This window comes from Arachis ipaensis, chromosome B10 (genome assembly GCF_059453495.1).
Source record: "Arachis ipaensis isolate K30076 ecotype BB chromosome B10, ASM5945349v1, whole genome shotgun sequence".
NCBI lineage: Eukaryota > Viridiplantae > Streptophyta > Magnoliopsida > Fabales > Fabaceae > Arachis > Arachis ipaensis.
Genome location: NC_142435.1, coordinates 2,374,133 through 2,445,476, shown reverse-complemented (window position 1 = coordinate 2,445,476; position 71,344 = coordinate 2,374,133). Strand labels below are relative to the sequence as shown.

Genomic DNA, 71,344 nt, shown 5'->3' with positions numbered 1-71,344 from the left:
TTTTGTGAATTCAAAAGTAGTAAAGCATCATGATTATAAACAAATAAGGAATTAAAGAAAAACTTAGCATGTGCATACAAGTATTGGAAAGCTATTATGGTTAATTGTTGCTCAATTGTATTAGATTTTATTTAATTGAAGTTTTCATCTAGTACATTTTGTGAAATCTTTTGAAATCATGAAAACCTTGAAAAAGTAAATGCAAAAAAAAGGGCAAGAAAAGAAAAAGGGAAAGAATGAGAAAGCTGAAGGCTCTGAGTACCAATGGCAATTTATTTGCTAAGTACTTATGGTGTTTATGTATCAAGCCAAATGCTTGAAAACAAAACACTTAGAAGTCAAGGTTAGGCTCAAGTGCAAAAACACTCCCTCAAAGCTCAAGGTTCTGAGCATCAATGATTAGAGAGTCGAGAAAAGAAAAAAAATTAGCTTAATGAAGTCCTCTAATTCAAATGCTTGTGGTGCTTATGTATCAAGTGGTAATACTTGAAAACAAAGCATTTAGAATCATAGCTTTGTTATTAACTCATGAGGCAAAGCACCCAGAAGGAGAAGCTAATAAGAAAATCAAAAGCTTGTTTCAAGGAAGAATTATAAGGAAAACATTTCATAAACTGAACTAGATAGAAGCATCAATCATTCATATTTCTTTTGTGATTGTAGCATGCATGGAAAACTAGCTTGCCATGAACATTAACTTGCTATTCTTCTCACCTTGGATTGTCAATCTTTATTGCATGATTCTTTTCTTGCTTGGGGACAAGCAAGGTTTAAGTTTGGTGTTGTGATGACATGTCATCAGGTCATGTTTTTCTATGCTTTTTCATACAAGAAATTGATGATTTGTGCTTAAATATTGAATGCTTTTGTGCTTAAATGGTATATTTCCTTGATCTTTTAATTTATAAATCTTGTAGGAAATAAGAAGAAAAAGAAGCAAAGAAGCACAAAATAAGCTAAAAAGTAGAAAAAAAAAAGAGCTTTGGGGCACACTTTGAAGTTGGAGCACACTTTGGAGCCTTAGGCCACGCTTTTAAAAGCGTGGCCCATGACCAAATCAAGGGAGAGTGGCAATCAGCACTCAAAGCTCGGCTCTCCCCATGAACCTAGCTTTTCCGTACAAGAAAAATGAGCTTGGTAGCAAGAAATTTCGCTAAGTTAAATCTGGGCGTTCACAGCATGACCATGCCTCCTTGAAAGGGCCATAACTTGAGCTACAGATGTCCGATTGGTGTGCTTCTAGTTGCGTTGGAAATCTGACATTCAGAGCTTTCCAATGATATATGGAAATCCATATTTGGCATGAAATTGAGGCACGAGTGAAAGGCATCTTTAAGAGCCAAAAATAAGCAAAAAATTCAGCCAATGCTTCCACCAAGATTCGAAGAGGGAGCCTCACTCCAAAACAAAGTAGCGCTCATATGGAGAGCTCTAAGCTCTTGCCAAGAGCTTTATCATGCTTCACAAAGAAAAAAAGAGGAATACAGCATGGGAAAAGTGGGGATGCTAGGATTCGAACTTGGAGGCTTCACTAGAGACAAAGAGGAAGCTCTTGCCAAGAGCCGAGCCTTACCCTGGGAGCAACTTCCATGGGCCGAAAATTCAACCAAAATTCCCATTTAATTCAATTATTCACAAATTAAAAGGACCACTCCAAAGCAAGCAAAGCCCACATAATTCAAAGACACAGAGAAGCTAGAATAGGAATCTCATTTTGTAAATTTGTTTTTAATTTCATTTTTCATTTTCATTTTGCAAAAGCCTATATAAAGGCATTAGTTTCATTTCATGAAAGGAGCTCCATTAGGGAGGCTGGCTCCACTAGGGAGCATTAGGAGTAGAATAGAGAGCTCTCTCTTTAGTTTTCCTTTCTGTTTTGAATCTTGGATTGAGATTGGAGGAATTCTGTTTCATTCTTAATCTGAGATTTCTCTTTGTTCTTCTTCTGCAACATTTTAGTGAATTGTGATTTGAATCAAAGTCTCTTTACTGTTTTCATTTCTCTTTCTTCTTCAAGTTATTTGCTGTTGGATCAAGGAAGGAATTGAGATCTAGGCTTGTTTTCTAGTCTCCTTAACCCCTGAGATCCTCAATTTCTCTTCTGGATGTCACAATTAAGTTAAATTTTGTTTCTGTCTTGATCAAGTGAGCAATTGAGCTCTTGGCTTTCCTTATGCTTTTACTATTTCATTGAAATTGTTAAGTGCTCTTTGAGATTTCAAAATTCATCTAAGTCTTCAAGCTGATTTCCTCTTTTCCTACTTTTACTTTTCTGCAATTTCACATTTCAGTTTACATTGAGCTTGAATTTGAATCTTCTGTTCCATTTACCTTGAATTTACTTTTCTTGCAATTTAATTTCCCTGCAATTGTTCTAAGCTTTGATCTACTGTTTTCATTTAATTTCCCTGCTCCCACTCCCCTTTACATTCACTGCAATTTACATTTCTTGTCATTTAAGTTTCTGCAATTTACATTTCTTGCTCTTTAAGATTCTGTCCATTTTATTTTCTGCAACTTTAAATTCACTGCTATTTACATTCTGTTGATCAACTTCACACAATTCACTCAATGTTAGCTTGACTAAACTAATCACCCACTAAAGTTGCTTGATCCATCAATCCCTGTGGGATCGACCTCACTTAAGTGAGTTATTACTACTTGATGCGACCCGGTATACTTGCCGGTTAGATTTGTGTGTTTGGAATTCGTTTTCCACAAAAACACACCATCAAGTAATAATATCAATGACAATCTCTCATGTGACTTGACTGCTCAGAATTTGTAGTTTCTTGGTTATACTCGCAGCCACTATTAGAATAATGACTTAAATCATTTTGTGGTGGTGAGAAATATCCCATATGATTCTCTTGCTCATCTTGTGGTTCTGAAGCATATCTCCATGGATTGGAGTGCTCAGAATTTGAATTTTCTCGGTGATATTCCCAGCCATCATTAGAGATTGGTGATAGTGGGTAATATCCCATAAAATTTTGTTTGATCATTAGATGAGTTGAACTCCATTTGGATTTTGTAAAACGCAACATCAATAAAAATTGAAATTCATGCCACAGAGAAAGAATTTCTTAGTGAGGCAATAGCTCAACCACCTTGCTATCAACTTAAAACAGAGAACAAAAATAAAGAAAATGCTTGATCTAGACTTCTCACCCACTTAATCATTGTTGATCTAAATCAATCCCCGGCAACGGCGCCAGAAACTTGATGTGTATTTTTGGAAAAACGAATTCCAAACACACAAATCTAACCGGCAAGTGTACCAGGTCGCATCAAGTAGTAATAACTCACTTAGAGTGAGGTCGATCCCACAGGGATTGATGGATCAAGCAACTTTAGTAGGTGATTAGTTTAGTCAAGCTAACATTGAGTGATTGGGTGAAATTGATGCTGCAGAAAGTAGATGACAAGAAAATTTAAAGTGCAGAAAGTAAATTGGACAGAAACTTAAAGAGCAAGAAATGTAAATTGACACGATCTTAAATGACAAGAAATGTAAATTGCATCAAATGTAAAGGAGATTGGGTGCAGGGAATTTAAAGCAAGCAACAAGCAGAACTTGGAACAATTGCATAAGAATTAAATTGTATGAAAAGTAAAAGGAATTGGGTGCTGGAAATTCAGAAATTAAACAAGAGAATATAAGTAGCAATCAAACAGAGAAGTGGAAGATGAAATAAAATGCAGCAGATCTAAACAGATTTGGAAAATCACTTGAAAAATCAAAACAGAAACCAGTTTGGCTCAATTGCAAAATCTAAATGAGAGGTTGAAGATCTCAGGAGCTCAATGAGACTAGAAAACAAGTCTAGATCTCAATCCCTTCCTTGATCTAACAGCTAACAGATTGAAGAAGAAATAGAGATGAAAGCAGTAAAGAGAGCTTTGATTCAAATCACAATTCACTGAAATTATGCAGACAAGCAAACAGAGAGAATTCTCAAGGTGAGATTGAAACAGAATTTCTTCAATTCTCAACCCAAGATTCAAAACAAAAAGGAAAACTAAAGAGAAAGCTCTCTACTCCTACTCCTAATGCTCCCTAGTGGAGCCAGCCTCTCTAATGCTCTCTATCAGAGCCAACCTCCCTTTCATGAAATGAAACTAATGCCTTTATATAGGCTTTTGCAAAATGAAAATCAAAAATGAAATTAAAAACAAATTTACAAAATGAGATTCCTATTCTAGCTTCTCTGTGTCTTTGAATTATGTGGGCTTTGCTTGCTTTGGAGTGATACTTTTAATTTGTGAAGAATTGAATTAAATGGGAATTTTGATTAAATTTTTGGCCCATGAAAGTTGTTCCCAGGACAAGGCTCGGCTCTTGGCAAGAGCTTCCTCTTTGTCTCTAGTGAAGCCTGCAAGTTCGAATCCTAGCATCCCCACTTTTCCCATGATGTATTCCTCTTTTTTTCTTTGTGAAGCACGATAAAGCTCTTGGCTAGGGGTGTCCATGGATCGGATCGTATCCACAGATCCACGGTAAATATCCGCATCAGATCCGAAAATTGCGGATACGATCCGATCCGCAAATTGATCGGATCCGATCCGATCCACACCCTTTACGGATCGGATCGCGGATATCTGCTCTACATCCGCGGATCCGTAGATCCATACAATAATAATTAAAAATAAATAAATATATATGTTTGGTATTATATTTACTTGTTTGTATATTTTAGTTAGTAATTATTATTCATATATTATATTATTTTATTCTTGTTATTTAAAAAGAGTTTGATTAAAAATATTTTAGGAATAAATAAGTTTAAAAGTATAAAAAAAAATATTTTTATTGAATTTTTTTATATAGAAATATGATTAAAAAGAGAAGGTTTAACTATGCGGATATATCCGATATCCGATCCGATCTGATCCGCACATTTGCGGATCGGATCGGATCGGATCTGGCACTAAAAAGCACGGATATGATATCCGATCCGATCCGATGAAAATTGTGCGGATCGGATCGAATTTTCGGCCATATCTGATCCGATCCGATCTGCGGACACCCCTACTCTTGGCAAGAGCTCAGAGCTCTCCATATGAGCGCTACTTTGCTTTGGAGTGAGGCTCCCTCTTCGAGCCTTGGTGGAAGCACTTTGGTTTATTTTTGCTTGTTTTTGGTCCTTAAAGATGCCTTTCACTTGTACCTCAATTTCATGCCAAATATAAATTGCCATATATTGTTGGAAAGCTCTGAATGTCAGCTTTCCAACGCAACTGGAAGCGCATCAATCGGACACCTGTTGCTTAAGTTATAGCCCTTTGAAAAAGGCATGGTCATGCTGTGAGCGCCCAGATTTAACTTAGCAAAATTTATTGCTACCAAGCTCATTTTTCTTGTACGGCAAAGCTAGGTTCATGGGGAGAGCCGAGCTTTGAGTGCTGATTGCCACTCTCCCTTGATTTGGTCATGGGCCACGCTTTTAAAAGCGTGGCCTAAGGCTCCAAAGTGTGCTCCAACTTTAAAGTGTGCCACAAAGCTCTTTTTTTCCTCCTTTTTAGCTTATTTTGTGCTTCTTTGCTTTTTTTCTTCTTATTTCCTACAAGATTTGTAAAATTAAAAGATCAAAGAAATATACCAATTAAGTACAAAAGCATTCAATATTTAAGCACAAATCATCAATTTCTTGTATGAAAAAACATAGAAAAACATGACATGTTGACATGTCATCAGCAACAAAGGCAAGGAAGAGATATAGAGGAACTAAACCGCTCCATTGGATCAACAAGAGGAAGTAATAGCCACCGTCACTAAGGTGGACCCGTTCCTTAATTCCCTTGCTTTTATGTTATTTTTCTGTTTTTATGTTTTATCTGTGTCTTGTCTTTATTGCATGATCATTTGTGTTTCTGTCTTAAAGCTATGAATTATTCCATGCATCTCTCACCTTACTTAAAAGAAAATTTTATTTGAAAAAAAGAATCAGGAGATACATGAATTTCAAGTTATATAATAAGAATGCTTCAATTATTTTGATGTGGTGGCAATACTTTTGTTTTCTGAATGCATGATTAAACAGTGATGTTTGAAGTTAGAATTAAGAAAGTTGGCTATTGAAAGAATGATGAAAAAGGAGAAATATTATTGGTAATCTGAAATATCCAAAAATTGATTCTTGAAGCAAGAAAAAGCTGTGAAAAGCATAGAAAGAAACGAAAAAAAAAAAAGAAAAAAATGAGAAAGAAATAAGCAAAAAGAAAGAAATAGAAAAATCCATTACTGCCCAAAAATACAGGAAAAGGAGGGCAGAGGAAAAGCCAATAGCTCTTTAAACCAAAACGCACGAGCAATAAAAATGGTCCAAGGCTTTGAGCATCAATGGTTAGGAGGGCATAAAAGAAATAATTCTTAGCCTAAGCACTCCAATGGACAGTATCCCTAACCATATGCTTGTGCCGTAAAGGTGTCAAGTGAAAAGCTTGAGACTAAGCGGTAAAAGTCGTGATCCAAAGCAAAAAAAAGTGTGCTAAAGAACTCTGGGTACCTCTAACTGGGGATTCTAGCAAAGTTGAGTCACAATCTGAATAGGTTCACCCAGTTACGTGTCTGTGACATTTATGTATCCGGTGGTAATACCGGAAAACAAAGTGCTAAGGGTCACGGCCAAGACTCAAAAAATAGCTGTGTTCAAGAATCAAAAAGAAATTAACTAGGAGAGTCAATAATATCATCTGGATTCTAAGTTCCTAAATAGGCCAACATTTCTGAACTCCAATGGATAGTGAGATACCAAAACTATTCAGAAGCAAAAAGCTACTAGTCCCGCTCATCTAATTGAAACTGAGCTTCATTGATACTTTGAGATTTATTGCATATTTCTCTTCTTATCTATCCTACTTGTTCTTGGTTGCTTGGGGACAAGCAACAGTTTAAGTTTGGTATTCTGATGAGCGGATATTTTATACGCTTTTTGGCGTTGTTTTCATATAGTTTTTAGTATGTTTTGTTTACTTTTTATTTTGTTTTTATAGGTTTTAGTGCAAAATTCACATTTTTGGTTTATACTATGAGTTTTTGTGTTTTATGGTGATTTCAGGTATTTTCTGGCTAAAATCTGAGAGTTTTGATGAAGTCTGATCCAGAGACAGAGAAAGCACTGCAGATGCTGTTTGATTATGACCTTCTTGCATTCGAAAGAGTTTTTCTGGCACTACAGAAGCCCAAATGGCACGCTCTTAATGGCATTCGAAATCTAAAATCTTGGGCTTTCCAGCAATATATAATAGTCCATACTTTGGTCTTGAATGAATGCCCAAAATTGGCGTACAAACGCCAGCCAGTAACCCTTTTCTGGCGTCAAAACACCCAAAGAGATTCTTGGCGTTTTGACGCCCAAAATGGCATCCAAAGTGGCGTTTCAATGCCCAAGAAGGAGTAAGCACATGGAGACACTCAAAGCTCAGCCCAAACAATAACCAAGTGTACCCCGGAAATGGATTTTAGCACTATCAACCTTAGTTTATCATATTTCTATAATCCTTAGTTATTAGTTTAGTATAATGATGAGCGGATAATTTATACGCTTTTTGGCATTGTTTTTAGTATGATTTGATTAGTTTTTATTATATTTTTATTAGTGTCTATTCAAAATTCACATTTCTGGACTTTACTATGAGTTTGTGTGTTTTTTCTGTGATTTTAGGTATTTTCTGGCTGAAATTGAGGGACCTGAGCTCGATTCTGATTCAAAGGCTGAAAAAGGACTGCTGATGCTGTTGGATTCTGACCTCCCTGCACTCGAAGTGGATTTTATGGAGCTACAGAACTCCAAATGGCACGCTCTCAATTGCGTTGGAAAGTAGACATCCAGGGCTTTCCAGAAATATATAATAGTCTATACTTTGCTCGAGTTTTAACGATGCAAACTGGCGTTCAAACGCCACTTCTCTGCCCTATTCTAAAGTTAAAACGCCCAAACTGGCATAAAAGCTGGCATTTTAACTCCAAGAGAAGCCTCTACACGTGAAAGCTTCAATGCTCAGCCCAAGCACACACCAAGTGGGCCCCGAAAGTGGATTTTTGCACTATTTACTTATCTCTGTAAACCCTAGGTTACTAGTTCATTATAAATAGGACCTTTTACTATTGTATTTTCGTCTTGGTCATTCTGGTTCCCCCTCTGGGGCCGAAGCCAATGAACACCATTATCACTTATGTATTTTCAACGGTAAAGTTTCTACACACCATAGATTAAGGTGTGGAGCTCTGCTGTACCTCAAGTTTTAATGCAATTACTACTATTTTCTATTCAATTCAAGCTTATTCTTATTCTAAGATATTTACTCGCACTTCAACCTGATGAATGTGATGATCCGTGACACTCATCATCATTCTCACCTATGAACGCGTGCCTGACAACCACTTCCGTTTTACCTAAGATTGAGCGTGTATCTCTTGGATTCCTGGCTCATGCGTGTTGATTGCCTCTCCTGACAACAGAGCCCTTAACTCCTTGAGATCAGAGTCTTTGTGGTATAAGCTAGAATCCGTTGGCAGCATTCTTAAGATCCGGAAAGTCTAAACCTTGTCTGTGGTATTCCGAGTAGGATCTGGGATGGGATGACTGTGACGAGTTTCAAACTCATGAGTGTTAGGCGTGTGACAGACGCAAAAGGATCACTGGATCCTATTCCAACATGATTGAGAACCGACAGATTATTAGCCGTGCGGTGACAGCGCACATGGACCATTTTCACTGAGAGGACGGGAGGTAGCCATTAACGCCGGTGAAACCCAACATACAGCTTGCCATGGAAAGGAGTAAGAATGATTGGATGAAGACTGTAGGAGAGCAGAGATTCAAAAGGAACACAGCATCTTCACAGGCTTGTCTGAAATTCCCACCAATGAATTACATAAGTTTATCTATCTTTATTTTATGTTTTATTTATCTTTATATTTTCGAAAACCCATAACCAATTTGAATCTGCCTGACTGAGATCTACAAGATGACCATAGCTTGCTTCATACCAACAATCTCCGTGGCTCGACCCTTACTCACGTAAGGTATTACTTGGATGACCCAGTACACTTGCTGGTCAGCTACACGGAGTTGTGACGAAGTGTGAATCATAATTTGAGCACCAAGTTTTTGGAGCCATTGCAAGAGGATCACAATTTCGTGTACCATATAAATACTACTTTTCTTATTGTACTAGACGTTCAGAGCTGGTCTGGGACCTTCGGGTTCTGGTTCACCACCATTACCACTTTACATTATTTTCGAGATCCATTGTATTCTCTACAGTATGAGTCTCTGAACCTCATAGGTTAAGGTGAGGAGCTCTGCTGTGTTTCATGAATTAATAAAAGTACTACTATTCTATTTCAATCTGTGTTTGACTCTATTCCAACATGTATCTTCGTTCTTCAACTTGATGAAGGAGATGACCCGTGACAATCATCTCTATTATTCTTCAACCTATGAACCGTGTGCCTGAAAACCACTCGTGTTCTACTTGAGTTCAGTAAGAGGCTGTGACAGGTAGTTATTGAGCGACAGCTTGATTATACATCTCTTAGACGGCTAATCTGAAGACTTCGTTGGGGACTTCTCGAGACACCAGTTCAGCCAATTTCGGGGAGATTAGGATCTTTGTGGTAAAAGCTTGAATCAAGGAGAAGCGTCCTCTGATCCGGAAGGTCTGACCTTTTCTATGGCGTTCTGAGTAGGATCAGGGAAAGGATAGACTGCGAGAGCTTCAACCTCATTCGTATTGGGCGCACACTAACCCTGGAGTTCAGTCTATGTGAGGAAGGTTGGTAGCCATTGAACCGGCACTTAACCACATACAACCTGCTATGGAAGGAATCACTCACAGTTGGAGAAGATAGTAAGAAAGGATTGATTCGGAAGAACAAAGCACCTCCGAGACCTTAACCAGATTCTTACCATTGAATACATAAGTATCTTATTTTATGTTTATGCTTTCTTAAAAACACATAACCTTTATTCTCTGCCTGACTAAGATTTACAGGATAACCATAGCTTGCTTCAAGCCAACAATCTCCATGGGATCGACCCTTACTCATGTAAGGTATTACTTGGGCAACCCAGTGCACTTGTTGGTTAGTTGTGCGAAATTGCAAAGTGGTTCGCAAATCCGTGCACCAATGATCCATAATCCTTTAATAGGAGGATGGTAAATGATCCAAAGTTGGATCAGATTCTAGAAGACATATGTCTACCTAAAATCAAGTGGATCAATAACACAAAAGGCAATCCAAACCAACTAAGGAGAACAGATCTCAAACCAGTTGCTAGGGGTTGGCTGGACCTTGATTGTTTGAATTGTGCGATTCATCAACACCACGAAAAGCCAATCCTTATCGCAATAAGAACCTAATGCACTCAATTGTTGCTGTTAAGTGAGTTCGGTAATCTCTTTTAGCTTGGTCTGAATGCTTTTGAAAAACAACTTCAATATGTTACTTTTGCTTCATGAATGCTTCGCATTTTCTTCGAGCTTGGTTATGAGCACTACCATGATTTCTAACACGTGTTTGTAATCGCTCCTTCTTTTTCCAATTTGAAAAGCCCTCTTTTACAAAAGCATCACCACTCGCACCATCAGGTTTCATAAGATAGAAATAGAGACAAACGACAGCATCTTTTGAAATACTATATTCCAACCAATTGCCAAATTCTTCAAACCAATTAGCATTAAATCTACGGAGAGAAGTCCCAAAATATGTTTGTGAAAAATCATGTTCTCTTGGTTGACAAGGACTTTTTTGCAAATAAGCTCATCTAACTTCATCTCTGTCATTTGGATCATAATTTGAAATTTTGGGTCGTTGTCCAGGATCAGTTACCAGACTTTCCACATTGAATTCTAAGAACTTTTTATTAGAAGAGACTAATGGAGTGACTTCAGATTCTAGTGGTAGCTTTCTTTTGAAATATTTTTTTATTACTATTTCTAAAAATAAAAAAAATATATTCTAAATTAGTAAATTGATCAATTCACTTTAAAAATTTATATGCAACATAATTACATATAATAGAATAGAACGAAAGATAAACAAATAAATAATAAGGATCAGTAAATTAAGAATAAAATAAAATATATAAATTCATGAAGAGAATAAAAAATTAGATTAATACCTAAACTATAATTGCTTTAATTAAAATTTTCAATTGAAAATATCAAAAAGAGAAACAATGAAATTGAAAGTTACATAGAATCATAGAGAGCTATATAAAAAAATAGAAAATTTAAAATGTACCTTTTGATGAAGAGAAGATGATTACTAGACAAGAAATAGAAAAAGAATGTTAAAAATATGAAACTAAGAAGAGAGTTTAAGAGAATAAAAAAGTGATGGCTGAAATTTGAGAATGGGAGAAGACTAAATTTGATTAGGTTAACTAATAGTCAAAATGATAGAAAGAAAAAGTGAGTTTGGGACTTTAAATAATTGGGCTTAATTTATTTATAGTTGAGTCATTTAAAATTTAAAATGGGGACATATATATATATATAGGTCCGTGCCTGCTTATTATATAGGAAGTTAAAAATATTTTTACCTGAAAAGTTATTTAATAACAAAATTGAGTTTGTTCAAAATCAGAGAGAGAGAGAGAGAGAGAGAGAGAGAGAGAGAGAGAGAGAGAGAGAGAGAGAGAGAGAGAGAGAGAGAGAGAGAGAGAGAGAGAGAGAGAGAGAGAGAGAGTGCCGCTTTCTCAATCGAAAATGAAAACTGTCAAGATTAGCCGACTGAAGGATTCTTTCTATCACCTTACGTAATTTCTTGATGGATTTTCTGCCATCACCTACGCAATTTCAAAGTTGCATTTTTCATGAGATGTGTGTGTTGAAAATTAGATTATAAAAATTAATGTCATCTTTATAATACAATAACATGATTTCAAAACATGCAAAATGAAATAACAAAGTACAGTTTAATTAATTTGCACAATAAAGTAAATATGATACTTATATAGTAGAAGTCAAATGTGAATAGCAATGATTGCTTTATGTCCTAAGGTACCATATTAAATTGTGACTTAAATTTATAATTATTAGTTAAAAAACTTCCAATGATGTACTATTTTTTATTATTTTAGTTAAAAATAATACATTTTGATATTATTTTTTAAAATTATTGACATCAAATTTTGATAATATGTGCAAAAATTTTGAATGATGTCTTAAATTTCTTCTTAATAGAACAATAAGACGACTTAACACGCACATCAAGAAGAAATTATAATTTTTATGCATCTAGATATTCAAAAGATACAAAAAAAATTCTTATAGCAAGCTTCATCAACTCAAAAGTTATTTGGATGGTTATGAATCAAAGCGATAGACAAAACTAAAAGTTGCAATAATGATATCGAGTGAAAAGAAGGTGGAAGGAGAAGAAAAAAACGAGAAAGGAGAACGATGCAATATAAGGGTGCGTTTAGTTTGCATTTTTATTTCCTATTTTCATTTTTTAGTGAAGACTATTTTCAGAATTTTGTTAAAAATAAAAAAAGAAAACAGTGAAAACAACAAAATCCTATTTCCTGTTTTTCACCCCTTGTTTTACAAAATTCTAAAAACAGTTTTAAGTGAAAATGAAAACAGAAAATGCAAACCAAGCATACTCTAACAGTGACACTTTATTGTGTGCTTTTATAATTTTCTGATAGTATATATATGTGTGTGTACTTTCATAATTTAGCATTTTAAAAGTATTTTATAGTAATTTTAATTTTAACAAAATATGATACAAGGTCACTAATATTAAAATGATAAATAAAAAAATGAATAATATATTAATAAAAAAATAAAATTAATTTCTTAAAAAATAATAGAAAAACAGCTGAACATCCACTATCGTGTCTGTTGAGTCACTTGTAATTAATCAAGTGGACTAGATTTAATGATTACCAAGAAAATAACATTGTTATAATATAATAGTTTATTTGGTTAAGACCAGTAGTATGATATCCAAATGCATGGAGGAAATTCAACAAAATTGGGGGTGTTTAAGTGAGTGAGAATTAAAGAGAAGATACATATGAGGCTTAGCCTTGAATATACACTGTTAAATTAGAATTCAAATAATGAAATTAGGCATTGAAAGTGATGGCGTTGTTGTGTGTAGGAGTGGGACATGGGGTTTTGTCATTCAATGTTTTTGTATGTATAGTCAGCGAATTAAAAGAGTTTGAAGTTTGAATAGTTTACTATGTTCAACTACCACGAATGTTCACGAGTAAGGTCAAATTTGACTAAAAGCATATAAAAAAATACATCAATCCTCCGTCGCCCCTCAAACCCCTCAAAAACAGGGCCAAAAAAACTGTCATCTACCTCCTGCTCCTCAACTACTCCTCAACTACTGTACTACGATGATTATTTCTATACATGCAAACACAATGGCACACATACAAAAAAAGCTTGCTCCTAGGCTATATATTCCCAGATCATTTTTTGTTGCTTTCAACTCTGCTTTGAAAGCAATCTTAGCTTTGTCCATCGCATCTCTGCATCACAATCCATGAAGTTGCACTTTAAAGAGGATACAGTTACAAAAGAAACTAGTGGGTCAACTGGTCAATTTAGTTAAATTAAAATAATGGGACCTCAGTTCACTGTTCCTCTCCTCCATATTATTCCTTAGTTTCTCAATCTCACGTTGCATCTCCATCTACATTATAAATTTTCCATCATATATAACAGCACAAAGCATGTGCAAATTAACAATCTCAACCTGACTAGAAAATGAAAAAAAATTACAAAAGAAAATAAAAAATTAAGTGTAAAGAAAAATACGAGGAACCAAACTAGTTTCCATGGTTTAGAGCCACCCTTTATACAATTTTACATACAAACTTTTCACACAAAATTTGTTTCAATAACAATAGCCATTTGAATTACTCATGTTCCCTAAACCCATGTATCTACTATAAGATGCAAAGGCATAAATCTATATCAAATATAACCAAATCTCTCATGTCATGATTAAATGAGAATATGAGACATACCCCATGAGTAGTACGGTTGTTATTTAAATAAGATGAACATTGAGAATGATTACAATCATTCCATCAAAAGACACAATACCACACAAACAATTTCTACAAGAGAAATATTTGGCTCTCGTTTGATTACAAGATTTAAAATCTATGGGTTAACCAATTGGAGCTTTTAAAAATTCCATCACAATATGTAGTCAACTGACCATATTTTAAATTCTAGAGAAAAGCAATTTACAGAATGACATATTAGATATTTGCAGTTAGCATAATTCCCTCTCAATATTAGATATTTGCAGTTAGCATAATTCCCTCTCAATGTTATTCTTCAATGTTATTCTTCGGTTACAACGATATCAAACAGGATAAAAGTAACATCAGAAACTTAGTTACATTTGAAAAGACAAAGAACTAAGATGTTAGCCTGAAATTCCAACACCATTTAATGGGGTAACTTAACAATCATGTCATTGTATTAAAATGTACCATTGTTGTCCAGAACAAGAGCTAAAATTAGATGATTTGCAATTAGTATTCCTATTATTTATGTCAACTACATTAGTATGCAATATTCCAAATATTACTTAGACTACTAGGTTCATCTCATCCATGTGTACCTATACCATAATTGCAAACACGAGTTCCAAATACCTGTAACCTCTGCACTTCAGCTTCGAATTTCGACTGGTTGGACTCTAGAATCATTTTAGCCTTTCAAGGGACAAAAAGAAAAAAGGAGAAAAAACTTATGTTAGTACACGAAACTGTATTTTAGATTCCAAGAAAGTGGTAAAGTTCACAAACGAAGAATACAAACATCAAAAGACCTCACCCTCTTGCAGGATGATTCTTGAAAATTTTCCAAAACTTCGGCAGTTATTGCCTCAGCCTGCCTTTTGGGCAGTCCTTGCTCCTCAAGTTCCCTAGTCTAGAAAGCAAAAGCCGTAAGCAAGACAAAAAATGGTAAGACAAACCACTCATTATCGAGCTTAAAATTGCAAATTAGTTAGAAAACACAACAAAAAAAACCATGAAAACAGAAAATAAAAAATGGAAAGAAGGTAATTTAAATTACAATAGCGGTTGTATCACCAATCCCTCCCTTTGCGGAAAATAATCTGAGACTTGAGTTGAAAATTTTGGACCCAAAGCCCGACAATTGAGCCAATCGCTTGCAAGCCGCAGCCATTTCCTCAAAACCCTAAATGTGAAGAAACTGAATCCAAGGACAGAAAATTAATCAAACACGAACGAGGCTAAGAAAGCAGAATAATTTTTCCATGATTTGATTTTGATTCCTCACAAATCAATACAATTTATCGGGAACCAAAAAAGATGAGAAGGAAAAGGATAGAAAGATTTTCATTGAGTTACCTGAATGTGAAAAGGATGAGGAAATGCAGAAAAGGAAAGGAGAAATTGAATCGGTAGTTTTGAACTGCTTTTGTAAAAAGAATGACTAAGTGGCATAGTTGTAAGAACCGAACCGATGATCAAACCGGTCAAGTTATTAGTTTATTGGTTTACTGATTCAACCGATAAATCACTGGTTGAATCGGTAAAACCGGTTTCACGTAAATAAAAACTATAATAGCAAAGGTATAAAACAACAGCTATTACAAAATACAAATTCACATCAATTGTTCAATGTTGGAAGCATAACCTATTTCCAACAGTTCAATTCAAAGGGTTCCTGTTAGGCAAGACAAAAGCAACCATATATGCATTCACTAAAATTTGTTTTGGACATAAAACCAGTTTTGCCGACATGTTTTCAAGCCTCAATTTGCTGAATGATTTAAACTATGAGCAACATTGGTACCTAACTAAGACAAATAGCCATGAGAAATTGATGAATGGATAACAAGCACTTAACTCACAAGTAAAATGGTTGCATTCAACTTGAAAATAACCATTCAATTCAACACATTTAAAAGCAACACCATAGTAGTTCAACAGCAAATAATTCGACAAAAAGACACAAAGTCACTACACTAAACAGATGCACAATGGCATAATAGTTCAATAGCAAATAACTTCGATAAAAATTGCTAGAAAATCCAGCAATCCTTCTTCTAAAGCAAACAGGCATAATGGCATAATCAAAAATTAATAAAAAAATCCAGCAATCCAGCAATCACTACACTAAACAGATGCACAATAAAAAATTCAACAAATTCAGTAATTTCATAATCAAGAATCAACAAATTCATAATCAAGAATCAACAAATTCAACATAACCAGAAAATCTATTCAGCTATTCAATATTTCCATATCCAGCAATATAAATTCACAGCAATGTTACATCAACAAAAACAACCATAACCATTACAAATCAGAAAAAAAAAAACAATCTGCCATTAACTAGTTCAACAATATAACAAGTTATAACTCAACAATATATACATAATCAACAATCTGCCATTAACCTATCAGTTATTCACTCCCTTAATCAAATTAAAATCCAACTAAATAATGCAAAAAAACAGAGAATAGATTTCACAGTTTGGAGACCAACTTCGATGAGACAGATTCTGGCGACGGAGAGGCAGCACCGCAGCAGCGACGGAGGGCAGCACCGCAGCAGCGACGGAGGAGATGCGACGGAGACGAAGCAGAGGAAGAGAGTCTTCGAAACTGAGAGGGACTGCGAGGAAGAGAGTGTTGGTGTGATGAGGGGAAGAAGAGACTCAAAATTGTTGGTGTGATGAGGTGAGGAAGAAAGGCTTCGAGATCTCCAGCCTAGGTCCAGGGGTCAGGGGAAGGGTATTGGGGATTTAGGGTTAGGGCTTTTTCTTATTTTTTATTTTTAAAATAAAATGACGTCGTTTTTCGGTAAGGAAAAACAAAAAAGTTCCAAACCGGCCGAGTTTCACAAAACCTCCAGTTCGCCGGTTTTAACCCGAAATTGGCCGGTTCAAACGGTTCTATCCGATTTTGTTCTTTATGCGGTCAATTTATTCAACTAGACCAGCGAAGTGACTGGTTCACCGATTTTTCGGTCGGACTGGCTGGTCCGATTCGGTTTTTACAATTATGCTAAGTGGGCTTCTATGGATAATAACAGACTTCTTTCGTTTGGTAAGAAGCCAAAAACCAAAAAAAAAAAAGAAGTATTGGCCTATTGGGTATAGTTGATGAGTGAGAGAGTAATGGATTAGTGAAGAAAATTTTTCATTGTTAAAAAAAAAGGTGAAAAAAAATGTTATTGTCACTAGTTTAAAAGAAATAAGATTTAATTACTCTATTGGTCTCTATAGTTTCGCGAAATTTTCAATTAGGTCTTTATACTTTTTTTCTTTTTAATTGAGTCCTTGCACCAAATTTTTTTTTAATTGGGTCCCTACACTTTTTTTTTTCCTTTTATTTAGGTCCCTATACCAATTCTTTTTGTTTTAGTTGGGTCCCTATAAAATTAAAAGTCAATCACTACTAAGAGGGACTTAATTGAAAAAAAAAATAGTGCAGGGACCCAATTAAAAAGAAAAAAAGTATAGGGACCTAATTGAAAATTTTATGAAACTATAGGGACCAACAGAGTAATTAAACTAAGAAATAATGTAGAGTAATGATGTTATGAAATTTTCATATGCTAACAACTACATAGCAGATAAACCTCCCATACCTGCCACCTATCTTTCCTTTTACACCAATTCTTCTTTTCAACAAATTCTCAACCATGCTCTTCACTCTTTATTTACTCATACGTTCTGGATTATATTCATATCAAAGCTTAAAGATATTCTTCTTTTTTCCCTACACAAGGGATCAAACATTATATTGGGTATATCATAATAAATTACTAATAGGAGGTTTAACAACAGAGATATTGTTATAAAATAACTAAATAAATAAATAAGGAAGAGATAACAAATATAAAATAAAGAAATATAAAGAGAAAGATATTAATAGTATAGAAAGAAAGAAGAGAATGTTTATTGTTGCTGTGTGAATTGTCTCGTAACATACCCCCTATTTATATATGTATAGGGTTCACATATTCAACCTTCATTAAATGTAAATTCTTTCTTGGTAACATGAATACTGAGTCACCTATGATATTAATGATCATTCATATCCTTTGTGTTTATCACAACACTCCCCCTTGGATGACCATTTAGGATTATTGTCTTGTTAAAACCTTACTAAAGAAAAACCCAGTGGAAAAAAACCTTAGTGAAGGAAAAAGAGTACAATATCCTTTGGTGATGGAGACTGCCTCATTAAAAACTTTGTCAAGAAAAACCCAATGGGAAAAAATCTGACCAAGGAAAAAAGAGTACAGTCTCCCCCTCTTGCCGACATTATTTTATATCTCGAAATCGGCGTATCCCAATCTGATGTACCAATCTTTCAAAAGAAGATTTTGGGAGTGACTATTGTTAATAAATCTGCCAGATTATCACTTGAGTGAATCTGTTAGACATCAATTGTCCCTTGATTTTGAAGATCATGAGTGAATAAGAATTTGGGAGAAATATGCTTTGTTCTATCACCTTTGATATATCCGCCTTTAAGTTGAGCAATACATGCTGTATTATTTTCAAACATGACAGTTGGAGCTATCTTCTGATCAATCAGTCCACATGATGACAGAATATATTGGATCACACTCCTCAGCCAAAAACACTCGCGACTAGCTTCATGTATCGCTAGTATTTCAGCATGATTAGAAGATGTTGCAGCAATCGTCTGTTTCGTCGACCTCCATGATATAGATGTACCACCATATGTGAAGAGGTATCCTGTTTGAGATCTCCCTTTGTGTGGATCAGACAAGTATCCAGCATCTGCATAGCCAACTAGTTGTGACTTGGATCCATAGGGATAGAACAATCCCATATCAACCGTTCCATGAAGATATCGAAAGATTTGTTTGATTTCACTCCAATGTCTTCTAGTTAGAGAGGAACTATATCTTGCTAGTAAATTCACAGCAAATGATATATCAGGTCGTGTATCGTTAGCAAGATACATTAGCGCTCCAATGGTACTAAGATATGGTACTTCAGGACCAAGGATATCTTCATTTTCTTCCTTAGGACAGAACTGATCCTTTTCCACATCCAAAGATCTTACGATCATTGGGGTACTTAATGGATGTGACTTATCCATATAAAATCTCTTCAAGATCTTTTCTGTGTATGTTGTTTGATGAATAAAGATCCCATTTTTTGTATGCTCGATCTGCAGGCCGAGAAAAAATTTAGTTTTTCCAAGATCTTTCATCTCAAACTCTTCTTTTAGAGTTTTTATAATTGTTGGAATCTCTTCAGGAGTCCCAATGATATTTAAATCATCAATGTACATAACAATTATAATGAATCCAAATGTAGATTTCTTTATGAAAACACATGGGCAGATATCATCATTCTTGAATCCATTTTTGGCCAGATACTCAGTAAGACGATTATACCACATTCGTCCAGATTGCTTTAGACCATATAAAGATCTTTGCAATTTGACTGAGTATAACCCTTGTGAATATTCATTGGATGGTTTAGATATCTTTAGTCCTTCAGGGACTTTCATATAGATATCCTGATCTAATGAACCGTATAAATAGGCTGTTACCACATCCATTATATGCATATGTAGTTTATGATATGCAGATAAACTGACCAAATAACGCAATGTTATCACATCCACTACAGGAGAATACGTTTCTTCATAATCTATACCGGGTCTCTGTGAAAAACCTTGTGCCACAAGTTGGGCTTTGTAGCGCACAACTTCATTTTTCTCATTTCGTTTTCTCACAAATACCCACCTGTATCCAACAGGTTTTACATCTTGTGGTGTACGGACTATAGGTCCAAAGACTTCACGTTTTGCAAGTGAGTCTAACTCAGCCTTTATGGCTTCTTTCCATTTTGGCCAATCATTCCTTTGTCGACATTCTTCAACTGATCTTGGCTCAAGATCCTTACTTTCATGCATGATATTCAATGCCACATTATATGCAAATATTTCATTGACAATTGTCTTATTTCGGTCCCATTTCTCTCCTGTAAAGACATAATTTATCGAGATCTCGTCATTTTCACAATTTTTAGGTACCTAAACGTCTTCTGGCGTTAAAACTCTATCAGAATTTTGGACAACTGCAGGTGTCTTTACTATGTCTTTTTCAACAGGAATCATATTTACCTCTTTTCTTTTTCGAGGATTTTTGTCTTTGGAACCGACAGGTCTGCCACGCTTCTGGCATGAATTTGCTTCAGTGGCTACTTGTCCTACTGGGATATCAATTCGAATTGGGGCATTTTCCGCCGGTATATAAGATTTAGTTATCCTCTTTGTATCGGAAAATGCATCAGGCAATTCATTTGCTATTCTTTGCAAATGTATAATCTTTTGAACTTCTAGTTCACAATGCCCTGATCAAGGATCTAAATGCATCAACGATGATGCATTCCAATTAAGTTCCTTTTCAGGAAGCTTATTCTCTCCCCCTAATGTTGGAAATTTTGATTCATCAAAATGACAATCCGCAAACCGGACTTTAAATACATCTCCAGTTTGTATCTCAAGATACCTCACTATAGAGGGAGAATCATATCCAACATATATTCCCAATTTTTTTTTGGAGTCCCATTTTGGTGCGATTAGGTGGTGCAATGGGAACATATATCGCACACCCAAATATTCTTAAATGGAAAACATTTGGCTGCTGGCCAAAAGCTAATTGCATAGGAGAGAACTGAGGGTAACTCGTTGGCCTCAAACAAATAAGTGCTGCGGCATGTAAAATAGCATGCCCCCAAATCGAGGTTGGGAGATTTGTTCTCATAAGCAAGGGTCTAGCAATTAATTAGAGGTGCTTAATAAGTGATTCTGCTAACCCATTTTGTGTGTGAACATAAGCTACTAGATGTTCAACACTTATTCCATTAGCCATACAATAAGCATCAAAAGCTTGGGAAGTAAATTCACCAGCATTATCAAGACGAATTGCTTTGATTGGATTTTCTGGAAACTGTGCTTTTAATCGAATAATTTGAGCCAATAATCTCGCAAACGCCAGGTTGCGAGAAGATAATAAGTACACATGTGATCATCTCGAAGATGCGTCTATCAAGACCATAAAATATCTAAAAGATCCACATGGTGGATGAATAAGTCCACATATATCACCTTGAATCCTTTTTAGGAATTCAAGGGACTCAAATCCAATCTTTACTGGTGATGGCCTTAAAATTAACTTCCCTTGAGAACATGCAGCACAATAAAATTCACTAGATTTAAGAATCTTCTGGTTCTTTAGTGAATGTCCATGAGAGTTTTCAATAATTCTCCTCATCATGGTTGTTCCCAGATGACCCAATCTATCATGCCAAGTTATGAATTCATTTGGGCTAGTAAACTTCTGGTTTACAATGGCATGTGATTCAATTGCACTAATCTTGGTATAATACAATCCAGATGAAAGTGAGGGTAACTTTTCTAATATAACCTTTTTATTTAAATCATGAGTTGTGATACATAAATACTCATGATTTCCCTCATTCATTGTTTCAATATGATATCCATTTCGGCGAATATCTTTGAAACTCAACAAGTTCCTCAGAGACTTGGTAGATAATAGTGCATTATTTATTATAAATTTTGTTCCTCCGAAAAACAAAATTATAGCTCTTCCAGAGCCTTCTATCACATTGCCTGAGCCAATAATAGTATTAACATATTCTTCTTTTGGCACAAGATGGGTAAAATATATAGTACTTTTAAGAATAGTGTGCGAACTTGCACTATCCGCAAGGCAAATATCTTCGGAATATGTCCTTGCCATTTTTCTTCAAAAATAAATGATAATAATAATGAAATGAGTAGAAGTACATGCACAGTAAAATTATTCACATGAATACTTAACAAACACATACATATATCAAACTATTCCATCATTGATCAAATAGCCAATATTTCCTTCAAAATCCTTAAAGAAATTAGATACATCATAATGAGTGGTGGAATTTTCATCATTTGAAACAAAATTTGTTTCCTTTGCTTTGTCATCCTTTTTCAAGGATGCTTGATAAAGATCAACTAGGTGCCTTGGGGTACGACAGGTACGTGACCAATGGCCCTTTCCACCACAACGGAAGTATTTATCCTCAATTGATATACTTTGCCCAATGTTTCTTTCTTTATCCCACTTTCTGGTGAGATATTTTCTTGTGAACATAATTTTTTTTCCTTCCATAATTTTTTTTGTTATTAAAATGTTGCCATTTACTTCTTCTGGGGTTATAATTTGCCGCATTTGGTTCAGAAAATGAGGCGGCGCCAGCTGGGCGCACTTCATGATTTCTTAAGAGCAACTCCTTGTTGCGTTCAGCAACAAGAAAGCAAGAAATTAGCTCAAAAAATTTTTAAATCCTTTTTCTCGATACTGCTGCTGCAGGAGCACATTCGAGGCATGGAAGGTCGAGAAAGTTTTCTCTAATATATCGGGTTTGAGGAAGTATCACCGTCTTTTGATGATTGTACCTTTCTTCAAGGTCTTTCCACAGATCTGCAGGATCTTTTAATGTGGGATATTCATTTTTCAATCATACGTCAAGATGACGACGAATAAAAATTATGGCTTTGGCTATATATCCTTCTGGGATGTATTATTTTCAGCCTTAATGGTATCTCCAAGATCCATTGAATCAAGATGGATTTTAACATCCAGTATCCATGATAAATAATTATTTTCAGATATATCAAAAGTATTATATTCAAGATGAAAGAGATTCGACATAATAAAATTTTGTTACCTGAAGTCTTCCTAAAATTTTGTTAGAGTTTCGTGCTGATAACATGTTATAAAATAGAGTCCCGCTAGGGAGACAATGAGGTATCTATACAATATGTACAATGGACTGTTTATTTGGTCCAATATGTATTAATAATGTAAATTAAACATCATTATCCCTAATTTCTAATTACTTTTTGTGATATCTACCCCCAATTTACCCCAAATTCTTTCACATTAACTCTTTATAACCCACCATTACCTACCCTCCAAAAAACCTTTGTTTCGCAGAAAAATCCCCCTTTCTCCGCCGCCCCACCATGTGCGCAGTAACCTGCATCCTACCGCTCTGTTTCTGCACGACGTGTAACCTCCGTTCCTGCCGACCAAAACTGTCGAGCTCCGCCTCCTCGCGTCAATGCCCTCGCCGGAAGAACCTCCGTCACTCCTCACGCGGCCAAACATTTGTGACCTGCAACTGTCAGCATCGCCGACGTGAGTTACAGCCCCGAACCCCTGCGCTCGCACCATCCCAGCGCTGCTGCCTGGATCTTGTTGAATTACTCGAAGAATAAACATCCACGAAAACTGAGAAAGTGAACATCCAAAATCATACAAAAATGAACATCCAATGTGAACGTGTATAAATCATAACCAGCAATCATCGTCTACAACTAAGCACCCAAGAATAACCATCCACGTTCACAGAGAAAGTGAACATCCGGCGACAGGAAGAAGGCACAAGCCGACTGCGATGGAAGCGCTGGACGTCCGGGTTGCTGTGGTGCTGTGAGCTCGACTCACACAATATGCGCGTCTTTCCTATGTACGGTGGCCTGTACGGATGACGGCGCCAGTGGGAAGAGTGTCAGTGCGATGTCCGACGGCGACTGGTAACCGTGGCGGCACTGTACCGGCTTTTGCTTCGAGGAGAGAGTGAGAGAAGAGTTTACACCGTATTGAGAGAGGAAGATAATCCTAATTTGATTCTGACGAGAATCATGATTTGATTCAAATTTTAAATGGGAAACAATTTAAAATTAATTAATTACCATAACTACTTAATTAAAATTAATTAATTGTCATAATTAAGGAGAATCATGATTTGATTCAAATTTTAAATTGGAAACTACTCAAAATTAATTAATTGCCTCTAATTTAAATATAATTTCAATTTAGCCCCATTGTACACAGTATAAAATATACATTGACTCCTCATACTTTTCCAATTAGTACAGTTAAATGTGGTAATCTAACATGAATCAAAATTTTATATTTAAATTAAATGTTGTATATGGAAAATAAGAGGTTTTTTTCTTTCCCACAATATTCCACTTGATTCGAATAAGTTAGTTGATGAATCTGAATGCATTAGGTTCATTCATATTTCTTAAGATGGTCACATAATAAAATGATGATGTTGTAGGACTGTTATTGCTTCTCCCTTTAGGCACTTTTGCATAGGGGTGGCAACGGAGCGGGTAGGGGCGGGTTTTTGCTCTATCCGACCCCGTCCTGCCGTACAGCAACCCGCATAGAACCCGCCCCGCTTCTACCCGCGGGTAGTAAAATGTTGAACCCTAACCCGCCCCTACGGGTACCCGCCCCTATAATTATTATTGGTTGTTGGCTGGGGCATTTTTAATTTGTTATCGATTTTTTTGGTTCTGATTTTTTATTTTTAATTCTGATTTTCTTAGTGGTTGTTCTTGATTCTTGATTGGTTATGCGTTTGAATTAGGGAATGGATTTTTTAATTGTAAAAAAAATTGAGAGTGTAAATATGATCTCTAATCTTTTATTATTCTCTTTTATATTTATTATTAGTACCACTTAAAAAATTAATAATAACATATTACATTTTATTTCTTCAATTATTAAAAAAAATATAGGAACCAGTAATTTTGTTAAATTCTGGTTAGTATCTAACCAGTAAAAAAAATAACCATTAGATAAAATTTCACATCAATTTCACACTATTAAAATCATCTTAATGACTATTTGATGATTACAAATCACAAAAATTACTGATCCTTTAGCATTCTTCTTGTAAAAAATTGAGAGGATCTATTCGATTTGATCTGTTGGTTGTGAACATAATGAATATTTCATCAATCTCTTGGATAACTGCATAAGCAAAGTGACATGATCTGTTTTGATTAATGTTCTGAAAATTGGACCGGACCAGTCAGTCGAATCGGTTCAACCGAAAACCGCAAAGAAAACGGTCTGATCCAGTATGTAAAACCCCTAAAAAACCGCTGAACCGGCAGATTGGGCCGGATCGAAACCCGGCCGGTTTCCAAAAACGACGTAAGGGATTGCAGTATTGCACGCGTTACCCCTTTCTCCATCTCCTTACTTCAGCAAATGCCCTGGCCTCCACCAAAGAAAGCAAACCCTAGCAGCCTCCACCAATCGTTGTCGCCGTCTGTTGGAGTGAGAGACTGCTGCCGCCGTCCGTCGCACTCAAGAACTCCCGTCTTCGTGCCCTCAGGCCTCTCGCCGGATCCTCCGCTCGTGTGCTCGCATCTCGCCTCTCTCATATGTGCTCGGCTGCTCGCGCCTCCCTCCGCGAGTGAGTGCTCGAGCTGTGCGTGTTGGTTGCTGCTCGTCGTTCGTGGTTGTCTCTGCTAGATTCTGCCTCCCAGTATCACTTGAGTCTCGTCTCAGTCACTGGCATCCCGTGGTTCGTCTGTCTCGTCGCCGGCGGCAGAAGCAACTCGTGGGGTTGTCTCTTGCTTCGTCACCTTCGGTGGGGTGATCACCGACTCGCCGTCGACCGTTGGTGAGTCTCTGCATCATAGCTTCCCTTTTCTCTCTTTTCCAGATCTTCCTTCTCCCTGTATTTTTGCATGTTGCTGAATTGCTAATCAATAAACTTGTCTTGTTGCTGTAAATCGGGAATTTACTAAGATTTGTTAAATTTGTTGCTGTAACTTGAATTTGTTGCTGAATTTGTTGCTTCCCAGTCACAGAATCAGAACAGAATGCTCAGTCAGTGCTTGGTTGATTGGCTCACTGACTGTATTTGATGATAGATTTTAAATTGATAACTTTTAAATTTTAAATTTGCACTGCCAATGTTACTGATTCACTGTTCCTTCAGTGTTTTTTGTTGTTATTAATCATTGTGATGAGCTTTGTTAAAATTGGGTTGAAAAATGTTAATCTTTCTTCATTTTTCATTGTTCTTAACTTCCATTCTTATTAAAAAATTTGCAATTGGTGATCTTTTGATTTATTATATGCTTCATGTTTTTAATTTCACTCTGCTTCTGGGCTTTGAAATCAGTTTATGATAACTGTGACGCAATTATTTAGTTGGATAACTGATGTAATTATTCAGTTCAAGAGATTGAGTTTTTCTGTTCTCATTATTAGTAAGACATGGATAGTTTAGAATTTTCTATTTATTTCCCTTACATCTGAAGTTCGTTATTTCAAAAGGTTCAGTGTTGGCTTCAACTTTCAAATGGGAATTGGGAGCTGGTGAAGATAATAACATCTTCTTGAACTGAGTCTGTTGTTTCACTGCCTGATGGGAAAGTAAGATATGATCTAGAATTACGATAGTACAGTGATGTTTGTTCCATTTGGCTGGACTCAGTGAGACAACTGGAAAATGTTCTTTTTTGGTCTGATTAACTAACTTCAACATTTAACCTTGTTAATCATCTCTTGTACAATTCAGACAAAAAGCAGGGCCTATTTTGGTTGCCATAACCTTGTTAATTTTGCATATTTTGATGATTAATTACATTTGGTTGGTGATAGTTTGCGTAGGGTTTTAAATTTGAAAGATATTTTATTATGTTTATTTATATTTCGGTTGAACCACAGTTAGACCGGTTAGACCAATAAACCAGTAAACTAATGACTAGAGCGCTTCGATGACCGGTCCGGTTTTCAGAACCTTGTTTTGATCACATGGTAGTATCTTGTTGCAAACTATGTAGAATAGTTGGTGATTACTTTGTTGGACCACCTTAAATTAGGTGTGCTGGGTACTGGGAAGGTTTGGCAAATTGAGAATTTATGAATAGGAATTAGCAAATAGTAGTTGTGTTGTATTTTTAAACATTCTAGAAACAATTTTCAAATTGTTGACCATTTATTTGTCTTTTCATATTTTTTACTCTCTGATGTTTAATTGATGATTGTGGTGGCTTTCATGCAGGGAAGAACAAAAGAAACTTAATGCATCTTTGGTGAATTAGAAGGTGGAATTGGTAAATTTTTTTATTGTGCTGTGTGACCTTTTATTACTTTATGAAATTGAACTTGTTATTTTGTTAATTATATGTTGGTACTTGGTATTATTTTGCATATTATTAGTTGAAAATAGCTTAGGACAAGTTTTTAGTATGCTAGATATGATTCGAAATTTAGGATATGTTATTTTTTTTTAATTAGCGGCAAAAACCGAAAAATCAAACCAAACCAGTTGGCTTCACAAAATCAAATCGAATATTTTATATATAATTAGTTCGGATAATTTTTTTTCTCAAAAAATCGAACCTAACCACAAACTAAACACCTAATTTACACCTGATTTTCACCCGGATCAGGGTTTAGGGTTTTTGGTTATACTTATATGCCTCAACGCCACCATTCTTCTTTTCTCACTCTTTCCTCTCACCACCGTGAAGCAGCTCCATCGAGAAAGATGCTGTGGAGGGCGTTGTCCTTGCGGAAACCCTCTGCCACTTGTTTCTTCCAATTGAATCAGCAGAGAGGAATGCACGATAGGAACAAGAAGGCGATGGCGTTCATCGCAAAAGGTTGGAACGCTTTGAAGGAGGTCGATAGGGTAATCGATTACTGTGAGCTCAATGATACACGCCTCATCCCTCTGCTTCTTAGAGCAAAGGAGAATTTTGAGCTTGCTTTGGAGGCTGACAACACCAACACGCATGCTAGGTATTGGTTATCCAGATTGCACATGAAGTATCATGTTCCCGGTGCTAATAAAGCCGTTGGAGCTGCTTTATTGGTCGAAGCTGCTGACATGGGTGATGCTGATGCACAATTTGCATTGGGTTGTCAATTGAGAATTGAGGTGCGTCACTGACTCACTGAAATGCTAGGTTATTAATTTGTATTGTATCATTTGTGGATTCAAGTTTTCTATTATGTGATTTCTATTGTTTTGTTAGCTAGTGAGGTTTAGGGAATGGGATCACTGGTTTCTTGTTTATTTTACTTGCCTGATTTTGATGTTAAGAATTAGATTGACACATAATGATGATTGCTGATATATTATTTTTCTGGCACAGAATGACTATGTCCAATCAGATCAACAAGCTTTTTATTATTTGCAGAAAGCTGTTGATCAGGTATGTTTCCCTTACCTATATGGAAGGTTTTTGGTTTCCCTGTTTTATGAAATACTGACAAAACCTTACTTGTGCTTATTGTGTTGTGTTCTAGTTGCATCCAGGTGCTCTTTACCTTTTGGGTGCTGTATATTTGACAGGTGATTGTGTGAAGCAAGATATTGCTTCAGCATTGTGGTGTTTTCATAGGGCTTCAGAGAAGGTAATATGAGATCCTAGACTTGTATTGCTTGTTAAACTATCTTGATTTTAGTTTCCTTATATGTCTGGTTAGTTTCGGTTTTGGTCAGCGCAAATTGTTTACACCCTTTGTAATCTAGAAGAGTTTAAGCATAACCTAATTGATTTATTTTCATTATTGTTCCATTCAGGAGTCTGAGAAGTTCAGATTTTTTAGTTTCTTGATTCTAGAATATTTTGTGCTGGTTTCTTATTTTTAATCTTTATGTGTACACAGGGCCATGCCGGGGCAGCTATAGCATTTGGATCTCTTCTTCTTAAAGGTCAGCGTGCCTGCTTGTGTTCCTTTCCTTATTTTGTTGTATTATATTGTTGGGTGTTTCAGTTCTTTTCATCCCCCATCCGAATCATTTGGTTATCGGGTATGCCTTGCTTACCATGTTCTTTTATGGTTAAAAATCGAGCAGTTTTAAAAGTAGGTTTCTCTATTGTGCATGATTGCTGAAAGCAAAGGGGATGGTCTAAACATAAATTAGATTGGATTTGATATGGTGGCTTGCTTACGCTTTTTTATCACGTAGTTTTTCATTATGATATGAATAAAGTATTCTGCCTCAGGTGTTAAGGTTCCAGAAACAATAACAAAATTCAGTGCCAAGAGAGGTTCTGCTACTCGGAAAGCTGGGAAGGGGAAAGAAAGTCTTGCAGTTGATCCAGTAGAGATGGCACGAGAAAAGTTCCAGATAGCAGCAAAGGCAGGATGTGATCTTGGATTCAAATGGCTTGCTAGGTTAGAGGAGGAAGAGAGGCGATTACTTACTGAAGGGTATTCGGATTAAAATAATGTGTCCAGTTAGTTTTTTGCAGCTGAGCTGATCCAATGTGATTTATTATAGAGATCGAGTATTCTCAAAGAACGAAATGGAAAATAATTGGATGTACTTGTGTTTTCTCTCTGTATATATTCATAATCTTATTTTAAGATTAAGACTAACCGAACAATTTTGGAGTTCAGTTGTACTTTTTTTTAAATATTTCTTGTAAATTGTAACTATGGAAATAAAACACGATGAGTCTCTAAGATATCTACATTACACTTTGTTTTTTGTTTGATAATTTTGCATATATTTGAAACCCTAAATATGTCTGAGTTAAATTGTGAATAACTTCCATGTTTATGATGTAAGCGATCAAATTCATAAATTATACGGGATCATTTGTTGCTAAGTATTTTCATTAATCTATTTGTCATCAGTCATCGTGTGCATTTTTCAAAGATTCATTTGATTTAATAATAATAATAATAATCTTTCTTCATTGGTTTGTACTACTGTACAAGTTACTAACTTGGCCGTTGGCAACATTAAACATACCTTGTTAGCAAAATTTCTCTCTTTTACTTTTAGGCAAACATGCCAGCCATAATAGGATTTTATAATTTATATATAATTTTGAGTCTAAATTACTTTAATTGGGCTAACGAGTTATAGTTTAAATGACATAATTTCTTCATACTCATCTAGAGATCAGTACCCGCGCTGTGTAACCCCGTTTGATGCTTCTATTTTTTCTTAAAAAAAATTATAAAACCAAAATTTTTTATTCCTCCGCAATTATTATCATGTTACCCATAAATTAAAATTAAAGAAATAAAAACATGGAAATCTCTTTAATTCTCGACCTTTTTTTTAAATATATCCAACCTTCTATGGCTATGTGTATTCCCACATTTTTTTTCCTTTTTTCAATATTTCAACCTTGACTACTAAGGCTTGTGTGTGTGTTTGTTTTCTTTTTAATTTCTTTCAATGGATTATATTTGATAACATAGAGTGTTCTTAATTATCCTATTATCTTTCATATCATCACATAAAACATTATCCTCTTCGCATATTATATATCGAATTTCTCAATATATGGAATAAGATTAGTAGTACCTTTAATCATAGAATACCAAACAAATAGCATATTCATTCCCATGTTAATTTTGAAGTCTAAAATTAGTACGCATTGTATGTAAAGAGGTCCATATACACATATAAAGAAGATATATCTTTTGAATAGGAACGATAAAATAATTTTTGAAAATGAGTAATTTTTTCAAAAACTCTTAAACAACTTTTTAAGAAGTTAAAAATATTTAAAAAATTATATCAAACAATATTAATGTGATTTTTCATAAGTCAAAAGCCTAATAAAAAAGAGTAATTTTTGAAACTTTCTAAACGAGCTTATAATCTTAAGTGTTAAAAACGTCGTTTGTGCTATCTTGAACAAAGCACTTATAGCAGTTCCAATGGTGTCTTGAACCACTCGGCCATCTCTCCCCCATGATGATTATGGCCCAGAAACCGAAGCAATAATAAATGATTCATATTCCATTTTTGGATAGGTGCCTATATAAAATAAATAATCAATTCGACCTATACGAAATAATTTTTTTTATATTAAAAAAAACCAAATTCTAGGCCGTAGAAACTAGTAGTAACACTAGCATACAACTGCAACAAACACATTATTATTGAATAACAAAGAACAATCATAGCTAGAACACTGCATTGTACTACACTAAATTGATATATCTCTTCAATGGGATAAAATTTTCAATTCAAATGATTTGTTGAGCCATGCCTTCCAGCCACTACCACCATTGCTTTTCTGCGATATCAGCTCTGTGTTCGGTTCTGCCTTTGATGAACATACTTGCTTTTTGCACAACACAAAGTTCCTCACCCTATAAGATCCTATGGCTTCCAATGGATTCAGAGCTGTCAAAGCAGTTTCTATAAAAACCAATAAAAATAACCAGTCAGCTTCAAAAATATCATGAATCAAACTTTACATCATTGTGATATTGTATCTCTATTCATATGCTTCTTTCTATTAGTTTAAATTTATAAAAGTAATAGATTTATGATATGCAGACATAATATTAGAGTTTGATCTTAAAAAAAAAAATCTATGAAAAAAAATTCATGCAAACCTAAAAAGATGTTGCGTAAGAGTGTGTATTAGAATAAATATAACCATTTATATAACTCCTTCTATCATCATCTTAAATTTTGAGAGAAGGATTTCATGACTCTAACTAATATCTGTTGCGTTTAGGTAAGTATTGAAATAATAATGAATATAAAAAGCAGTAAGTTTTATTCAACTATATATATCCATGCCGTCAAAGCATGCATTATAAAGGAGGAAGTTGGTAGGATCAAAACCAAGAATAGGAAGCCTGCCTTCATGAGCATAGGACTTGAGGGCAGTTTCCATGATCACAGAAACAGTGTCCTTTTCATTCACCATGAACCTTATTGGCCCTGCGTGTAACACTTTTAGTATCTATCTCTACTTAGTTAATTTCATACTATATTTATTTAATGTTGAACCTTCGCTAATACAAACCGAACTTTTAATTAAGAAATTGAAAAGTCTTTACTTTAAACTACTTAATCACATAATTATATTTACATAATATTAAATACATAGACTTATTCAAAATTCCTCAAATACAACTAGGGGTGGTAAACGGGCCTAAACCTGTCGGGCCGGCCCGCATAACCCGCCAAAAAAGTGGGTTGGGCTGAAAAATTGGGACTTGCCAAATAGCAAAAGCCCGCCTAACCCGCACCGCTTAAACCGCGGGTTTTGGCGGGGCGGGGCGGGCTTCCCCGCCGGGCTTAGTCTTTTTTTGGCAAGGGGTATTTTTACAATTTTTTTTTCCAAAACCCAACTTCCCCCAACCCAACTTACAAGAGAATGAAGATGATAATTGAGTGTTTTGGATTATGATTATTTTGTTTTAGAGACAATATTTATAATCAAGTTTTGGATTATGTTTATTTTGTTTTGGGAACAATATTTATAATTACAAAAACTTTAATGTTTGTGAATATAAAAATTATAATTTGTTTATACTTTTAGAAATTATAATAGTTAAAAGTAAAACATAGAAGAGATTTTTTTATGCCTTTATATATATTATTTAATAGTTAAAAGTAAAAAAAAAAAAAGGATATTTGGCGGGCTTAGCCCGCCGTTAGGCGAGACGGACTGGGATTCTAGGACAGCCTCACTAGGCGGGGCGGGGCGGGGCGGGCTTCCTCGCTTGCCACCCCTAAATACAAGTCTTGCCACTCTGAAAACTCAAAATGACAAATGACGAAGAAAAGAATCTTAACTAAACTAAAAACAAAAAATACAAATACATTAGCTTTGTAGTTCGGTCGCGGCCGTGCCAAAGCTTACTAAACCTGTCACTAAAGTGTAGGATATAAAAAAGGGTGCGAACATCATCCTTTCGAATTCTCAGTAAAGAAGGGAATACCATCAAAGCAAAAAAATACTTGCAAATAGAAAGAATTTCATTATAAAAATAGTTTATTTTTGAAATAACCTTTTGAAAATGTTATGTGAGAAAACTTACTTTAAAAAAGTCGTAATGAATTTCTTTTAGTTTACAATTCCATAAAGTAAATTGGATAATAAGAAAAAAGGATCAAAGACGTGCCTAAGGGATTACTATCAAACAAACTTACATTGCTCATTCTTACCCATCAATACATAAACTAGAGTATCAGGACAATACCAAGTCTAATCTGCCTCAACCTCCATCACCACATCAGGAACAACTCTCAACGTTACCACCGCCAGCACGAGGGATCTCTCAGTTTTTAAATATAGACAAAACAATATAAAAAATACACCAAAAGAAAGTACATATAGAGTAACTAGATCAAATAGTAGATAGATGCAATTATTCAAATAGACAAACTAAAAACAAAATACACACCCAAACAATACACACAAATACAAATGATGCATGTCTGCCCCTATGGCCGATGAACTCATCTGTCGATTATACAATCAAACTCGACATGTTTAGTAGCGAACCCTAGACAGTCTCTGTGTGCAGGCATCCCCAAGTTCAAAAATTTATATTCGTATATCAAATGCATTGGGGAACATCCGAAAAGGTATAAGTGTCCGACCACATCTTGCGACGAAGGGTCAACATAATCTCAAATCTCAACCTGGAGCAAGTGGAGCCAACCCACTGCATCAATCCAGGAAAATTCATGACTCGGATAAATTTTTAAATCACATATCATTCCCAACCAGGAGCAAGTGGGGGCGAACCAGTACATCTACCTTAGGAGACTCAAATATAAACTGGGAGCAAGGGGGACAAAGCCACCATCCTTGCATCTACCCCAGAAAATCAAACCATAAACCGGAGCAAGTGGAACAACGCCACTGCATCTACCCAAGCAGGTATATCTTAATCAGAGTCAATTTAGTTATCAAATTCACCCTCAAACTCATTTTACTTCATTCACAATCATAATCAAAATCAATCTTTGTCATTTCTCATTATCATAATTATCCTCATCCTCCTCAATCAAAATCAATCATCATAATTTCTTATTATCATAATCATCCTCATCACATCATTACTGACATAATCGTCATTCTCAATCATAATCTCTCGCACATCTCAACTTAATCAAGTACTCATTATAAGTTTCATATTAATCTCACTTCTTATCATCATCTATGTAATCTCAACTTAAAATCACAATCCTCAACAAACTCATCAATAACACCGCTAAAACTCTACTCTGCATCCTTTATCATTCACCGGGTGAGGTTTGGACCGTTACATACAACTTGTAGGTATGAGGTCTTTAATACAACATCCTAGACTCGAGGTCAAGATTATATACTAACTCAAATAAAACATAATCATTTGTAGCCAATAACAATTTAACTCAAACACCACATAACTCCTTCAATCTCATTAAATTATTTCTCTAATAAATCATATTATAGATTGACAAGCCAAACTTCTCTAAATCTTTAATTTCAAGCAACTTTCACAATAACACTTCTCAAACACTTTTCTTTTGAGATCAATACCCATCAAACCTCATCCATGTTCAAGCCTAAACCATATCCATTCTTCCTAACACCCAACAACTCATTAAACTTCCAATATTTGTCTTAACCGTTGCATGACTTTCCTTCAAATCAAACATCACATAATTTGTCATCATATTCCTTAAAATAACCTTCTTTTTTTCAACTCTTATATTTAATTCCATTAAAACCTCAAACTCACTTTCCTATTTCTAAATCCTTGAATTTATAATTAATTTACTTTTAAAATCTTTAACTAGTTAATCAAATCTCTTTTCGTTATTATTAAAAATAAATGAGTTAAAATCACGAATTAACAAAATCATAAGAATCCGATTTTCTTTAAAATCTTTAAAAGTATTCAAGACATATCTCTTTTGATAAAGTTAAACAAACCAAAGTCATTTTCAAAATCATAACCAAAACTTCCAAAACTCTTCAAATTTTTAGAAAAATTCTGACAGAACTTCCCCTAAAAATCGGAGTTTACCACCATTCACGGGTTTTCTCAATTCAACCTCAACCTAACAAAATCAGCATTTCAAATCAACATTTTCAAATCCGTTGTTCAAAATCAATCATTATCAATTTCAATAAAGAAAACCAAAATTAACATATTTAATCAATTTCACCAGAAATTCAGAACTCAACCAATCACCAACAAACACAACGTGTCAATCACAACAGAAAATCATTTACATCACATACGTTAATCAATTTGCATTAACCTACTAAACTTGTCAGATATTCAAAATCCAAAATATTTTCATTTTAAAACAATCCCTTATCTCAAGAAATCAAGCCCATAGCGATTTTAACGCAATAAACCCCTTTTCTATTCGTGGTAGCTACAACAACATTTACTATTTGCGGTTACAACACTTTGACCATGAGACATCAGAATATCCAAATCCTTAATAACCATTAACCAGAACATAAACCCGGGCGATTTGAAAATTTTATTTTTTTCCTCCCAACATGAAAACAACATCGTTTCATTAAGAGAGAGAGAGAGAGAGAGAGAGAGCTCTAACTTTAAGGATTCTCTTCCTCACCATTTCACCGGTCTCTGAGTCTCTCTCTCAATCGCACTCCAACTCTAGAACTCGTGATCGCCGACCGTCTCCTCTGCTTCGACTCGCTGGCTTCGGTGTGTCTCCGATACTGGGTCGTTGCATCTGTGGCTCCCCTGTACTGCACCGTCGTGTCTGCGGCTCCCAAGCAACCCTGTCGTCGCATTTCCTTGCTCCGCGTCCTCATCCGTCGCTGCTGCCTCCCCCTCGCCGTGCTCGGACAGGTTGCTCTTCTCTCTTTTTTGGGTTCGTGTCTTCGTGAAACTTACTCTTAGTTTTTATTTTTTTAGTTTTTCAGTTAGGTTATACTTTGATTAAACGAGTAAGTAGCTGATTAATTATGTTGATTATGAATCTGTATAATGTTGTTGATTTGAATTTGTGAATTTCTGATTCTTGTGAAGAAAGAGAAGATAAACCAAGGTTCTGAAAATCAGACTAGAATGGCCAGTTCTACCATATTAACTGAAAACTGGTCCTCTAACCGATTCGATTGACCCCCTAAAACCGTAGTTTAAAAAATCGATTAAAAAACCAATCGAACCAATTATTAACCAGTAAACCAATTGAACCGACCAAATTTTTTGAAGGTCCGGTTCTCCCCTTTAGCATCAAAACGGCGACCCCCTCTCCCTTCTCTCTCACTCACATTCTCAGTTTCTCAAAAATATCCCTAATTTCACTCCTATCTAACCCTATCAGAGTAAACACCGCTGCCACCGTCAGCCCCCAGCCTCCTGCTCATCGTGAAGCCCCATCAGCCACCGTTAGCCCCCAGCCTCCTGCTTATCGTGAAGCCCCATCAGCCACCATTAGCCCCCCAGCCGCCGCCACTCTTCTCCTCCTCACCATCTCTGTGCTCGTCGTGAAGCCCGCCTCTGTCATCGTCGTCGTCGGAAGTGACAGAGGGTGCCGTCGTCGTCGTCGTCCTCGATCCTCTCCAAAGACGGTTTAGTAGTTAATACTTAGTTTGTGTGAGTTTGAGGTTTTGTTATTCTTGTTCGTCGTCTCTCCAAAGAGCCAAGATAAGTGCCATCTAATGGGACAATAATCTACAGAGCTGTAAATTGAAACTAGTTCTAGTATTTACGCCTATAAGTCTCTTTGAAGGAGGATGGAAATGAAGAGTACCGATATATGTGGCTGTCCATTTTGTCATCTGAGAAACCATATTTTTTTTTCTGTTCGGTCATTATACACTAGTCACACACTATGAGTTCTTAAAGTACATCCAGTTTTAGCTGAGACTTGAATCCGGGTGCAGCATTAAAGAGGCATACAGATACGTCATCTATGGTAGGCTTCTGCTGCGAGAAACCATAATCTAATCATCTAACTGTGTTATAATCTGTACCCCTAGTAATATCCTTGATAAAATTGCTCTGTCCAAACTTTATCTAAGGTCATTTGGTAGGCAATTTCCCCTAAGGAGCTAACAAATATGGTCAGCGAAAAGCAAAGTTGAGCAAAATATGTCAACCAAAATGTATGTTTGGGAAATATCTAAAAAGGCTAGAGAAGCTGCTTTTGTAAAAAACAAACACGTTTCCATAGTTAAAACTTAAAAGACTAAAGATAGATTAGAATGAAAATTAATAATTTGAAGCTAAAAATAATAGCTTAATAGCAAGAATAATATTCTGAATGTCATCATTATAAGCTGAAGTTGAATATTCTAAAAGTGTAACGATTTTAGTAATGTTACGGAAAATATTAAATGTTAAATAATATGAAGTTTCATATTTATTTTTGTAATTATAGCATTTTCTAAAAAAATTCTTTAATATATTTTGAAATAATTAATTTTGATACGATGACAATATAAAGAATTTTGTACGAGCATTTAATTAGATTCATAAATATAGGACGATATTTTAAGTATTAAGTTTGAAAATTAATTATTTTTTTGTAATACAATTGGTTGTCTATGTAAAATTCTTTTATTGTGAGAAAGAATAAAAATTAAATTATCATCTTGAAATCGTTTTTCCAACAAAAGTATCCACACATAAATTGATTATTATATAATCGAAATTAATGCATTGAGGGTATCCGTGCAAACATCGTCTATCTCTCTGGTCAAGTGGCTCTACTCTTAGGGAGAGAATCTACGGATTCTGAGCTAGCATTAAAATGGAAAGAGTAGAGTGCAAGTAGGACGAGAAGGTGAGGTCGTCTTTCTTTCCGGCCGCTATACGGTTCGCCTTAAAGCCTTAAAGACGGAGAAAGGGAGGAGCTGTTATCTATGTAATTACGGTCTTTGTTGGCCGGTTGACACTCCTAAGGGCTTACCAATGCCCCGGCCACATTTCAATCGTTGATGAATTCGGTTTTTCGTATTATTTTAAAAAATCATTATAAAAATAAATAATTATTGAAATTAGTTTGATTTCTTATCATTTCTAAACATCCTAGATCTATTTTAGTTGAAAAGACTAATTCAGAGAAGGAAAAAGTCAAAAAATTACTGTGACTCATCTAAGGCCATACATTTATTTAAGGAAAAAACAGATAAAGGTGGTTTATTGATGTAAAATTTTATTAATATGTATGAGATTTTAAATTCCACTTTTATTGTTACTAATGTATCTAAAAAAACATTATGTAAATTTATTTGAAACCAATATACTTTTAATTATTTCTATAGTCTATGACTCTCTGTATGCCTGTGTCCTAATGACATCAGTTAAGCATAATAAAAAAATGTTTTAACGCTTTTGATATATTTAATGTATTCAAAATGTAAAAAAGTTTACGGTAATAAAAAAAAGTTAATGGGCCGTGTACCATATATGAAGTAGTTATATTTAATGCTTTTGATATATTTTTAAGCAACAGTTAATGGGCCGTATACCATGTATGAAGCGGGTCTTATAAGTGATTTATTTGTTTGGTTCATAAAAAAGGTGTTTACGGCAGTACCGGCGAGAGTTTGTGTGAGCTGGGAAGAGAAACTATATGTTGTCACAACTCACTTCTCAAAATCTTTTCTGATAGAGTACTGTTAGGGAATCAATGGCCTAATCGTACAATGTGTACAATGTGTTAAATCTTTTGGTCCATGAATAAAATGAACATCACCCATACTATCCAGAATAACCATCCGGATACCAGGATAATAAACATCTCATGTCATAAAATCACTCATCCCAAAAACTTAAGTTGATTTTGGAGTTCGATAGCGTAACCTGACAGGACAATGTAACACTAATGGTCATATCTCTAATACTTCCTAAACCTCTATTGTACACATTGTACGCTTAGGCCATTAGCTCCCTATACTTTCTCTTCCTCATAATATTGCGATGGACGTACATACCTATTCACATTTTTAACTTAAACACCCTTTCATTCCTCCAAATACCTTTTTTTCCCGCGAGAAAATTATCAATTCCTTAGTCCATGCTCCAAACAACGTCACTTTCTATTTCCAGTAAAAAAAAAAAAGTCACTTCCTCTTAAAACTTTACAACTCTTCCACGCAATTTTTGTTCTACATTGCCATGCAAATTATGTATCTAACAATAGAGAAGCAAATTATGCTTATATAGAGTTATTAATTTTATTTGAATTATTACATCTCTAAAATATACAATTAATATCCTTTGATTAATTATATTAACTAATGAATATACAAATTAGATATTGTACATAAAATATTTATTTGCAAGAGGTATTTTAAATTTAGAATGTACAATTTTATCATTTAGTAAAAGAAGTGACACCATTTTACTGGAAGTCATATTAAGCACTATTTTACTTTCTGACCTAACTTTTAATAACATCAAGTTATAACAGAATGTTTTACCTCGACCACTGTGACCATAAAGGGGAAACAAAAATCCTTTCTCAAATTCGTTCATAGCCCTCATAACTCTGTTATAAGATCCTTTTTGCTCCATAATCACTGTACGCAATATCAATGATGTTAAGGTCTCTAAGGTCTCTATAGTTACTACCAGAAATGATTGATATCGGAGAATATTCTTACAAACTCATTCCATAAGAATGCATAATATCTTCTATGTCTAATAATACAAAATTCTTGGTATTCTCATAAGACAAAATTAAATCTATCACGGTTTAAAAAAGTTAGTTCAACAAACTATTTATAGCCACAAAATATTCTTTGAAGTTATGAAATGCATAAATAAGATAATAAGATTATACCATTCATGTTCAAATGCGTTCGACATCTATGTAGAATATCTTCTGAAAGTTGCGACCAACAATTCTTCCAAACAAAGTCAGGTCTTGAAAAATTGTTTGATACCAGTAAAATTACAAAAAACCTCTTCATAAATAATGCAAATGCCTAAGTACCTATTTTATTTAAGACATCTATAAATTTCTTATCATCTTGCAACAACTCAAAAGCAAAGTAGGCATCTTTAAAAGTGTCATAAATTACACCATTTAGGTAGCGTTATTTTGAGGTACTAAAATTGAGACTGGAAGACTGAGACTCAGTATCATGTTTGTTGGCTGGAGACTGGAACTAAAATTTCAGTCTCGAGACATAAAATTTTAGCCCCTTCGATACCTCCAAAAAGTAGGGACAAAGAGGACTAAAATTTTTAGGAACGGAGATCGAAATTTAAATAATATTTTTTCCTAAAATACTCTCATTCCAAATTGTTAATTCCAAGTTTATCCTTTTGCAAAATCAAACTAGGACTCATCTTCTCGAACCAAATACAAGAATCGAAGATACCCAGTTGGAGCTACTGCTCCATCGCCGCTGCCAGGACCACCACCTTCTCGTCGTCGTAGTAGCCACCGTGAGCGAGGTGAGTCGAGAGAGAGAGAGAGAGAGAGAGAGAGAGAGAGAGAGAGAGAGAGAGAGAGAGAGAGAGAGAGAGAGAGAGAGAGAGAGAGAGAGAGAGAGAGGTTGTTTCCATGTTGACGAGCTTCTATCCTCGCTGTTCTTGCTAACTGGGGTCGGCATCGTCACTTGGTTTGCTTAGGGAGAGCTTGAGAGAGAGAGCTCGACAAGCGTGACAGAGGAAGAGGGAGAAGTTGTTGTTGTCGCCGAAAAACATTATAGTATTTGCGTCTCCTTACTCAGTCACCATCTTTTCGCTCTTGTCCCTGAACCTACTTTGTCTATGTTCTATTTAGGTCTCTACCTTTGCCATACCTTTGCTCGCTGGAACCACTATCGGTGCTGTTGTGCTGCCGTCCTCAACCCTGTTCCAGTGCGGTTTTCAAGGGTATTCAAGTAATTTATTACATTTTAGTCTCTACTTTTATCTTAAACTTGAGACATAATTCAGTCCTATATACTTTTTCATCAAACACAATATTAGAACTTATTTCAATTTCTATCTCTCAATTTTTGTCTCTCAATATCTGTTTTTCAGTCTCATTTTCGCTTCCAAATACTATATTAGTATTCTTATGTCTTCAAAGCCAATGCAATTTCTTATATCTTCTATTTTCAAAACAAATAATTATAATGATGCATGATTGGTTTGTAAAATAAAAAATTTACGATAATTTTTTTAAAATGATAATTTCATTTTCACATCATTATTTGTTAATAATTTTATGTAGTATATGATTGATCTGTTTTAAAATAAGAAATAATATTATTGGATTACTATATTTTAGCCTCAATATTAATTTTTTTATTCATTAGAATATATTCTTGTATTATTCTAATTAAGCAGCTATGATTATTTCTTCATATATTATTATATGCCAACTTTATAATAGTCATGTTGATTATGATTATTTTATATATATATATATATATACATTATAGCTATTAAATTAACATTATTGTACATGTTATTATTTCATTCCGTAAATATAATAACACTTGCATTATTATATTTAATCCACTATATGTCCTTATATATCAACATAGTGCGCTAATTAATTGTGTCTAATAAAAATTAGACTAATTAATTTTCACTTTAAAAATGTATAGTAAAACAAATAATTTTGATTATGCATGATCAGTGAATAATCTAATTAATATAAGATAATTTCCTTTTAAATAATAATGCATTCATATAAATAGTAGTATAATAAAAGAAATAATAATTATTGGATCACATGAACGGACAAATTCATAGGCCCAGTGTTTTGCAATGTTAATTGGCCCAATGTATAACGCAAAAAACACGTCATTCAAACTCATCTTAGATTTGAGGAGATAAAATACTGAAATCTGAAGTGCTATTCATTCACACGATTGAAATATGTGAAGGAGAACAGAAATAACAACAGGTACCACAATACCCCAAAAAAAAAAGGTGCCACTGAGAGACCCAAACCACGTTATTTCTATAAATGTGGATGTTTTTTTTTGGTCCAACCACACACCATAGATGCTCACTTTCAATTTTTGACTTTGACTTTAGCATATCAGATTGGAGAGTAGTCACCCAGGCGCACAAACATGTAGACCATAATTGAAATGACTATTACTGTTAATCATCATTCACTCACCATAATTTGAAAAAGTGCTGCTCAAGCCTCAAATTCAATAAATTAATTGTACCAAAGTAACCCAAGAGTTCCCATACTGGGACTTAATACACCATATTATGCCACATATAAGACTTAAATGATACCGTAATCCAAATAAATAAAAGACACATGCAGAAGTACATAATCAAAACACGTGGAAGAAATGGAAAATATAAAATGACACACACAAACTACTTTCCTAAACTTTATTAAAATGTATAAAACTTAAAAGCCAATGAAGTCTTCCACTCCACTCCACTCCAGTCTTCAAAGTTCAGATCCTCATTAGTATTTCAGATTCATGCCTTGATTGTTACACTGCACAAGAACACACCAGATGGTTTTATATCAGAAATTTGCCACTCTGACCCTTTAGCTGCATTTGGATCATACAACAAAGTTTGATAAGAGGGTCCTGCTTCCAGTGAGAATAGCAACAGCTTTTCATCAAATATCCCAAATCTAAAATCAACACTGGAGCTACCAGTGAGTGGAAGTGGTACCATTTTCCACAAATTGTCTTCAGAACAGAATATTGCTAGCTTCCTCTGGTTCTTCCACTCCATACAGAACAATTTCTTTCCCAATACTGCGTGTGCTGTGACCATAACACAGCCGTTCTTGAACTCACCCCAGCTGTGGACTTCAGGGTCATAAACATCAACAAACTTGGAGTTTCCAATTGTAAAGCTCGACCTTCCACCCATGACATAGAGCTTACCATCCAATGAACAGGCAAAGCAACCCCATCTTGGGCGCCGGACACTCTCTATCAGTGTCCATTTGTTGGTGTCAGGGTCGTACACCTCAGCACTAGAGAGAATTTCACCGTCCAATCCATAGCCTCCTACAGCATAAACCAAGCCATTGACTTCGGCACATGCAAAGTCATAACGAGCCACATTCATTTTTGATAGTCTGCTCCAACTGCATTTGATGTCCAAAATGGAACACACACACAAAAATTTACAAAATTATTACAGGAGAAAATTCACAAGCTTAACAGACAATTAAGTTCTCCAAATTATGAACAGGAAAAGAGGCTATCCTGAACTAGATTTCATATCAGAATTAATCATATACTATATATTCCCCAGATTTCTAACTAAATTAACAAAAACCACGAAAGTCTTATGTACCAGGTAGGGTCAGATACATAAATGAAAGTAACAATGTCATTGCATCCTATTATAAACCATCTCTATTGACAAATGTTAAAATATAAGTACTCTCATTTATAGATTTCTAGATAAAGCACAAAAGAAAATCGTACTTGTTGAGGAGCGAGTCATAATGGTAAACCTCTGCTGAGGCAAAGGTACTTCTATCTGTAGTTGAATATCCAGCAATAAAAGAAGCTTTCCATTAAGAACCACCACTCCAAATCCAGCCTTTACCGGACCAGGCATCGGTGGAAGAGCTTGGCATCTATGACTGGGACGATCCATAACCTCCCAATGAGTTCCCTCTCCTTCAGTATCCATTGTTAAGAAATAGAGCCATTCCTCAACCATTCCTGCCAATTTTCGCACAGTAATGAACTCTTTGCTTTGAATAAATGACCTCCATCTCTTACAGACACCACCAATAGTTGGGACGTTAGAACGAGGCACAAGTGCAAGGCAATGTTTTGCCACATCATCAGGCAGACCAGGTAGAATGGGGCTATCATCGTTTTCCAGTACCTCGGAGGCAAAGAAATGATTGTTTTGCAAACAAGTTAACTTGTCTTGATTGGCCAAATTGGTGAAACACATGTTTCGGCCTGTAGATCTCTTCTTTCCAGCAACAAAACCAGGCATCTTTTCCAAATCAGCAAATACACTTACCATATATCTCCAAGATGTAGAGAATTTTCCGTGACCAATTAACCGAACAATGAACAAAGGTCTTAATGTGAATTATATAATTAAAGGAATTCATGATACCCTTCACCAATTGGGACTCTACAAGACCAAGGCAAGATAGATGTTGCAGAACGAATCACGTGAGCGGTGTAAGCGGATGATTTTCTGTGCTTTGTCCAGTCTGATTCAAATTCCATAACACAAGTTCTGCTACTACTGTGATTGCTCTGATTTATCTTCGTCAGCGAATTGTTTCTTAGGCTGCTAAACTTGTATCCTCCCTTACACATTGCCCAAAGATCTATAAATTACAACAAGAATTTGTTACATTCTAAAGTTAAAAAAATAAACTAATCAGTGATAATCAACAAAATTATTATAGGTACAAACACAGTCATACCAGTGTAGGCCATAGAACTTGGCAACATTCAGCCACCTATAACTTCCATTTTCTTCGAGTTTATATTGCTGAAATGTTAAACAAGCAGAAAGATAAGTCAATTTTCAACACAAGTAGCAATATTTGAGGGAATACATACATAGTCAATGGGGAAACTTCAACTGGGAAAAAGTTCAATCTAGAAGGTTAACAAAAGCAATCGGCATTCTTTTCAATATACACATCAATTGGACAGGAATCCACAGAAATTTAATTTTTATGCAATTTAATGTAAAAAAATTTACAACTAGTCATCTATTGTCCAGCACAAGCGTTTGATTTTCATAGCTTCTATCCCAAAAATCTTACAAATAATACCATACAAAGAAATAATTGTGCAAAACTTCACATTAATTTTAGTGAACATTAGAATCTAAAACACTATATTGAGGATTAACACTTCAAAAAGATAAGCTCCACTACTTTGTTGAAATCTCATAAATGTGCAACTCTCAACACAAAAACAATTCACAAACAAAAGAGATGAACTATGTATGAAATCTTGAGAAAAATTGAACAACTTGTGACATAGTTGAGACAAATATGAAGTCATAATCAACCTACTAAAAGATCAAAACATGGGATAAGAACTAAGTAAGTAGGAAGATTCAAAACAAAGCAAACCTAGAACATATTTAGCAGTTCCACGCACTGAAAATCTGTAAGATATGTATGAGATATCAATATTCTTTGCTGAAAAATCCAGAAGCGGAAGTAGCCACCAGATCTGAAATCAAATTACACAGTTCAGATGGGCTTTTCACTTTTCACTTTTCACATTTCACATAAACAAACAAAGAATCAAAACAATACCTAACCAGACAAAGAAAAGCCTTGTTTGGAAGTTGAAACGTTTTCAGGTATGAAATTCATTCAGCAGAGGAACTTAATGTTAAAGAGCGTAATATAAATCTGTTATTTGAGCAGAGATGTATGAAATCAATAGAAGATTTAAGGAGTATAAGAACCAGATTCAGAATTATATTACAGCATACGGAGAAAACTCTAATTAGATCTGTAATAAGAGAAATGGAAAGAGAATAACAATAATAATGATGAAGAGAAGGATGAAAAGAGAAAAAGGACTTACATGATGAGAAAGAGGAAGCAGAATAAGATTAAGAGTGAAGAGTATATGGAGAGAGAGAGAGAGAGAGAGAAGAGGGTGTAAGAGGCAAAGGGCATTTATAGAATTAGAAGCAAAAGTGGAGGAAATATAAAGACTTTCCAAGAATGCGGACCGGGTTCAAACGTGAAAAATGAAGAAAAATGGTAATAATTGGAGTCAGCGAAGGAATGAGATCAGTGTTAGGTTGCACTTGCACAACCGTGTTCCACCGATGAAGGAAGAGAGAGGGGGCCACATGTAGGAGTTATTAAACCTTGTTAGACAAATTAATTTTTAATATTATTTTTAGAAATTTTAATTTTAATATGTTGACAAGATAAAACAATAATCCAATTAGATTCATTTGTTCAGATAATTTTTTAAATTAGATAGACAAGAGGAATTATAATATAAAAAATCACGTAAAAAATTCTTGCTTTTTTTATAAGTATGAAACATACATTTTTTTATCACTAACATTTTTTTTTGTGTACTTGAAGTCATTAATATTTTTTTTTAAATCAATATTAGTATTTTTTAAATCAAATTCTTAATATTTCTCAATTATATTATTATCTATTAAAATATAATTTTTCTGCAGAAATTAATAGAGGTTAAATTAAAAAAATTTAACAACTTCTATTATACAACTCATATTTTACGTATAGACTATTAAAAAATAAAAAATAAAATATAAACAAAAGTTAAAAATAAATTTTTAAAAATAATTATTAATTCGTCATATTAAAATTAATAAATAAACATAGATATAAATACTAAATAAAAAATATTAAAATAATTAAAATCATGACCTATTAGTGTACATATGAAATAATTTGAAGAATACAATACGATGCATAGTTTAAAATTTGGTAATATTTATTATAAAAAATTATTAATTATAGACATCATAGGTATGAAATTATAAATATTATGAGTACAAAATTATGGATGTTATTAATATAAAATTATGAATGTTATGTATATGAATTTATAAATGTTATGAGTAAATTTATCAATTGAATAAATTAATTTAAGAATTTGACATTTTTTCAAATTCAATTACGATAAAATTTAAAAACATCGGTATTAACTTGATAGTTACTTATGAAATAACTAAAAAAAATGACATGTGTATGGATGTAATATCTAATAAATATGAATTTAATTTTTAGATATTAGTTGTATATAATTATGGATGTTATGTATATGAACTTATGAATGTTATATGTATGAATTTAGTTAGTACTGTATAATTATAAATGCACATAAAACACAAAAAAAAAAATCAATTTATTACCATACCTCATTAAAGCTAGTGTGATTTTCTATATTCTCGAAAATTGGTCGACTGGCAACAATCTCATCGGTGAGTCTGTTGTTCAAATTATTCTTCAACTCCTTTTGACACAGGTACGTTTTAAGGTCAAATTCAAATGTCATATTATTTGCAATGACAAAGGCGACTTCTGGTAAATTTCCTTAACCTAATCCAATTGTACTTGTAATTAAATCAGAGTTATGATTTTTGGCGTTTGAGGGAGTATATAGCCTTCATGATTTTTCTAACAATGATAAACCTATTAAACAAGGCCTTTGCGCTTTGTTAACTTTTGAAATGATAATAAATAAAATAAAAGAATTAAAAATCAATTACAATTAAAGTCATTTAATGAATATTATTATTACAGTTTTTAATTATTATTAGTATTTATTATATTCTTAAATATAAAATTTAAATTATAAAAAAGAATATTAAGTAATGATTATAAAAATGCCTAATAATTAAGAATATGATATTATAATTACTATCATTAATAAGTGGGGCTAATAAGAATATAAATAAAGTAAAAGTGTATTTATAAAATTAAAAGCAAAAGATGTGTTTGACAAACTCGTTGAAAACACAAGAAGCACTTTCAATCTTTTTAAAAAGTGTTTAAACCGCTTAGTGTAATATCTGTAAAATTATTTAGTCAATTATTTAATTTAAATTGAATTTAAAAGTGTTTAAACCGCTTTATTTGAGTTAATTGGATAAAAATTTAAACTTCTCAATTTAAATATTCTCAGATAAGATTTGAATTCAAAAAGTTATTTAGATAGTGAAAATATAATTATTTTCGAAAAAATGAATATTGATGTCATAACTAACTATATACATTTACGTCAGCAAAAAGAATAAAAAGATAAAGATTATTAGAAAAATATTTTGGATACAGACCAATCTTTAAAATTTGCAGCATTTGTTTTTAGTATATATGTCTATCAAAACATAGACGCAAAATTACACGGGAGTACATGTATGGTGTTTGTTTACTGAGACAAGAAAAATTATGAAAGACAGTCATACACAAGAACCATTAAAAACATGTATTTTGTGTCTCTCTAAAATGATGAGACCAAGATAGTGAACTCGTAGTTTTTATCTGAGTCTAAAGACTAGTGTAGAATCATAATTCGTAAAATAGTAAGACAAAACGTAAATATAACTTGTAAATTAAAAATATTTATAAAAAAATTAACAATTATATATATATATATATATATATATATATATATATATATATATATATATATATGAGCAATTCAATTTATCACAAAGTATTAGAAGTAGAAACAGAATAGAACACTGAAAACAGTTTCAGCATATATATATTATGAACATAAACTTAACATTATATGCTTTATTAAATCTTAAGTGAAAATAAATGAGAAAATATTCAATTTGGTCCCTAAAATTATATTCAAGAGCCTCAATTTTGTCCTTAAAATTTCAATTGTCTCAATTTAGTCCCTAAACTTTTCAAATTTTAATCACGTTGGTCTTTGCGGTGGTTTCCGTCATAGAGTCATTACCGGAGAGATGACGTGTACAAAAGACTGCCATGCTGGACTCCACTAAAATGACGTCGTTTTAGTTTGACGTTCAAACAGCCCAAAACGACGTCGTATTATGTTTTGAGATGGCAACGTGATAGTTAACCAAGCACTACACGATATTCTCCCATAATAGGATTGTTCTTCTTCTTTCTCTTCTCTGCGCTGTTGCGAGTCTGACTTATCAGAGAAGTCGCGATTCTCCTCTCTTCAACCACTTCGCATTGCACCGGCCGTCTCCTCTTCACCTACGTTGACTAAGTTTGAGGTAAGGAAAATAGTGAAGAAAAAAACTTCTATACCCATGATGATGCTTTGTTTTTTGCTTCACTTTTGGTTCCTCTTCTGTTTTTTTTTTATGCATTCTAGCTAAATGTATTTTGCTTTGCATGTTAGTATATGTTAATTTTTGTGTTTATTCTTTATTAAGGTTTATGTTTTCAGTGACTACCATTTAATTTCTTAGCTTATTAGTTAGATGTTCGATCATTTTTTATTTCTGGACCATTAATTTGATTTTAAGTATTTTAGGAGATTTTTTTGGATTAGAGTTTCGACATTGGTGTGTTTGTCTGATAATCAATGGATTAAGAAATAAAAGAATGGAATCAGATTGTCATATGCAATATGTTATATTTGATTCTTCCTCTATTTTATTTAAAAGAGAGGTGTAGTTTCATCAAAGTCTTAATCTCTATTGTAGCCAAGTTGATTAAGTCAACTGCTTGTTGCATCTTGTAACATGGAGTAATTGATCTAGAAGATTTAATTATTGATCGTATATGGAGTAGTTGATCTAATTTTCTAAATGAACTTTTTTTGGTCTGTTGTTGTCTCATAACAATAATGTAGTTTATGTTTTAGCAAGTCTAACCTTGTCAAGACATGGTAAAGACTAGTCAAATTATATTCTTTTGCTGTATTGCATCTCTCTTTCTTCAATTCAATTGAATCATTGAATAAACATTGAGGTGAATTTTGTTGGTTTGTTATATTTTCTATTGAAATTATAGTGGTGAAATGAATTGAAAATTCTAATTAGTTGCACTGACATAATAACTTATATATATCAAGCACACTAGTTCTAATTGTTGTTGTTGATCATTTTTTAAATTTTCTGTGTGCAGATGGAAGATCAATTCATTAAAATTATATACCACCATAGAGGATTATTTGTCAGAAATAAAGATAGAAACTTGACATACTGCGGGGAACAAATTACAGAATTACTTGGATTAGATACAGACACATTGGATGTTTTTTCGGCCAGAGACTACTACAAACTCTTTGGCTTTGATAAGGTCAAGCAATGTAGGTGGTTGGTTCCCAACATGCTCTTGACAACTGGTTGGAAGACCCTAACTAATGACAATTATATGCTAAAAATGTGCTTCTATGCTGAGAGAAATAACGGAATTGCTCATGTGTATTATGAGCATAGAGTCTTTGAACCAGATTATGTTGAGGAACAATAACCATCTAAGTCAGCTAAAGAAAAAGAATTGATGTATTCAGATGAGTCGACCATCCACTGAAATACTCACCCCCACCCTAAATATCCACCCCTGCCCCAAATCTAACTCTCACGCAAATACCCACTTCTACTCCAAAATCAACTCTCACCCCAATACCCACCCCTGCCCCAATTTCAACACCCACCTCTTACCCAAAATTAATTCCTATTCCAATATTTACCTATACCCGAACCGAAACTCCAAACACAGCAACTGAAGTTAGGCTCAAATTCAAGCCTAATTTCAACCCAAAGTTACAACCCAAGAAATCAACTGAACCCAAAAAATCAACCCAACTTAACAAATTAAATCAGCCCAAAAAATTAACTGAATCCATGGATAGTAGAGCAAAAAATAATTTGAACAAGGATGGAGGATATGTTAGAAGGCCTGTGACAAGGCAAGTAAGTAAGCGGCCTCCAACAAGATCATCAGCTAAAGGAAAGGCAATTTATATAGAGATAGATTGCTTATCGAACAGCCATGATAGTTGTGATAGCATGGAAGACAGCCTTTATAAGCCTGGGAGTGAAGAAAGTTCAAGTGAAGATCTTGATGAAGATTCATTGAAGATTTTAGCTGCTAAAACAAAGGAATTCAAATCAAAACATGTTTCACAGGGCCATTTGAGTAAAGAGAAGAGAAAAATGTTGTTAGAGTATAATGGTTTAGTGGTGGGAGAGTCTGATTCCAGTGAGGATGATAATTACTTTTTTGGTGGATCTAATGCAATGCATGATGTGGTCGTAGCGTATGATGCTCAAGATGGGTATCATGATGATTCGAATGGAGAAGATTCATGGCATTCAGAGAAAATGAAGACACCTCCAGCCTCTGAAGATGAGCTATCTGAGGTGGAATCTGATAATGTATTTCCTGTGTTTAACGGAGATGCTAGATTTGGAGAGCTACAGCTTGAAGTTGGTATGAAATTTAACACAAAGCAGAAATTTAGAGAGGCTGTCCGGGAGTATTGTATCCAGGAAGGTAGGAGAATTTGGTATAAGAAGAATGATAATGTCAGGTGTAGAGCCTTGTGCAAGACCAAAGATTGTGATTGGGTGGTTTATGCCCAAAGGATAGTAAGGGAGTTTGCTGGCAGATAAAAACCTTTAATGATGATCATACCTGTGCAATGAAGTGCAAAACACAAGTTGGCAAACAGAAGATGGTTAGCATATAAACTGGTGAAGAAGTTAAGGAAGTTTCCTAATCTAAAGCACTCTGAAGTTCTTGCCTACTTCAAGAGCAAATGTGACTTGGATCTTAATAAGTCTTCTCTTACAAGGGCTTTAGAAGATGCAAGGCACATAGTATACGAAGATGTAGCTACTCAATATAATATGATTAGAGACTACGATCTGACCCTTCTTAAGAGCAATTCTGGGTCTAAAGTTAAAATTAGACTTATCCCTCAACCAAACCCTGATGAAGATCCTATTTTCAAAAAGATGTATATATGTTTAGATGGATGCAAGAGAGGATTCAAGGCTGGGTATAGACCCTTTATAGGGCTGGATGGAGCTTTTTTAAAGACACGTTTTGGTGGACAAATCTTATCAGCTATCGGACAAGACGTGAACAACTAAATTTATGTCATAGCCTATGCAATTGTGTGTATAGAGAACAAAGAGAATTGAAAATGGTTATTGGAGTTGCTATTTGAAGATCTTGGTGATTACCGACCTGGGTGGTCCTTCATTTCTAACATGCAAAAAGTAATGTTTAATCATGTTATATCTTACTAATTGAATTAGATATATGTCTTACTAATTGAATTAGATATTTAGATATTCGTAAAGGAAAATATTTTTAATCATGTTATGTCTTACTAATTGAATTAGATATTGATAAAAGGTAATGTTTAATTATATTTAATAATGTTATGTTTAACCATATTTAGTGGTGGATTGGCCTTGTTACTAATTATTATTAACTCTTATTTTATCATCATGGTTGTGTTAGCTTGTTATAGGGGACCATTTTGAGTTCATTTAAATTAGTTCAAGAACCTTTCTAAGGCTTGACAGTAACTACATTTTGTGGTTTTTTGTTTAACTTTGTACAGGGGTTAATTCCAGCACTTCGAAAAGTCATTCCAAATGCCCATCACAGATTTTGTGTGTGACATCTGTGGAAAAATTTTAATGAGCAATGGAAGAACAATGAACTTAGAGGATTATTGTGAAAATATGCAAGATCAACAACACAAGAAGAGTGGATTGAGGGAATGAGAAAAATTAAGAGGCTCAATGAAGAGGCATGGTCATACACTCATACTTGAGCAAGTGGCCAAAAAATGCATGGAGTAGAGCTTTTTTCAGTAATGTACCCAAAATAGACTATATTTGCAACAATGCCTGTGAGGTTTTTAACTCATGGATTAAGAAGGCCAGAGCCAAACCCATCATCACACTATTGGAAGAAGTTTGAATATATGCTATCAGGACAATTGCTAGAAATAAGGTGAAACTTAGGAGCCACATTGAAATTTTACCCCTAATACAGTGTAGTAGGTTGGAGCAGATAAGGAAGGAATCAAAGAGTTGGAACCCTGTATGGTCTGGAGACGAAAAGTATGAAAAGTTTGAAATCATTGGCTACCCAATCAATATGGTACTTGATTTGGGAGAGAGGCTATGTTCATGTGGTTTTTGGCAATTAAGTGGTAGTTAATGAATTCTTTTTTGTTACATTATCAAGATTCATCTTATATGATACTATATTTTTAGTTTTCTGATACAAATATATTGATATATTGCTGGTTGTATCTACTGTAATTCTGTGTGCAAAGATGCCTTGTGTCCATGCTTATGCTGCATTTGTTAGGGCCGAAAAATGTCCTGATGAATTTTGGCACAAGTGGTTGACAATGGATGTATACAATGACACATATATTTCTATTTAAATCATATTACTGGCTAAGCAATGTGAAAAATGTCTTCATACAATAGACCACAAGCTCCGAAATTCAAAAAGATGTCAGGAGCACCCAAGAAAAAACGTAGAAAGAATGCTGATGAGGGCATTGATGGAAGCAAGAAGCAAAAGACCAAGATGAAGAGGATTTATAAAAAAAGGTTCTTGTCACTATTGTGGGAAAAAAGCTCACACCAAAAGAAACTGTTCAAAGAAGAAGGATGAAGAAGTGGCAGTTGCTATAGCAGCTGCGGCTGCTGCTACTAAAGGTGGTAATTCCAACCCTGCTGTTCCTACTACTGCTGCTACAATTGTGAACTCTACCCATGCTATTTCACCTGCTGATGTCCCATTTTAAGTTGGTGCATCTAATGACAATTCACCTCTAATTCAACACCAAGAAGTTCAACATGAAGGCCAGGCTAAGGTTGAGCTTAACATGAGCCAATCAATTATGTCTCAAAATGAAGACCCTCTAGAGATAATGGTATATTTTAAATTATTCCTTACATTTAACCACTATGCCAATTTATTTTTTGTTTAAATTTCACTTACTTCACACTTTTTATAGATGGAGACTAATCTCGAGCAATGCAAGGTCCCAAAACGTGCAACCAAAAGAATGGTGTCCCGACTATTTAGTACCCCACCAGCAACCAATGTACTAGTTGATCTAATGCAAGGTGTATCTTCAAGGACAGTCACGCGACTAGTTAATTTTATGAAATTTGTCCCTACTCCTGGATTTAAATTTAAATATTAAATGGTGTAAAATTTGAGTTTTAATTTTTTGTTATATTCAACTATTTTTTTTTTAATTTCAAGCTCCTTTTTCCGTTCTTTATATTCAAGATCCTTTAATTTTTTTTTTGTGGTTTTTTTTTTTTTTTTGTGTTGGTGTATTTTATAATTTTTTTTGGTAGTGTATTTTTTTACTTTTTTATTTGTTGATGTATTTTTTTTGTGTTTCTTTCTTAATTCAAAACCCTACAAATGATAAAAGAAAAAAAAATTCTAAAAAAGAACGAATTCAACCATAATTAACAAGAGGCATAAAAATTCATTTGTATTCGTATTTAATATAAATACTCATTTGTATTATTATTCAACATAATCTCTTTTTTTCAATTAGACTTCTATTTTCAAAATCAAAATTAACCATAATTATTTTGTATGCTTTATTTATTTTGTATTTGTACCTTATATTTATTTTTTAATATTAATATAATTTATTTTTGTATTAAAAATATTAATTTTAAATATTTTCATTTAAAAATGTCTCTTTCACGTTATTTTTTTTAATCAAAGATAGAGAGACTCAAACCCGCAACCTCTTAGATGAGTAGGAAAAATTATGTCATTTAAATTATAATTTATTGACCTTTCACATTATTTTTTTAAACACGATGACAACCTCTTCTTTAATAAAATAAAGAAAACATGATGTTGTTATGCAAGTAATTTATTTAATCAATAATTAATTAATAAAATACTAATAAATAAAAATGATAAGAGAGGCAATTTGTAAATTAAATGTGGAATAATTATCCTAGATAATTTGATTATTGATTTTTTAAAGTGTTGAATAGTGTAGATATTTTTTATTTCTTCTTTTTAGTTTTAATGGTGATTTTTACTTTGTGTAAATATTGAAAAATCAGGTCGCGTAAACTTATTATTGTTATTTTTGTTAAATAATTTTTTTATTATAGATGCAATTAATTATTTTAAGATAATTATTTTATATTTGATATTGTATAAAAATTAATGTTAACTTAATAAAAATTAAATAACTAAAATTATAATTGAATAAAAATATAATTTTAAATTCTAAAATATTAAAAATATATTTTGAAAATAGACTAACCAAACATATTTTTATTATTTTCAATGTTTGAAAATGAATTCTCTTTTTACAAACCAATCATATTTTTTAAAATGTGAAAAGTTGAAAATAAAAATTATTTTTAAAAAATAAAAAATAAAAATAAAAATAAAAATAAAAAATATTTTCACAAACCAATCAATTCTTAAATTTTTTAAAGAGTAAAGTATTGTTTTTATCCCCAACGTTTGGGGTAAGTCCTATATTTGTCCCTAACGTTTCATTCGTCCTATTTACGTCCCCAACGTTTGAAAACTGATTCAATGTTGCCCTCCCGTTAAATTGACTGACGGAACACTAACGGAGATGCTTACGTGGACCAGACACGTTGGTAACCCCACTTGTGTGTATTGACACGAGTTTTCCTTCGTGCGTAATGTTTCCTTTAAGCATACGAAACGCTTGCAAACAGAGGAGAGCAACAAAAAACGTAACACTTCGCATTCCACCTACACTCCGTAAACCCTATCGACTTGTCATCGCATGTTCTTCGCCCTTGATTACTAAGGAAGAAGACCGATTGAAGCGACAAAGTACTGGTGTCGTCACAGGTTTGTGTGTAGACCTAGGTGTGACACTTTAGTTAACAATATGTGTGAAGTGTTTAACTCTGTTCTGGTTGAGGCTAGGGAGAAGCCAATAGTGACTATGATAGAGGATATTCGTGTTTATATAATGAAATGTTGTGCTGACAATAGGGATAGGATAATGCCTTACAATAGATATGTGTTACCACGAATTAGAATTAAAGTAGAAAAACAGGCAGAACTAAGTGGGAACTGGGTTAGTGTGTATGCTGAACGTGATACATATGAGGTGGTTAGCATCCAGGGGGGAAGGAAAAATTTGTGGTGGATCTTAGGAATCAAGAGTGCTCGTGTAGGAAGTTCCAACTGTCTAGGATTCCCTGTGCACATGCGATGACTTGTATAAGGAAAATGTGCCTCAACGTTGATACCTATGTATCTGACTACTATAAGAAGGCTGCATACATCTCCTGCTACCAACATGTTGTGTTCCCTGTTAATGGACCAAACCTTTGGGACAGAACACAAATGGAGGATGTGTTACCTCCCACTTATAGAAAACCCATTGGGAGGCCAAAGAAGAAGAGGACACGAGCTGCTGATGAGCAATCAAGTAGGACTGGCTTATCTCGTGAAGGACAGCAACAAAAGTGTTCTTATTGTTTGTGCTCTGGTCATAACAAAAGGAGTTGTCCAAAGAAGCGCAAAGTCACTCCATCTCCTGCTGTAAGTATATGTCATATATTATTTGTTGTTGTGCTTACTGATGTCTTCATCATTTTCTTATCTCAATTAATTGTTGCTCTGTCTTGTGTATAGGTTGAGACTGCTGGTAATTCTGCTTCAAAGCGGAGGTCACAGAGAGGGGTCAGAAAAAGTGTGAGACTCTCCGCCAAGACACCTTCTAGTAAGGCTAGTGAAAGTGGAAATAGGAAGCAGAAGGGAAGCAACAACAAATCACCCTCACACCCAAACAGAAACTCAGGTGTCAGCTCCCAGCAATCACAAGCTGTAGTGAAAAGGGCTAAAGTGGATCATTCGCAAACTGCTTCTGCACCAGCCCCAACCACTGCAAGGGTTCTGTCCACTCCAGTGAAGAGGGTCAGCCAGTCCACCCTTGGGTTCATGGCCAGGACTCCACCAAGAGCATAGAAGAATGTGGAGTGATTTATGGTCACTTGTGAACTTATATCACTTGTGATACCTTTTGTATTTTGCATTTTGTTTTCTGTTAGAAACTATGGTTGTTGGTTTCACTTTTTGTATCTGGAGGTGCTGCTACTTCAAAAACAATGTTTATCATCTAGGTTGACTTATATTTCCAGTTTTTGGATATCTGCATGACATCTATGTTGGCTAACTTGTATGACTATCGCCTATATATGCCTAATGTTGAGGTTAATCTTTTATGTTATTCCTGTGTCAATGATTCATTTAATCAAGGTTGCAAATAGTTACTTTAATGATGTTCCATGACAATGTAAACTGAACAGATAAAATTGGGTAACAATGAATCTTCATTCTAAATCATTCAATCAACATCTTACATTTGATCCAACCCAATCCCTACACACACATTCCAAAATACAGACAAGATATTGCCAAGAAGCCTACACTAGCACCTATGTTCTGCAACCTTAATGCAGAAAAAACCTCCCATTTCTTGTCAGTGACAATTTTTCACACAATAAAATCATAGCACATGTCCATCCAACCAGAGCTACTGCTACTGCCATTGTCAACATCCTCTCAAGTATTGTAACTTTACCCTTCAAGCCTGTGATTTTCCTTTTTAATCGAGCAACTTCTTGCTCCTTCTCAGACTCTGCCCATACAAAGTACCTACACTCTTCTCCAATCTAGGCCAAAACCAAAAAAAAATTCAAATCAGATAACCAGGTAACAGCTAAACCCCAACAATTACGTTTTCTACTTACCCCATAGTTAACACAGCCCCAAAACCTCCTTCCGGGATTCTCTGCCGTTGATGAAGTCACAAGCACTGGCCTCTCCCCACAGTAACAAGTTGTTCTCCGTCGCTTCCCTTGGCTGCTGTTTCGATACGAAGCACTGCAATTAGGCGCCGCCTGGGAGGCCTGCCAAGCCATGGACTCACCAACGACCAGTGCAGAGTCGGCGATGGTGAGAAGAAGAAGGGGACAAGAGGTGCATTCTCAAATTAGGGTTCCCCCATTTAAATAAACATTTCTTTTTTTTTTTTTGTTTCTCAGTAACGGTCACTAGGAAAAACATTTGCCACAGTGGACAAAGTTAGCCATGTAAGCATCTCCGTTACTGTTCCGTCAGTTAATTTAACGGGAGGGTAACATTGAATCAGTTTTCAAACGTTGGGGACGTAAATAGGACGAATGAAACGTTAGGGACAAATATAAGACTTACTCCAAACGTTGGGGACAAAAACAATACTTTACTCTTTGTCTTAATGTTCTTATTATGCAAAAAGAAATTTTTAATATTTACATTAAATAGATAACATCCCATCTTTCTTTTGTTTGTAACGATACTTGATTAATGGTTAAACCAATTTTCTTCTACAAAAATTAGTAAAAAAAATTTTAATTTTTAGCATTTTAATATTTTTGTTTTGTTAATTGAAAAATTTGTGTAAACTACATAAATTAAGAATGGGTAAATGCATCCCAATATAAAACAAGATATATAATTCATATATGTAAATCATAGGATAGAATCATGAAAATTATTATTGTATATAATCATATTTATTTCCAAATTTTATGGCAACTTATAAAGGTGGATAATTTATTTTTAGTATGTTGATAAAAAATTTATTAACTTATATGCTATTGTAATTTTTTTAAAAGTAAAATCAGATAATTTTATTTATGATCCAATTTAAAATAAAAAGTTGAAGGGATAAGGTGGGTTTAATAGTAAAGAATAGCGACTAGAGATTAGTGATTACACAAGAATGAATACTTCTTCTCTCTCCTTCCTTCATTCACCATTCCCAACTTCCTCCTCCTTCCCCCCTTCCTTTTCTTTCGTCGTTGAAGCGCATTCCACCACCCGCCGCCAAGACAGGACCGCCCGCCACACCCGCATCAGGAAGAAGGTCCCTTTTAATTCTTTCCTTGCTTTTTGAATAGTTCATTGTTCACACTAATTTCAAGTTGTTGACATTCTAGTAGTTCTCTAATGCTGAGTTCAAACGAGACTTTGAAAATAGAGACACTCTCTGTTTCTGTGTCATTACATCTCTGTGTTAAACACTAGCCTAATTTAGTGGATTAAAAGTCAATTCTTGCCCAACAATATGCAATTGTATTTTACACCTATTTTATCTATGATTTTGTTTGTTTCTTCTCTCGTTGCTGAATATGCATTGATTTATTTGTTTTTCTGCATTGTTGGCTATGGCTTTATATTATATGCACTATGTTGTGCTTTATGATCCATCTTTACATTTAGCGGAAGTTCATAAGTTTTGGTGCTGCAGGGTTAACCGAGTCATTCCAATTGGTTAAGCATGTAAACTTAACAGATTTGAAATATTGGATTACATGATTTAAGAAAAAGGTTAAAGCAAAAGAAAATGGAAATTTCGGTTCAAGAGGGGGGGGGGCACTGTACTCAGTTTTTCTCTTTACCTTTTTCTTCTTGTTGTTGCTAGTACTGTGCGCTGTGGAACAGTCTTTTTACTGCGAATATGGACCAAGGCATTCTTTGGTAAAGCTTTCCTTGTTGATTGTAAGTTCACCTCATGAAGAATGCAATGCATATCTGTTTTAGATCATTTTCTGTTTTGTCAGGTTGAAGGGACACCAGAAAGGCCACGATTGTCCGTGTTCCGATCCAACAAGCATCTCTCTGTCCAGGTCATAGATGACACCAACATGCACACTCTTGCTTCTGTTTCAACAATGCAGAAGGCAGTTTTTGAAGAATTCAACTACACAGCTGCTCCTACAGTTGTAAGTTCTAAAATGCTTTTGATGTTCTGACTATCTCTTAATTACTGTCATACTTCAGTCCATGTAGTCGAAACATCCCGGTTTGTGTGATCAAATGTCATGTTTCCTTAATAGATAACTGCTCAAACTCAAAAGCTAAATTCAAGCATCTTTGATTGGAAACCTAACGATTAATGTTTACTGAGTTTCTCAGTATCAATGCATACTGAATATGAAACTGTTACCTCTGATGTTGATTTGCTTTATTAATGCCAATATAGTAGGAGTTTAAGTTTTAATTTGATTCATAATGGTCCATAGACTTGTAGAAGAAAGAAACACATTTACATTTTGAAGCTTCTCCCACTTTCACTGATATCCACTTTGAGTAATGGCATTATATTTTCAACTGTTTATCACACATTAGGTTCCAAGATTTTACCATTTTTTCCTCAAATTGTTCAATATATATTGGAAGCAGGAATCCAGATCACACATATTAAAGAAATAATCTGAAAGCCCAAGTTTATTTGCACATGAATCTTCATATTTTCCTTTTAATCCGAGTATCATGTATAATTTGTATCTTGGCAAATAACCTTGCTTCTGTGTTTGTTTTTCTGGTGTACACAGTTTGTAAGGTCTGACTCCCTTGGAAGAATTCTTGCTTTGTCTGCATCATATTCATACTTTTCATCCACCCAATTATGATACTGATCCTTTCCTTTTGTTTCTGTTTTCTTGTTTTTGTTTTTGGCTTCAGGAAGTAGCAAAGAAGGTTGGTGAAATCATTGCAAAGTCCTGTCTGGAGAAAGGGATCACAAAGGTGGCCTTCGACCGAGGTGGATACCCGTACCATGGTCGTGTTCAAGCACTCGCAGATGCAGCTCGCGAACATGGCCTGGAGTTCTAAAATGATTATGCACTTGCCATGTAGTTCATTTTGAAGTTTGTTAATGATTTAACAGTTCTTTTTAAGGGCAGTGCCTCTTTTCCGGTGACTTTGTGATGATCCAATGACTTCTTTCTTCTATCCATCTATCTACATAACAGTTCTTTCTATTTCCAGATTCTTATCCACCAAAAAGTAAAATCTCTTATCCATCTATTCTAGGATGGTGTCTCATTTTTTCCCCTCAAAAGATAAACTATTAGTAAAGATCTAATTTGAAATATATGTCTACTAAGATTAGGCTTTTTTATTTAAGTAAAAATTTATTATTTACCAGTTTAAATGCGGATATAGAAATATACTATTTTATGCATTTAGTTGTGTTTTCGCAGTTAAGAAAAAGACAATTAAAGGGTGCATTTTCACACACCTAGGTTGCAAAAACGAGGCAAAATTATAAACCATTTTCGTGCTCCATACAAAGAAAAATGAGGAAGAAAAAGTTTCTCCCATTTTAATAGTCCCGTAGTATCATTGATAGTAGTATCACTGGTCACAACAACAACAACAAAGCCTTGTCCCACTAAGTGGGGTCGGCTACATGAATCAAACGACGTCATTGTACTCTGTCATGTATCATGTTTCCAGAGAGACCGTTTATATGTAGATCTCGTTTGACCACCTCATGGATGGTCTTCTTAGGTCTTCCTCTACCTTTCGCCCTTTGTCCATCTTCCATCTCATCCACCCTCCTGACTGGATGTTCTATCGGTCTTTTTCTCACATGTCCAAACCACCTGAGACGCGATTCAACCATCTTTTTCACAATGGGTGCTACTCCAACTCTCTCCCTTATATCTTTATTCCTTATTTTATCCAATCGCGTATGACCACTCATCCATCTCAACATCTTCATCTCTGCCACACTCAATTTATGTTCGTGCTCCCCTTTAGCTGCCCAACACTCCGTACCATACAGCATAGCCGGTCTTATAGCGGTGCGATAGAATTTACCTTTAAGTTTTAAAGGCACTTTTTTGTCGCATATAAAACCAGATGCACTCCGCCATTTTGACCAACCTGCTTGGATCCTATGATTTACATCCTGTTCAATCTCTCCATTATCCTGTATGATGCACCCAAGATACTTAAAACTTTTAACTTTTCGTAAGATGTTTTCTCCAATCTTCACCTTTATATTGGAGTTTTCCCTTCTCAAACTGAACTTACATTCCATATATTCCGTCTTGCTACGGCTTATGCGCAGACCATACACTTCTAGAGCTTCTCTCCATAACTCCAACTTCTTGTTTAGGTCTTCCCTTGACTCTCCCATAAGGACGATATCATCGGCAAAAAGCATGCACCATGGCACAGGCTCTTGGATGTGCTCTGTGAGTACTTCCAAGACTAATGTGAAAAGGTATGGACTTAAGGATGATTCCTGGTGTAATCCTATACCAATAGGGAATTCCTCTGTCACACCACCTTGAGTCTTCACACTAGTTGTGGCTCCATCATACATGTCTTTAATTGCCCGAATATATGCGATCCTTACTCTCCTCTTTTCTAAAACCTTCCATAATACCTCCCTTGGTACCCTATTATACGCTTTTTCCAAATCAATAAACACCATATGTAGATCCTTTTTATTACTACGATACCTTTCCATCATCCTTCTTAATAGGTATATCGCTTCAGTGGTAGATCTGCCTGGCATAAATCAAAATTGGTTCTCTGTTACTTGTGTCTCTTTTCTCAACCTCCGTTCTATCACCCTTTCCCATAACTTCATAGTATGACTCATAAGCTTAATCCCTCTATATTTTCCGCAACTTTGTATATCCCCCTTATTCTTGTAGATAGGTACCAAGGTGCTCTTTCTCCACTCATCAGGCATCTTCTTTGACCTTAAAATCTCATTAAAAAGCTTGGTTAACCAGTTGATGCCTTTTTCTCCAAGACCCTTCCAAACCTCAATCGGGATATTATCAGGTCCTACTGCCCTGCCATTTTTCATCTGCTTTAGAGCCTCTTTTACCTCGAAGTCTCGAATCCTTCGATAGTAGTCAAAGTTTTTATCTTCTTCCCTTGTGCATAATCGACCAAGGCTCGGAAGAGTCTTCTGTTCCTCATTAAATAACTCGTAGAAGTAGCTCTTCCACCTTTCATTAATCTTCTCCTCTTGAGCCAACACCTCTCTATCCTTATCCTTTATGCACTTAACCTGATCCAAATCTCTCGTTCTTCTTTCCCGGCTCTTTGCGATTTTATATATACATTTTTCTCCTTCTTTCGTGCCCAAAGACTGGTAGAGACCCTCATATGCTCTAGTTCTTGCTTCACTTACAGCCACTTTTGTCTCTTTCTTAGCCGCCTTATATTTTTTCCAGTTATCTGCATTGCGGCATAAAGACCACTCTTTAAAGCATTCCCTTTTTATCTTTATCTTTTCTTGTACACTCGCATTCCACCACCAGGATTCCTTGTCTCTTGGTCCTATTCCTTTAGATTCACCAAAACTTTCTTTTGCTGTTCTTCTAATAACTTCTGCCATCTCCCTCCACATCTCTTTCGCGCTTCCATTCCCATCCCACTTTACCTCTTCTCCTACCCGTCTTAGGAAGCTTTTTTGTTCCTCACCTTTCATCCGCCGCCACCTCGTCCTTGGGTTCTTCGTATGATGTCTTTTCCTCAACTTTTACTCAACGCAAAAATTCATGACGAGCACCCTATGTTGTGTTGTCAAACTCTCTCTCGGGATAATTTTACAGTTAATGCAAAATTTTCGGTCGACTCTCCTCAACAAGAAGAAGTCGATTTGAGAGCTTGTCATGCTACTCTTATAGGTTATAAGATGTTCGTCTCTCTTTTTAAAACATGTATTTGCGATGAGAAGATCAAAAGTTGAGGAAAAGTCCAAAATAGTTTTACCCTCGGTATTGATCACCCCAAAACCATGGCCTCCGTGAATACTCCCATATCCAGTCACTTCTCTCCCAACATGGCCATTTAAATCTCCTCCTAAGAAAATCTTATCTCCCAAAGGTATGCCTTGAACCAAACTCTCTAGATCCTCCCAAAACCTTATCTTGTGTTGTTCGTCCGAACCCACTTGCGGTGCATAGGCGCTAATCACATGGAAAGCACCTCCCTCCACCACAAGTTTGATAGAGATGATACGATCTCCCACCCTCTTGACATCCACTACGTCCTTCTTCCACTGTTTATCCACAATTATTCCAACCCCATTCCTATTCTTCACCTTTCCTGTATACCAAAGTTTGAAACCAGAAGTATCCAACTCCCTAGCCTTTGCGCCAACCCATTTCGTTTCTTGTAGGCACATAATGTTAATCTTCCTCCTTGTCATGGTGTCCACCACCTCCATGGACTTTCCTGTTAGAGTGCCTATGTTCCATGTCCCAAATCTCAACCTTCTGTCGCTTTGACCTTTACCTTTTTCTTTGTGAACTAGCTTATTTACCCTCGTCCGTTCACGAAAACGCGAGAACCCTTGCTCATTTAACACTACATCCGGGCACCGATGCAGCGGCTCTTGCTTTGACACCGTACTCGAGCCATACGACGCATTACTTCCGGGCAACGACCTAGCTTTAGCGCAATAATGTCTTTGATTCATGTCATGGGGGTTCGGCTATATTTTTATGTTGGTTGCCGAAGACCTAACACAACCCTCCTCCTTTATCCGGGCTTGGGACCGGCTATGTACCGCAAGTGTAACATAGACGGAGTTAGTAGTATCACTGGTCACATGGATGGAAAAAAGAAAAATAAGTTTCAACAGTTGATGTTATATAGAGATTAATTTCAATCCACTTATAACATTTTAAGACAGTAGTTGGTTGGATCTAACATTTTTGTTGATACCACAATACATATCAAAAAAAATTTTAGAACTATCACTATATTAAAATTACATTCCATGAATACATTTCTTAAATTTTAGCTACCTTTCCATTGAATACATAACTAATATATATACAAGTATACAACATTTTTATATCTGGGGACTGGGAGCACTGCACCGATCCCTCAAGGAAAGTTCAGTTCCTCACTTCCTCCCCTGATTGGTTATCTGCTAAGCTCTAAACATGTTACGGAACCAAACTAGTGAACCTCTAATACAGCAGCTTTAGGAATGTAACAATATGGTGGTGTACTGGTGTCCTCATTGACAATTTGGAGACACCAATTTCAACTTCTAAATGGATCTTCTTCTTCCCAAGCTTCTGTTCTAACTTTAACCCGTTCACCATTAAAGTGAATATATTTCCACTTAAGCCCATATCGTTTTCTAACCAATTTACACTTCTCTTCTTGGCCAAGTTTTCTAAACGCATTTGCCACTCGTCTGACCGTATCTTCATCAGGTTTTACCTGCAACTCCTCCATGTCTGCAAATATCTAACTTACAAACATGATAGCTCCATGTCAAAGCATAGAAGAATTAACCTCATAATTGCTGAACAGCTTGCATTAAGGTATAGCAAGATTGATGGTACAACAAAAATATACCTCAATAATCTTTTCCGGCAAATGATGATGATCATATAACGTGATCATTCTAGAAAACAATCTCTTTGAGACAGAACGTGTGTGTGCATGAACAATCATATCCCACAATGATTCTGCCTCATCTACCCTCTGATCCATATCAAATGCCAGAAGAAGGGTGTCATATGTTCCCATTGTTGCTCCTTGACCTTTGCTTAACATCCACTTTGCTACCTGAGGATTGATAAGCAGTAAGATTCTTTTCCATTCATTACACTTGTACATTGTAAAGGCTCAAACTCAAGCTGGATGGCATTCTCAAGAATATCAAAACATTATTATGAAAATAAATAAAGAATGAAAAGAAATATACGAAAAGCACATTTATATATATTAAAGTACTAAAGATCCAAATCAGTGGTGTGAGTAATTTATATAGACTGCAGCTTGAACAGCTGAAGGACCATTTCTTGAGCTAAAGACCATTCTTCACTTATATAATAACTTAAACCATGATTGATATAAACAATTTTGGCTTTGGTCGAAACTCAAATTCAAACATTAAAAGTTTTACCCATGAACTATCTTTCATCTCATGAGGAAGCAATTTCAGCCTTGAACCATGTCATGGAAACATTTAATGAACACTTCTCAAACAAACCATAATTATTAGTTGTCAAATAGTGTCCCAAAATTTGCAGAAGTAAATGAAGAACTTAGTATAACATACTTGAATTACACGAAGCCATTGTCTCCTTTTCCTTAATATTTTCAAAGCCTTGGCTGCTGCTATCACTGGGAACTCTGTCTCCCAAGCAGTCCATTTGTCTAAGGCCCCATAAACAGCCTCTTTCTCATTAGGAAGCTGAGATACCTAACGTTCCAATATTCAAAATGCACAAAAATGAACATACATAAATATATATATTTTTAAAGGTTCATTTTTTTTCTAACAAAATTCCAAACTGAAATTAAAAAATTGGTATGAACAAACATACAATTCTAATAAGGTTCAATGCCTTCTGGCCAGATTGAGCAGAATCTCTGCTTTTCCACAAGTGGTGCTCTTTCTTTGCCACTCTCTTTTTCTGCTGCTTCTTCCCTTGTCTAAATTACAGGTGAATTGGAACATGAAGCATGAGTAAATGGTTAAAAAACATAAAATCACATAAACTATAATATCATTGAATAATAAGTGCAATAATAACTTACTTCTCCTTCTCTGAAAGACTATTGCTCCGGGAAATGTTGGAGTGACCAAGTGAGGAATCAAACGCACAATAGGCATCACTTCTCTGCAATTGAATACCAGAGAAGTGAGATTTTTTTTTTCTGAGCGGAGTAAGCTACACGAAGAAATGCAATTACTTTTGGAAAAATTATAACGTTATGTGAGATGGATAGTGTTGTTATTGAGAAAGAGAAACTATTGTTGAGCAAGAATTGAGGTTGAGCCCTAGTGTGACATTTGGGTGATGAAAGAAAGGGGCAAATAATTGAGTTTTGAAGTGTTTGAAGCATCGTGTTTTTTTTCGGGGGAGGAGAACGGAGCACAACGGCAGCAGGAGAGAAGCGGCGGCGCCGCGGCGGATCCCGGAGGCAGGATTTGAGCACTGAGCTGACTTGCTGTGAGAGAGGATCGAAGAAGGAGGGAGCCTGTCCCGAGGAGCAAGGTGGGCTTCAATTGGTTCATTGTGGGCTTCTATTTGGGCCAACATGGGAAAATGTTTTACTTTAATACCGTTTTAGGCCACCATTTTTTTAGGTGTTCTGGAGAAAATATAAAGATCATTAAGCCCACAATAATTCCTGTCCAAAAACAAGCACAGAAAAGAGAGGATTGATGATTTGATTCTATTTACTTCACGGTTGTTGCAAACTGAGTCTTATCAATTATTGTTGAACAACTATTTGATATTGAAGGTTCATGCTCACGTGCATTATTAAATAGTATATTCCACACTTCAATAATTCTTCAACTTTGCTAGTTTTGGTGGGTTCTATTTTGCATCACTATAATAATCTTAAGGGAAAGTATGAGGAGCTAATGGAGCTTTTGGGATGAGTAGTATTATGACATGGTATTAGAGCGCTAGATTCGAAAGGTCAAGAGTTCAATTCTTGATGAACTCCAAAATTAGTTTAAGCTTGTACAAATAGTCCATTATCTCCCTAGCGGGATCCTAATCTTAAATATTTCCCTAATAAATTAAACAATATATGGATAAACATTGAATATATGTTATGCTATAGAAATGATCCTCGCCAATAATAAATGATGGAAAGTATATATATAAACTTGTAATTAACAGGATCTATCGTTCAAAATCTCTAGCTGACGTTCTCATCAAGATAACAATAATGTAAATATATAAAATAAATATATAACAAAGTAGTTTTCTCAATGATTAAGCCTTCAATCCACACTTGGATTAACCTACACCTCTCATTTCATTCTCTCCCCGAACAGTCTAACACGACATTTTCTCTCTAATTTTTTATTCCAAGGATTTAAACTAAATATTCCTAATTTCTTATCATCCATTTGGTGTACGTATTCGTTTTATAGTTATTCAAATCAACTATAACATAAATGTCAAACTACGTGTTCACTTATTTATTTTATATTTCCATAAAAAATAGGTCTCGCTTACATGCATTCAACACGCATAAGTGGATAAATGAATAATCACAACATCCTCATAGTCAAATCTCAAGTGCAAGTAGCATCACTTTCTTAAAGTGCATAAATACATGGAATAATCTAGAATGACGTTGTTTGCATATATATGATGCTGGAGAGGTTCAAGATTTCTCAAATAAAAATCACATCCCAAAAGAATCCAACATTAAGATCTCTATATATATTCCGATCCAAATTAATTAAGCTCTAGATATTTACTCAAACATTTCTTTAGAAAAAATATTAGCTATTATATAATAGTTTTAGAAAAAGTCTACGGACCAGCAACTTTATTAAATTTTGGCTAGCATTGAACCAGCAAAGAAAAGTGAGCCATTGAATGAAATCTTACACTAATTTCACACCATTAAAATCATCATTGATGGCTATTTGATAGTTACATATCACAAAAGTTACTGACTCCTAACACTCCTCATAGTTTTATATATCTTTGCTAATCATAAATTTGATCTCTTCACGGAGAGTGCATGTGTTATATATGTTGAGCAATAGGAAAACAAGAATTAAAGTTTAATTCATGATATCGAAACTTGTATTATGAAGGGGAGGGTTGGGATGAAGTGATGGAAGCAAATTAATAAGAAATGGAATTGTAAGAGCATCCCTTGCGAAGGAAACTAACCTTGTTGCTTGGACAATACAAGTTACTTGGAATAACCAAAGAGGTATATGTATGTATGTATATATTCCTTAACTAAACAAATAAAGGGAGCAATGCAAGATAATAATTAAAGTCGAAATGAGATAAGAAAATAAAGGAGACATGCACGAAAACAGCGTTGGGGAACGTAAAAAGAAAGCATACCTAATAATTAGAAGATTAGGGAGAGATTCGGGGGGTTATAGCTAGCTAGAGAGAGAGCACGTGCGTCAATAATGAGTGGTTGACAGGTGTGTATGGTTGTGGGGTCCACCTAGATTCTGTTATGTCATCGGGAATTGAGAATTGGAGCCGCGAGATGCGCCGTCCTCGGCCAAATTCAACACTTTATTTCGTTCTAACTTCTAACCACGCCTTCTCATCAGTTTTTGGTTTTACCGTTACTATAATAGTGGCTCGGCGCGGCGCGGCTCGGCTCGGCACGGCTCTCACACTATTACTGCAGCGTGTGGTGATTAATAAGTTGATTTAGTTTACGTAACATCTGAGTAACTGAGTTGCGTGATTAAGATCCAAACACACCTCCAGACTGGATCGGAGCTGCCATAAAAGTCAATAATGTTAGTGGTAACTTGGAATGGTTTCGTCATACAGTTCACTGGGTTTACGTTTCAGATGAATTATTATCATTATTGCTCAGTTTTTTAATTTCCAACATGCTTTATCCAGCACAACGAAAGTAGCTAGCTCCAACTTAATATTATTTTATTTCAACAATCCTAACTTTGAACTTTTTTAAGTGTAATTGGATATGATGAAGTAGATATATGTTACTTAGTATTAGATTGGAAAAACATCCACCCCCTCCTCAAGAATTATTTCACACAAATTAAAATAGGAGATTCTATCAAGAAATCATTTATCTTAAAAAGTTAAATTATATATATAATTGTTGTGATCGGTAAAAAGATGATGTTTTCTTATAATATGTATGACTTTTTATGATGATAAAATAAAAATAAAAGACATAAAATAATATTGTGTATATTTAAGATGAAGTAGATATGGTTTACGGCAATATAGATAAAAAAGAATAAAAGGCATATAATTAATTAATTACACTCTTCTTTTATCTCAATATATATGATTTGATTTGATTTAATTTTTAGTGAAAAATATCTGGAGAGTCTATTTTATTCATATATTTATTATTTTAATAATTAATTAATTAATCTAATTTATTAATTAATACAGATAATTAGTATAATTAATTTAGTTTAATAAATTTAAAAATACTAACAGAACATTAAAAGAAATAAATTAGAAAATACTATTAAATCAAATTGATATAAATTATAATAAATTGTGTGATACTTAAATATCTAATAAAATCAATTAGTTGATATAGTTAATTTATCGTAATAAATTGTATTTAATGAGTTAAAAGAATTAAATCGCTAAACACTCTCAAAAGCATGTCACGTCAACTCCATCATTAAGTGCAAAAACCTGATTTTTATATAATAGAATAGATGAGAATATGATATGTGATATATTTTAATTATAAAATTGGTAATATATAATAGATTTATTTATGAATCCTTATTGCTTGTTCGTTGCTAGTTTTTACGTAATTACCTAATAATTTTCGCCTATGAAACTATCAACTACCTAATATTATGATTTAGTTAATAAGAATGATGACATTAATATTTTTTCATAAGTCTTGTTATTATTTATAATTAGAAGAGAGCCATATATAAATTTATTTCTCTAATGAATGTTAATTTTGTTGTGAAATTCTATATTACCTTTAAAATTTTAGCGTAATTGAGTCTAATTTTTACATTTTGAAATGAATTTACTTGAAACAATTAATATGTAATTTACATTAATATTACAAAATTACTTTATTAACATAATTAGTGGTGTTTACTTGAACCATTTAGCTTCTAATGATATTAAAATCAACCTATTTTATTATCTTGTGCCTTCAAAGAATTTATACGACTGACATAAAAATTTAATAATTGAAAAAAAAATTTCATTACAATAAATGTATTCATTTTAACAAATATTCTTCTATCTAATACTATAAAAAAAAAATATACTGGTAACCTTGAATTACTACAGGTCAACTTCCATCTACAGTGGTAGAATGTCTAAATTCAGATATATATTCATCAAACAAACAATCAATAAAACATCATTCGTACTTTCTCATTTTGGGTACATTTATACATAAAAAAATATACATAAAGAAGAAAAGAAGAAGAAAAAGAAGAGTTGAAATAGCATTTGCGATAAAAATAATGATTCTTATAATTTTATATGGTCATCTATATATAGTAGATCAGACGACTATAATTATCTAACAAAATTAATTTGTATTTATTGCATTCAATTTGAATAAGTAAGAAATCATTTTATTTTAATTTAGTCCTTAATTCACATGATTTGAATTTGGCTCAATGTATATGATTTGATTTGATTTAATTATTAGTTAAAAAGATCTTAATTGTCTATTTTATTCATAGATTTATTATTTTAATGACTAATAAATAAATTAAATTAATTAATTAGTACACACAATAAATTTAGTTTAATAAATTAAAAGAAATAAATTAAAAAATACTACCAAATCAAATTGATATAAATTATAATAAATTATGTGATATTTAAATATTTAATCAAATCAATTAGTTGATATAATTAGTTTATCGTAATAACCTATATTTAATGAGTTAAAAAAAATAAATCAAAAAACACTCTCAAAAAATATACCACGTCAGCTAAATCATTAAGTACAAAAATCTGATTTTTATATAATAGAATAGATAGATTACACTTATATGCCATTTTAATATTCTCGGGATATATATATTTCGTTAACCATTATATTGTTTGAGTTGTAGACTGTAGTCTAAGGATACTGGCTGGAGAATTGAAACGTCAGAGAGTCCAAGTCAAATAGCATGCAAGTTGGAATCTGGTCAAGGCCAAGGGATTCATTCAACAAGTCTTAGATTCCCCATTTCGCGTGTCATGAATTTTTTGCTTTTTTCTTTACCATTTTTGTCAATTTTCATTGTCATGTGCCATGATATCCGACCTTGTATTGCACTAATAATGATACTCAAAGTTTGGTATATGATTGGATTTCTAGAAGCTTGTTCCTCAGGATTTGTGGCTGATAATAGATCATGACTATTTATGACTATAAAAATGTTCAACATAATAACTAACCAGCTAAAAAATAATACATCCTAGTAGACTTTTTTTATTTTTTTATGTATTGACATTCAATGACTTCAACATAATTTGAATATTATCGTCAAACAAAAGAATATTATCCTAAAATGCCATACGTGATTACAAAGGAAAAAAAATCATTTTCTCGACATTATTAATTACTAGCTACTCAAAACGTTTCTATAAGTACAATTCTAAAATTATCTCATATTTAAAATACTATCACAATATTCACAGATAACATTAGTAAGACATAACGATATGTATAATATATCTTGAATAAAGTTGAAAACTATTTCCCAACTCTTATTTTAGAGTATTTTAATAATATAATGTATGATATTAGAATTATTATTATACCTATACACATGAATCTCTATCTCATCACTATTTATATTAGTGTGTCATATATACTACTCCACATCATATTCATACATTTAAGTTTGTCAACAATTTGCAAAAGAGAAGGATAGCAAACAAAGTATCATTGTAAGAAAAGAAAAGTTTAACTTTTTGTCTTTATTCTCTTTGAATTCTAATATCTCCTTTATTTAATTTGACCCAAAATTAGGATATATTATTGCTTTAATTCTAACAT

The 71,344-nt window shown here is 34.3% G+C and overlaps 5 protein-coding genes, 1 long non-coding RNA gene and 2 pseudogenes across 12 annotated transcripts; 2 read left to right on the top strand and 6 right to left on the bottom strand.

Moving 5' to 3' along the window:
* Positions 1–13,179: 13,179 nt before the first annotated feature.
* On the bottom strand, positions 13,180–16,821 carry LOC107621607 (uncharacterized). The gene is made up of 6 exons (XM_016323642.3): positions 16,519–16,821; positions 15,076–15,216; positions 14,833–14,928; positions 14,652–14,711; positions 13,608–13,672; positions 13,180–13,508 (listed from the first exon to the last, which is right to left on the bottom strand). The coding sequence occupies exons 2-6, from the start codon at positions 15,187–15,189 to the stop codon at positions 13,361–13,363; spliced, it is 483 nt and encodes a 160-aa protein (XP_016179128.1). The 5' UTR covers positions 15,190–15,216; positions 16,519–16,821; the 3' UTR covers positions 13,180–13,360.
* Positions 16,822–24,841: 8,020 nt separating this feature from the next.
* LOC107621605 (uncharacterized) lies at positions 24,842–29,372 on the top strand. 4 transcript variants are annotated; one of them, XM_016323638.3, is made up of 8 exons: positions 25,056–25,528; positions 26,191–26,289; positions 26,921–26,972; positions 27,396–27,802; positions 28,020–28,079; positions 28,174–28,281; positions 28,537–28,582; positions 28,878–29,372. In XM_016323638.3, exons 4-8 carry the CDS (start codon positions 27,410–27,412, stop codon positions 29,096–29,098), a joined length of 828 nt encoding a protein of 275 aa, XP_016179124.1. In that variant the 5' UTR covers positions 25,056–25,528; positions 26,191–26,289; positions 26,921–26,972; positions 27,396–27,409; the 3' UTR covers positions 29,099–29,372. The 4 variants fall into 4 exon arrangements, with proteins under 4 accessions (XP_016179125.1, XP_016179124.1, XP_016179126.1 ...); XM_016323637.3 differs by having other exon boundaries at positions 25,076–25,528; positions 27,393–27,802; XM_016323639.3 differs by lacking the exon at positions 26,191–26,289 and having other exon boundaries at positions 24,842–25,528; positions 27,393–27,802.
* A 12,340-nt stretch (positions 29,373–41,712) lies between these two features.
* On the bottom strand, positions 41,713–43,226 carry LOC148578951 (F-box/kelch-repeat protein At1g67480 pseudogene; annotated as a pseudogene). The gene is made up of 2 exons (XR_015902743.1): positions 43,002–43,226; positions 41,713–42,655 (listed from the first exon to the last, which is right to left on the bottom strand). The product of XR_015902743.1 is annotated as an F-box/kelch-repeat protein At1g67480 pseudogene (transcript).
* On the bottom strand, positions 42,964–43,560 carry LOC148578950 (F-box/kelch-repeat protein At1g67480 pseudogene; annotated as a pseudogene).
* Positions 43,561–43,735: 175 nt separating this feature from the next.
* On the bottom strand, positions 43,736–45,297 carry LOC107621602 (uncharacterized). 2 transcript variants are annotated; one of them, XR_015902747.1, is made up of 5 exons: positions 45,105–45,297; positions 44,828–44,926; positions 44,639–44,741; positions 43,976–44,043; positions 43,736–43,876 (listed from the first exon to the last, which is right to left on the bottom strand). It is a non-coding gene; the product is annotated as an uncharacterized LOC107621602 (long non-coding RNA). The 2 variants fall into 2 exon arrangements; XR_015902746.1 differs by lacking the exon at positions 44,828–44,926 and having other exon boundaries at positions 45,105–45,270.
* An 11,077-nt stretch (positions 45,298–56,374) lies between these two features.
* Positions 56,375–56,955, bottom strand: LOC107619915 (uncharacterized). The gene is made up of 3 exons (XM_016322149.1): positions 56,785–56,955; positions 56,563–56,706; positions 56,375–56,413 (listed from the first exon to the last, which is right to left on the bottom strand). Exons 1-3 carry the CDS (start codon positions 56,953–56,955, stop codon positions 56,375–56,377), a joined length of 354 nt encoding a protein of 117 aa, XP_016177635.1.
* Positions 56,956–57,754: 799 nt separating this feature from the next.
* Positions 57,755–59,841, top strand: LOC107621608 (large ribosomal subunit protein uL18c). The gene is made up of 3 exons (XM_016323643.3): positions 57,755–57,941; positions 58,639–58,800; positions 59,543–59,841. Exons 1-3 carry the CDS (start codon positions 57,798–57,800, stop codon positions 59,690–59,692), a joined length of 456 nt encoding a protein of 151 aa, XP_016179129.1. The 5' UTR covers positions 57,755–57,797; the 3' UTR covers positions 59,693–59,841.
* A 3,625-nt stretch (positions 59,842–63,466) lies between these two features.
* On the bottom strand, positions 63,467–65,994 carry LOC107621604 (pentatricopeptide repeat-containing protein At4g18975, chloroplastic). Of its 2 annotated transcripts, none has more exons than XM_021113697.2 (6): positions 65,558–65,989; positions 65,402–65,484; positions 65,188–65,296; positions 64,920–65,063; positions 64,211–64,423; positions 63,467–64,099 (listed from the first exon to the last, which is right to left on the bottom strand). In XM_021113697.2, exons 1-6 carry the CDS (start codon positions 65,708–65,710, stop codon positions 63,890–63,892), a joined length of 912 nt encoding a protein of 303 aa, XP_020969356.1. In that variant the 5' UTR covers positions 65,711–65,989; the 3' UTR covers positions 63,467–63,889. The 2 variants fall into 2 exon arrangements, with proteins under 2 accessions (XP_020969356.1, XP_020969357.1); XM_021113698.2 differs by having other exon boundaries at positions 63,920–64,103; positions 65,558–65,994.
* Between the last annotated feature and the right edge of the window lie 5,350 nt (positions 65,995–71,344).

Bases quoted from the DNA above. Each gene is read 5' to 3' on its own strand.
- LOC107621607 (XM_016323642.3), bottom strand. From the start codon at position 15,189: ATGGCTGCGGCTTGCAAGCGATTGGCTCAATTGTCGGGCTTTGGGTCC. The intron at 14,929-15,075 runs GTAATTTAAATT...TTTGCTTTCTAG, and splicing joins TTGGTGATACAACCGCTATT to ACTAGGGAACTTGAGGAGCA. The intron at 14,712-14,832 runs GTGAGGTCTTTT...GTCCCTTGAAAG, and splicing joins AAGAATCATCCTGCAAGAGG to GCTAAAATGATTCTAGAGTC.
- LOC107621605 (XM_016323639.3), top strand. From the start codon at position 27,410: ATGCTGTGGAGGGCGTTGTCCTTGCGGAAACCCTCTGCCACTTGTTTC. The intron at 27,803-28,019 runs GTGCGTCACTGA...TTTCTGGCACAG, and splicing joins GTTGTCAATTGAGAATTGAG to AATGACTATGTCCAATCAGA. The intron at 28,080-28,173 runs GTATGTTTCCCT...GTTGTGTTCTAG, and splicing joins TGCAGAAAGCTGTTGATCAG to TTGCATCCAGGTGCTCTTTA.
- LOC107619915 (XM_016322149.1), bottom strand. From the start codon at position 56,955: ATGGCTTGGCAGGCCTCCCAGGCGGCGCCTAATTGCAGTGCTTCGTAT. The intron at 56,707-56,784 runs GTAAGTAGAAAA...GTTTTGGCCTAG, and splicing joins GGGGCTGTGTTAACTATGGG to ATTGGAGAAGAGTGTAGGTA. The intron at 56,414-56,562 runs GTTGGATGGACA...ATGTGTGTGTAG, and splicing joins TGGCAGTAGCAGTAGCTCTG to GGATTGGGTTGGATCAAATG.
- LOC107621608 (XM_016323643.3), top strand. From the start codon at position 57,798: ATGAATACTTCTTCTCTCTCCTTCCTTCATTCACCATTCCCAACTTCC. The intron at 57,942-58,638 runs GTCCCTTTTAAT...CTGTTTTGTCAG, and splicing joins ACACCCGCATCAGGAAGAAG to GTTGAAGGGACACCAGAAAG. The intron at 58,801-59,542 runs GTAAGTTCTAAA...TTTTGGCTTCAG, and splicing joins ACACAGCTGCTCCTACAGTT to GAAGTAGCAAAGAAGGTTGG.
- LOC107621604 (XM_021113697.2), bottom strand. From the start codon at position 65,710: ATGCTTCAAACACTTCAAAACTCAATTATTTGCCCCTTTCTTTCATCA. The intron at 65,485-65,557 runs GTAATTGCATTT...ATTCAATTGCAG, and splicing joins ACGTTATAATTTTTCCAAAA to AGAAGTGATGCCTATTGTGC. The intron at 64,424-64,919 runs GTATGTTATACT...ATCAATCCTCAG, and splicing joins AATGGCTTCGTGTAATTCAA to GTAGCAAAGTGGATGTTAAG.